At 40.1% G+C, this 72,089-nt stretch overlaps 1 protein-coding gene across 3 annotated transcripts; it reads left to right on the forward strand.

Moving 5' to 3' along the window:
- The first annotated feature begins 1,535 nt into the window (after positions 1–1,535).
- Positions 1,536–51,784, forward strand: ZSWIM6 (zinc finger SWIM-type containing 6). Of its 3 annotated transcripts, XM_062612284.1 has the most exons (14): positions 1,864–1,986; positions 9,959–10,066; positions 10,428–10,576; positions 11,374–11,524; positions 25,798–25,977; positions 27,543–27,719; positions 28,014–28,160; positions 31,078–31,224; positions 33,326–33,586; positions 36,684–36,819; positions 41,732–41,889; positions 42,419–42,582; positions 46,806–46,887; positions 49,180–51,784. In XM_062612284.1, exons 4-14 carry the CDS (start codon positions 11,383–11,385, stop codon positions 50,040–50,042), a joined length of 2,457 nt encoding a protein of 818 aa, XP_062468268.1. In that variant the 5' UTR covers positions 1,864–1,986; positions 9,959–10,066; positions 10,428–10,576; positions 11,374–11,382; the 3' UTR covers positions 50,043–51,784. The 3 variants fall into 3 exon arrangements, with proteins under 3 accessions (XP_062468267.1, XP_062468266.1, XP_062468268.1); XM_062612282.1 differs by lacking the exon at positions 9,959–10,066 and having other exon boundaries at positions 1,539–1,986; XM_062612283.1 differs by lacking the exons at positions 9,959–10,066; positions 25,798–25,977 and having other exon boundaries at positions 1,536–1,986.
- The last annotated feature ends 20,305 nt before the right edge of the window (positions 51,785–72,089 follow it).

Consider the following 72,089-nt stretch of genomic DNA (forward strand, 5'->3'; position numbering starts at 1 on the left):
GGGGCAATTCTACTCTCCCCTGTGAAAGTGTTAAGTGGAAGCAAGAGCAAGAATAGTGTATGCTCAGGCTTCTTCCTCCACCCCCTGTCCTCCCTGTGCACTTTGCAGCCTACTCCCTCTTCAGCCTTGACTGTTACCTCCTTTGTTTGGTAAACATGGTCTTGCAAAGTTGAGGTTAGTGTGTGCATATGACCTTCTTCAAGGTAGGGTATCAGAGTACTGCAGCTGAATGTAATCCAAACACTGATGCTGACTGGACAATGTGCTCTGAAATGTAGTGTGAACAGATGGGAAAAAATGAGATTTTCATCTTTTTTTTCCTGCAACTTGAAAAGCTTTTTTAAAATGACTGGAGACAAGATTTTGGACTAGACTTAGAGTTTGGAGGTGAGGTTCTTTTGGAGGGGTGCGTTGGGTCTCCCCCTCCCCCTTAATTTTTGTGTGATACTGCTTCCTACTGTACACTTTTCTGGTATTTCAGGAATACTAAATCAGTTTTCTACTTTGAGGAGCTGTGGTTTTGTATTATTTCCATTATAAATAGTTAATGTAACACCTTACTTGTAGTGTCAATCTCTGATTTTATATGCAGTGTTTGCTTAACACTGATATTGCATATGAAATTTATTTGTATTGCCTTGTGTATATGCCTCTGACTTAATGCTTGAGCCAAAATCAATGTTATGCTTACATAAAATTCAAAAGAACCCCTCAAATTCTGCCATTCAGTGATGAAGAGCTGAGAACCAAACCTGGGCCTTCGTGTTGTGCAAATGAGTATGAGTTTAGGTCTGATCTTCAGGGTCTGAGACCCTGGTTTGGTAGGATGCTGTGTCAGCTAGTGGCATCTTGCTGAAACAAACATTTTTCTTATGATATACCATACCTTCTTACAATGCAAGAAAACCTAGAGCTTCTGCCTTGTGCTTTATTATGCTGAATGGAAAACAGGACTGGAATACAGACTTCTGAAACAGTGTGTGCGTGTATCATTCAGTATTATAAATCTGATACCCTGTGTGTTGGCAACTGGCAGCTGCAACACAAAGATAGCTGTCCTACTGGATTGCTTGGGTGAAGGTGAGCTTTAACATGAACTCGGTGAAAGAGGTGAAAGCAAAGAGGTTACTCTTGACTTGTGTCTTGAGTCATGGCTGAGTTGAGACTAAGCCCCTGGGTTCATGCCACTAGAGTGCACTGCCTCCCTCTTACTGAGAGAATGGTTAAAACTGCTGGTAGGTGTTGCAGGTTGCCTGGTGGGGGCTTTGGAAATCCGCTGCCAACTTGCTGAGGTACTGGGAGTTTTACATTGGTCTTGAATCACACGAAGCATTTGCAGCTATAATTTACCGAATAAATATTTTTCTATCGAACTTTTATCAATGTTGGGATGGAATGGCAAAGAGGGCTTGTTAACTAGCTTTTGATTCTCCTTTTGGTTTTATTTAAGATAAAAGAGGTGCATACAAAAGAAAAGGTTAATAACGTTTATAATTAAAGCAAGTTCTTTAAGATATATAATTTCTCAGAAATACATGATGGCCTTTACTTTATAAGTGAAAGGTTCTTGATAATGAGATCTAGTATTTCACTTACGTAATTACATTTTCTGTTGTTTTCCTCACATAGGTTTCCACTTGAGTGGCACAGTGACAGAGCCTGCAATGCAATCGGAGCCAGAAACTGTTTGCAATGTAGCTATCAGCTTTGATCGTTGCAAGATTACCTCAGTGACCTGTAGCTGTGGAAACAAGGACATATTTTACTGTGCTCATGTTGTGGCACTCTCTTTATACCGGATCCGCAAGCCAGATCAGGTCAAACTGCATCTTCCCATTTCAGAGACACTCTTTCAAATGAACAGAGACCAACTACAAAAATTTGTACAGTATTTGATCACAGTGCACCACACAGAAGTTTTGCCAACTGCTCAAAAACTAGCAGATGAAATTCTTTCTCAGAATTCAGAAATCAATCAAGTCCATGGTGAGTTTGATACTACTTATTTCTTTTGCGTCATTTTCTCTTTGGTTTTGAGCTTTTTTGTGGCATTCAGGAGTGTGACCTGCTGTGGTCCTTTCCAAACTGAATTATTCTGTGATTCTGTGGTGTGTATTAAGGAGGATTCTGTTATTGACCCTTTGCTTTAAAATGTTTTGAAAGCAGTACTTTTTGGAAAAGAGAGAAAAATTCCTAAGCAATGAGTTTGATGTCTCCAGCAGTGTTAATATGTGTCCTGATCTGCTTCACGCTTGTATTTTCCAGCCATGAAAAACTGAGTAGTGCTATTCTTTGTATAGCCACATTGCTTAAAGGAACTATCCTACCAACTTAATCAATGGTATCTCTCTGTTATTTTGTTCTTCTTGAACTAATCTTTTGACATTTTGGTTGTGTAATTCTATTTTAATTGTAAAGCATAAAAGCAAGTAGGTGTTGCTGGTTTCTTCATCCATCAAATATACTTTTATTATCCTTTGGGATTTGGTTTCTATATGAGATCAGGAGAAACATAAAACCTTTATTTCAGTGCCATTGTCCTCTTAGCACTGCTCAGCCTACAGCATCAGGAAAGGTCTTGATCTTTCCTGCTCTTTCTGCTGCACATGGTTTTAATGGCTCTCAGTTTCTTGTACTGAACATCTTACATTTCTTAAAGGGTGCTGGGTGTGACTTGAAGCTTTTGAGGTGGCTTTTCTATGGATCCTGCTGAATTGAAAGCAGGTAATTGAGTTTGAGGTGACCCAGCTAGCTTATTAGAGTCCTGTGTTCCTATAAGGTCACCTGGTAGAAATACCCGTTCAGGTGAGCAGAGCTGTTAGCGTAAAGGCAGCTGAGACGCGTGAAAAACAAACCTAAAAATACCTTTTTGGTTTGTTCACTGATAGGGACAGTTCTTGTGTGTTAGATATTGAAGAGGGATGACCACTCTTCCAAAGAATTTGCCATGCAAACACAACTAAGCTGCTTAATACTGGAGAAAGAAAACCGCATGTGAGTTAGATACAGTGTAGGCAGAGCAAAAGAAGGGAATCCTTCCAGTAACAGGTCTCACATATAGCCTAGCTCCTCTCTTCAGGGTCCAGTGACTCTGGCAGGTCCAGGCAGGTGGTGCTGCAATAAGGTCAATCTTGGGAGCAGTTTCCTCTTGGCTTTGGGGGCTATGGGGACATGGCCAGAGGCAAGGCGACTGATCTGGTTGTTACAGAACATAATGAGAAGGTGATTGGCAGAGGTGCCTGGTGGTGGTGGAAGGAGAGGGAAACTAAAGCAGATGCAGGATATTAAGCAAGATATTCAGATGTTGTAAGCTGAAGGTGTGTATCCCATGAGTTGGTAATAGCCAAGGAACCTAAGGGGAAGGAATAATTATGTTGAGTATGAGTGGCACAGAAGACTCAAACAGTCAAGGGTGATTAGAAAAAAAGAAGGCAGGGTGGGAAAGGAAGGACAGATGATAGCTATAGATGGCTGTATTAGCTATACTATGGCTAATGTAAGAGAAATGACAAGCTGTTGCAGAGGGCTTAAATTTGATCAGCGTTAAGTCTGTAATTATTCCAATCATAGGCATGTTAGTCTTTGTCAGCTATTTTCTTATTGTCAAAATATCTCATTACTCATTAGTATTTAAAGTATTTTTTTAGAGAGGTATTTGATGTTTATATCACAGTCTAAATAGCAAAAGGAATAGGAAACAAAAAACTTAAGTTGATGATCAGTTATGAAATTTCACAGTGAACATAAGCGGGGTAGGTTAAAATTGTCCACAAAACTAAAATGTTTTTCGCACATGTTGTTGTTTTCCTAGTTAATGAGACTACAGTATGTCGTCATTGACTGTTGGTATTTCTTAGTAAATACCCTAAAATTAAGCACAAGATTCAGGCAGCATAAGGAAATAAACTGCTATTATGAAAGAAAGCTGGATTATAAAAGAGGATCTGTAGTCTCCTGCTTTACCTATCAGACTCCCATAAAACCATGGCCTGATTTTTTTTTTTTTCTTAGTAGGTTTACAGTGTTAAAAAATTACAAGAGCCTTTTAAGGAAGAAGTAAGTTCCTTTGATTATGTAGCAAGTAAGCAATTGTCTGGGATTCATACTGTATTTGACCTTCAATCAAATTCCGTAAATTAGAAATAATAAAATTAACCAAAAGAAATCTCAAAAAAAAAATAAAAGAAATATATTTCTGGTTCTAATAGCATAAGCTGGTGAACGTAAGGTCACTATTCACTCTGTCACGTCTGCTGTGCTGCAGATGCTCAGCTTGTAGTACAAAAGTATCTTGTAGACCTGTCTTGCTTTGAACAGCTTAACCTTACTGAACAGTGTTTGTAGAGGAATTGTTTCAAGCACTGCTTGAAGGTACAGGTAAGAGGAAGAACTTACACAACCTTGCTTATAAAAGCAAGAGGAAACCTGGCGCATAAACACCAGAAACAGCTTTGATTAAAGGCAAGTGCTGAATCTGGAGTTGGAAATTCTTTTCCCTGTTACATAAAGGTGTTCTGATTTCAGGTGTTTATATACAGCTTTTTACCTTACTTTTCTTTACTCTCACGGTAGCTGTACTAGGTCTATTTATCATATATTTTCAGCAATAGGCAAAAGAAATCAAGTCTTGAATGCTATTTATTTGTACATAACATTGATCTGGGACTTGGAAGAGTTCTGAGCACAGCAGTTTTCTTGACTTGTTTATGAGCTGGCTAGGGAGATGGAACAACTCTGCAGCACTTTCCTTTCAGAAAAGGTGCATTGCATGATTGTTCATTTGCTCAGAATTCTGCCTTATGCAGCAGTCGATGATTGGCTTTGGTAAGTAGTGAAGTGACTTACACCGATGACATCAGTTTTGAAATGACAAATTCCTTTGAGTTTCTCTGTGAATGCAAATGATGCTGTACCATTTCTTGCTCCATGACCGAGCCTTACTGCAGGAAAAAATAAGGGAATGCTGTTAGAAGCACAGGAATGTGTTGTCTATTCAATAACTTCAGGAGAGATGAGTGATTTATTTGGGATCCTGTATTTGCCATGCTAATTTTCTGTTGGTGGTGATTACGAGAGGGCTTCAAATATCGTTAAAGCATGAAAGCACCTCTTGCATTTCAGAAGGTTTGTTGTGTTCTGATTATCTCACGTTACGCTGTGGCAGCAACATCTTGCTGTTGATTTCAAAACTGGAGATCTGTGGGATCTAACCTTCTATACTGATGACAGCTGTAGATGTTCATACTTACACCCTGATGTCTGCACTGTGTAACTTTTGGCTTCGCATTGGTTTTCATTTTGGGGATGCTGATTCAGGAAGCTGGAGGAGGACTAAGACCCCACTTTGCTGAGGTGTTTTTTTCCCCTCTTAGTTTTAATGCAGTTGTAGCAGAAGGAGCTGTGAGGTGGGTTAAGCTAGGAAGAGAGCAGTCAGAATGATGGACTAACAGCCAGGTTTGTCATCTTGGATTTCTCTTTTCTTAGATATGATACTTTTACTTAAGTAAATGGTTGGAAGATCAAGAGCATGTTCCAGAGAATTTGAGTGGAAATAGGAAAGAAACTGCAAGATGTGAATTGGGAGAAGGTCTGTTTGCATATTAATCTCATGTTAACATTGATTTGTTATTATGTGCGTAGGGTAAAATGGTATGCCTTTTATTGGTGCAAGGACAGCCTAGCAAACCAATTTCATTTTTATGTTTTAAGCTGTACTGTTCCTTTCCTGCATGTTTAGTGCTGCTGTTGCAATCTCTGCTCTTACAAGAACTATGTGGATTTCTCCAGACTTTCTTCTATTCTTCGATTCTCTGACTCGGCATACGAGTCACTGGTATGAAACCACATGAAGATAAATTTAAGAGGGAAGACCTGGGAGAAAGCAGTTAAAGTACATTCGTCTTCTTGGAAGCAGAGGTACCTGGGTAGTTGCTTCTGTATGTGTCCAGGCAGATCTAGGTACATTCTCTGGAAACACTGATCTGTAATGTATATTAGGAATGTGATAGTAAAGGCATTCAGGAAGGAAATATCTATCAAAAAATTGCTTTAAAATAATATTTCAGAATATCTAGCATGGTTGCTCTATGTTTTAAGTTCCAAAGGGCAATTTTGAGGTACAAGTGAATATTTGTTAAAATGAACTTAGTGTTTTTAACTGAAATTATGGGGATCTTGGTGGAAAGTTGTAGGGTGGAATGGGGCTGAACAACAGAGTACAGCATGTTGTGGATCTACTAGAGAAGACTTTGAAACTTTCTGCTTTGTGTTTGTGAAACCTGGATTTTAGGAGTAGGAGTTAGATACTGTCATCAGAGCAAATAAATTGATGTATTTTTCTGTATGTGCAGGTGGAAGGGAAAGAGTTTTTTTTTAAATTAAAGATTTGCTGTGGTTTTATTAACTTTCCTCAGCAATTTAGCATTACTTGTCCTGTCTCTCTATTTTCCATTGATAGCATTGGCTGCTTCTCAGCTTCTCAGTTGCTGTTTGCTGTGTGCTGCTGAACAGGAGTTATATTCCACCAAAGAGTTCTCAAATTAAGTATAAGATGAAGTGATTTATGTCTAAACTTTGAATCATTTGGGGAATCAAAGGCGTAATAATGTTTTTGAGTCATTAATTTTATGATCTTTTGCTTGTATAATTATTGTTCAGAATAATTTTGAGCACACTGAGTTTATAAAATCAGTTACTATTCTGTTGTGAATCAGCATACAGCAGTATTGGTTTCTGGCTGAGACCATTCAATCTTTGCATAGTACTAAGTCATGCTTTTTACTTGTAATAATTTTTTTCCATATCTTCTTCCTAGTGCTGCCATGAGATGATATTTAATAGGATCGAACTGCTCTACAGTTCACCTGTATAATGAAACTAATAAAATTTTTGTAAAATTAAGTTCAAAGAGGTTTCAGTATGGCTATGAGTGAGCAATTTGGTATGGTTTCATTTGAAGACAACTCTTGTGATACTTGCAAAGTAGGGATCAGGGAAGCAGTTTGTCTTAAAAACTACTTTCTGTTGTTTTAACCACATTTCACTGTTGATCTGCTCTTAAATTTATTGTTTGCCATATAGGCAACTCGTAGCTTATTTCAGTCAGTGCTCCTTGCTTTGCTTCTACTTACTTTCCAAGGTTAAGTTCTCAATATACAACACCAGTTCTTGAATATGGCTGCTCATTTTGAAAGCAGTTGCTCTTAAAATTGCCATACAAATAATCAAAGTGTTCATTTTTTTTAAATGTTACTGCTTCTCACAAGCTGGGAGTTGATCATATGTATTTTACATGTAACCTGCTATGACCAGAAATATAAAGGGTTGTTACCCTGTTTTCAAATTTTATTTAGGTGTTGCAGAATTGTGCACAATATTTCTGCTTTGATTGCCAAGATTGCAATTTAGTAATTTTAGTAAGAGCATGCATAACTATGTATAGCTGTATCTATATACTGTATTTATTGTATTTAGCTGTAAGTACATGACATACAACCTATTTTGAAGACCAGTCATGACAGAAGTTAAAGCCAGGGGTTGGAAGGAGGAGATTAGTGTGTTAATATCTATAAACTGACACAGTTTAATTACAGGTTTTAATATTTAGTATAATTATTCAGTGCTTTTCACTTTCATAGTTCAAATGAGAACTAATTTACCCTCACGACATCCCTCTGAAACACATGATACTTTTTCCCAGTTTACAAGTGGGGAACAGGATTTGGTCTTGGTACCAAACTGTGATGCAGAGATTTAATTCAGGGCTGCCCGTGTTCCTTTTGCAGCCAAACTGTCTGTCTGCTGATGCCTTGTGGTGCCCTTTTGGGGCTGCCCCCCCAAGCAAAAGCCACTGCCCTTGGGCTGAACCTTCAGCTCGGCCTGGTATTGATCCTGAACCTTCCTGATGGCTGGTTTTAGGGCATCATCTCGCAGCTCCAAAGGCAGCTTCCTCCTTTTGCTTGTTCAGAAAGCTTCTTGTCTACTCACCTGGTCCCTTGTCTTCAGAATGAAAGTGGCAGTGTATAAATCCTGTCCATTGCTCCAGAGGGATCTGTGTTGCAGTGGGAGAGGAAACAGGCTAGATCAATCAATGTTTAACTGTCTGTAAGTGAACGTAGTGATCTTGAAAAGACGTATCTGTAGTACTGTGCTGAACAGCATCAGAGAGCTCAGACCCTTGGCTTCATGCCTTTAGTCTTTTAGCCTACTAGCGTGAAAATAATGCTGGTGTAAGTATAGTGATGCAGGGTCCCTGGGGAAGGTATATTTGGGATCGTGGTGCGGTAAGAGGCTTTGGTGGGGGCAGCACTGGTGGTCAAGGGTAGCAGATGCTCTTGTTCCTGTAAAGGAACACTGTTGTTAAAGAATCTGTGGTAGCTGTCTTGAAATTTAACCTTCTAGCACAAATTGACTGATGAGCTTTTGATAAAAATACAAACAGTTACAGAAGGAATTTATTTTCCCCTCAATAGGGAAGCTTAGCTGAGGAGTCTGGGGCTATTTTTAATTCAATTTAAAACTGGCCATACTAAGATTGTTTAAAAATAGATCTCCATTGAAGTGAGTGGTACATGTAAGTGTATTTTGTATACTGGTGCTTTTATATTTCCTTTTCACAGATCATTCCTCTGTGTTTAGAAGCAATGAAATATTTAAACTGTTTGGAAGGTGATACTGCAAACCTGTGTCTGTGGAACAGCTGTGCTGCTTATTCTTGTGTGGCTTGATTTCCCTTTTCATCTTGTTGTTTGCAATTGAAAAATAAGCAGTATGCATTTCATATAGTTGACAGAAAGCACCTTAAAGCTAAAACACTGAAGACAGAAGGAGGATGCTTTTCATTTCATGGTTGTTGTACTATCTTGGGCTTGATTCCTGTCTTCTGAGACACTGTTATTATTCCTGTGGAAGGCAGGAGAGTTCATTCACATCTTCAAAGACACAATTCCTTATTCATTTCAATAATCTAAATATGTGTGCGTGTAGATATGTGCACTATATTGCTATGCAGCATTTCCAGCTTTAGGCTCTGAAGTTGGAGGAAGTTGCTGCTGCAACTAGCAGACAAGACATCCCTCTGACCCTTTGCATCTTCTGGTTCTATTTTCATTGAACAAAGATTCCAGGATTCCCTGTGGCCGCTTAAAAGCTTCACCTGCATGGCAGAGCTGCAGTTGTGAAATGAAGGCTTGAATCAATGTTTAATCCCTGAACATCCGAATAGTTGCAGCTATCTTTGCTTTCCAGGCTCTCAGGGCTCCTTTGAAAAAGGAAGTTTTTACAAATCTGACTGTGTAAATTTCCTTCTCTGATAGTATTTGTTTTTTTTTCTTATTTCTTTTTTTTTCCTGAAGAAATAACATGGACTTGGATTTAAAAGTGATAGATTGTGTAACATGATTCAGTTTTTAACCTCTTGTCAAAACCTAGATAGAGATAGAGATTACACAGTTGTGACAAGCCCAAAATAAAAAAGTCAAGTTAGCTTGCATCTTGGGCATGCTTAAAATACCTGATGTGGTGATGCGCTACCCTGAGTTGTTTCCCTGACAGTCTAGATAAGTGCTTTTCAACCTTTTCAATTTGAATACCTTTAAAAAAATTAGCCAGTAAAAGTACAGGGTTCTTCAGAAAAATACAGATTATTAGGTGGTGCAGGAACTTGGTTTGGTTTTGTCAGCCTTTAGTAGATGCCACCAGGGGGAAATCACTGATCTCGACTGCAAAATTTGAGTTAAAGCATCCTGTGGCCAAAGCACTGCCTGATGTAAACCTAGTCACTTCAGTTCACACTCGGCTAGTACTGAATTGACTCTGTGCTGATGACATTGCCTATGGAAAAATGCTCCTTTGAAAGCACCACAGTCTTAAGCAGCTGTAACTCTTATTTATGATGGAAATGCATTTAGTACTTTAAGACTTTGGATTTGTTTGGGGATTTTTTTTACTCTTTGTTTAGCTTTGCAGAGCCATCACAGCTCAGAGGCACGGAGGTGATGATTTTCCTCATGTTCATCAATAGCAGCGCTCACTAGCAGTCACTTAAACCTGAGCAAGATTGCTGAAGGTACAGGAATTACACAGGTTTTTTGGGGAAAGTGGTTTTAACATCACGCTTGTAGAAATACTATATAAAGTCTGATTTTCTTGTAAAAGCATTCTAGTGTAGCTGCTGAGTCTGGGAGGAAGAAAACTCACCTTAATTGTAATGTTTTGTTATAATTTTTTTAAGTATCTTTTTGTACGCTGTATTTTCCAAGTGCTTAAGACTATTGAGAAGAAATTAAGTCTATTTTAAAGAATATTTAGATTAAAGCCAAGACATAAAAAAAAAAGTCGTAAAACCTCTGCAGTAGTCGTCTCCCCTGGACCCATTAACCTCTCTTCTTTATATAGAATATAATGATTTCTTTTCATTCTGTTTGCAGGTGCTCCTGACCCAACAGCGGGCGCTAGCATAGATGATGAAAACTGCTGGCATTTGGATGAGGAACAAGTCCAAGAACAGGTTAAACTCTTCCTCTCCCAGGGCGGATACCATGGATCAGGGAAGCAGCTCAATTTGCTTTTTGCAAAGGTGTGTTGAGTACTCTAAACCTTCCCTTTTTTTCTTCCCCGGTTCCCCAAGCCAGTCAGCACTTGTTTGAGTCTTTCTCAAAGTCCTGTTGTAAAAAAAGACAAAGCCTTGGGAACATGATCACAACTTAATAATGTGTTGTACAGTAATGGACTGCAATCTGATGTGTCTTGAGCAGTGTAAGGACATGAAGTAACATTTCAACCATCTGCAGCTCTGCTGTTCTGTTCCTTCCGCCTCCCAAAATGTTGGAGAAGCCTGCAGGAATTAATCTTGCAGCAGTTTGCATAATACACCTGTGGATTACTTGTTGAAGAAGTGTTTTTGATTATCACAATAGGCTACTGAAACCAAAAATTGTTATATTTGGGAAGGCAGACTATATTTTCTTCTTAAACACTTCACATCGCATATAGAATCATAGAATCATAGAATCGTTAGGGTTGGAAAGGACCTTAAGATCATCTAGTTCCAACCCCCCTGCCGTGGGCAGGGACACCTTATGCTAAATCATATCACCCAAGGCCTCGTCCAGCCTGGCCTTGAACACTGCCAGGGATGGAGCATTCACAATCTCCCTGGGCAACTATTCCAGTGCCTCACCACCCTAACAGGAAAGAATTTCCTTCTTATATCCAACCTAAACTTCCCCTGTTTAAGTTTTAACCCGTTACCCCTTGTCCTGTATAAATTACATTTCCTATTTAACAAAGATGGAATATTTTACTCTGCAGTATATTGTGTGTACTGTGATTTTTTTGCCTTTTCAAGTTTGTATTAAAAGACTTGTTTCCTAGGTGCGAGAGATGCTAAAGATGAGAGATTCAAATGGAGCCCGCATGTTGACGTTGATAACAGAACAGTTCATGGCTGACCCTCGTCTGTCACTTTGGAGACAACAAGGAACTACAATGACTGACAAGTATAGGCAGCTCTGGGATGAACTGGGTAAATGCACAGACTTCAAAATCATTTAGTTGTTTGTATGTATAATGAAGAAACAATTACATACTTGGGGTGGAGAGAAACTTTACTGTGGTACCAGGTAAAGCAGGTTAGAGTTTTCTGCAGTTCTCCTTGTTCAGTTAAGGTTGGGTGAAATTGAATTTCTGATCTACAGTGTGAGACAATTGAAATTGAAGGAGAGGAAGCATGATATGAAACAAGTACAATTGCGACGGGTTTTAAGTACCTTAGGATCTAAAAAGAATAAAGCAAAAGGTGGAAATGTAGCTACCCAACTGAGGGTAAGTGTATGAGCCACTGGTGCTGAACTGGGAAGTTTAAAGAAGAAATCAATTCACAACTACAGAGAAATAGAAAGCAAAAAGAGAAGATTCATTAAGACTATGAGAAGGTAGCAACAAAGGAAAGTAGAAGGCCATTACTGAGTAGGAAAGGAGATCAATTAAGAGGGCTGGAACAATTAACTCTGCTTTGCAGGAAAGGTCAGTTGTGACCAGCTACATGACCTGTCTGTACAATGGAGAGAGGAACAGGCTGAAATGGGAAAGGAATATTTAAACTGGTACAGTGTGAGGACATTTGCTCTACAGTGTTCCAGAAACTCACAGTTTTTAACTACTGTTTCAGAAGTTCTCAAAGCCTATAGAAATTTGTGGTAAAGAGGGGAAATTAAAAACAACTAGAATGTAAATGTCAATGAGATTTTAAAGGTGGGTAGGTGAGTGGAAAGAATTTTAAGTAACCACAGGCATTGTGTTTCTAGGAATAAGGTACTGGAACAAACTACTAGCTAGTTGGAGTGTGTGTAGGAGATAGAAGTGATAAAAGGCAATCTGAGTTATTTAAAATGCAGTGGTAAATAATTTGTTTCTCTAAAAGGCGTCATACACTGAGTGTATGAGTGAAGGGATTAATGTGTATATCTTGGCTGCAGTAAGCTTTTGGATGCTGCCTTGGAGGCTTTCTCAAAACATGCTGAAGACACACAGCCGAAATCGGCTTGTGGTTCACGGAACTTGGAGTGTTACTTGTGGTCTCTCACTCATTCTGGAAAGTCATTTCAAGTCTAGACTTAAAGGATTTTGTCTTGAGATGTGTTCTGGTCAATATTGCTATGCCTGGCTTATGTGGCGTGGAACATTAAATGACAAACAAAACTTTACAGATGGTCCTCTGTGGGGAATTATCTAAATGCTGCAGAGAAGAGAGCCAAAGACCATAATGCTCTTGATATATTCTAAAGGTCCAAAATCAACTAAATTAAATTCAGTCCAACTAAGAATAACATTACTTATTTAGAAAGGAAGTGTCAAAAGCAAAGCCTAAATTTTCCGCTGTTGAAGGTAAAAGTTGACTATGATTGTTTGCGTACTGACTAGTGGGACTAAGACTGGGTATAACCTATTAACATAAATGATGTTCACTCTAAACGATGCATTAGATAGCTAGTGCGTTATTAGGCTAGTTAAGATTATAGACTTCTGTAGTGAAAAGTCTTTATCTCAGAACAGGTAAAGCTCTGTCAGAGTCAGTGTAGATACAACTACTTGGGTTCAAGTGTAACAACTCTTTTAGTATGTCATTTCTATGATGCCTTGACTTGTTGGGGAATAACAGTTTTGCTAAGCAAGGGCATGTACTTAGCTGGGCATGTACGCAGCAAAACTTGTCGTACCTGTATACTATATCTTGAAAACTGGAGGGTCTCATGCTTCATTGCTTATGTGGGTTGAACCGGTAGGTGGTGGGAGAGCCAGAAGTGTGTTGTCCATCTGTTACCTGTAGCAGTCTTACCACAAATCTGCCAATAAACATAAAAGGTTTTGTTAAATTTTCTTGGTAGCTCCTCTTCATGTTTCATCAATTCCATATTAACATCACTTTCTTGACAGCACCTGTCCGAAGGTAGAGGAGATGGAATCTCTCTGCCTGCAGCATCAAATAGATTTTAAGTAATTGAATGGATTAGTTTACTTTAGTTTAATTGGAATTACAGGTGCCACTCCCAAAGAGTATCAGTGCAACCTCCAGCCTCACCGCTGCTTACAGCTACTGTATTTGCAGTCTGAGGCAAATCTGCTGCCTCTGACAGTCAAAATATGTTGATTGTGTATCATGGTTTAAATTGCAAATCCATTCCAATCTCTTCAGAGAGGCAGTAGGCTAAGAGTAGATCTTGTTTTTTCCACCACCAGCTACTGTTTGTGTTGCTAAACTGGCTGCTTCTTCAGGCAGACCAGTAGGATTCTCTCCACTGGTACTTAGCAAGTTCCCTAAGAATTGCTGCTAACTGGATGAATCTCTCCAGCGTGACTCCTACCTTGTGTGAAAGTCACAAGCTGCTGTCATTTTTTTTTTTTTTAGGAATTCACCCTGAGTATCACTCACCTCCTTTTTTCCAGGTGAAATGTGCATCTCTTATAGGGGAAAAAAATAAAGTAAATGTACAAAAGTTGAAGGAGATTTTAAGGGAGACCAGAGTTAAATAGCAAGCTCCAGAAGGAAAGGCAGGCTGGCCCTGGCAACATATAATCTGTGCTTGTAGTGACAGAGATAACTCAGACATTAGGTTTAAGGGGATGATGTTGTTATGTTCTAAAATAATGTTGGCTTCCTGTCTTGCCATCTTCTGTCATGTCAGAGAACTAAAATATCAATAAGGAGAGTGAGACAGGCCTGTGCATACTTAGCTTTTGCTATTATGTGCTCAGAGTAATCTGGGTGTGGCATATATGTATGTCTTTAAAAAAAATGTTTTATCTATGATTTATTTCACAGGTAGGCAACAATTTAAAATTGTAGTTATGGATGATTTTAGAGTATTAAAACCATGTAACTATAGACTGCTTAATAAAGGCTGGCTTGCTTGCTCTGATATGCTGTCTGCCAACTGCTAGGCATATAGCCACTTTGTCAATTCTATCTTGGCATAGGTTTTTAAGCGTACTTCAATAACTTCAGCTTTGCTCCTTGACTGGGTCATTTGAGCCTTTCGTTAGAACTTAACTGGTGCTTCCTGCCTTGCATTGGCAAAAGGTACTGGAAGGACACACTGGGCTCTGCTCAGAGTTCCTGCTGAAGTTTATGGTGAATGGTTGACTTCAGCACAAGTCAGATTTCATGTTTGAAGGTGCTGATTTAAAATACAAAATTCCCCCAGACCCCAACCACAACAAAAACATACAAAAAACAACCAAGCAAAAAAATCCGCACCCACCCAAACCCCATAAATTTAGCACATCTGAGTATGAACCTGGCAGTTTTCTAATACAAAGTCCTAATTCTGTAAGCAATTTATGATTCAAAAGCCTCAGGTTAACAAAGAAGCCTTACATACAACTAGCTAGTTATTCTTAAAGATGGTAAGGAAGAATATAATAATTATGTTCAGTAGATTGCCCTGTTGTACATCAAAGAATTGGTTGAGCTAAATGCTACTTGCAGAACTCCAGAGGTGTATTACTGGAAAGACCAAGTTTAGAGGTCAAAGCTGTAAGGCTTGGTCATAGACTTTTAATACTAGAAGAATTTCACCACCAGTGATCTGCTGGTGAAAGCTTCCAGCTTGCCAAAATAATACATGAACACTATTTCCAGAGTTCAGAGCAGAGCTGGAATTCTTCATGTAGTTGCTGTTTAAATGGTGTCTCTAGGTGCATTTCATATGCTGGTCTTCAGGTGTTTAACTGTTGGTGACCATGGTTGGAGACTTGAGTATATCAGAATGATTAATTATCTAAAGTCCCTTGGTTTGCCTTTTTAATTAAGTTGCATTGGTGAAATGGGGGAACATGGAAATGCATAGTAAATATCTGCAGATGCCTGTTGAGCCAATATCTCTGATTTGAAGAAAAGGTCAGTTAATGTTCTTTGTAGTCTAGAGGGAAAAAATGAACCATGCAATCTTACTACTCTAGCAGTCACTTGTTAATATTCATCTATGAAAAAATTAAGTATAAGTTTCTTGTTCTTTATAAAAGTGAGAATATTTCCTTAAGAAAAGGGGAATTTTGACTTTGTCCCCCAGTCCAGGGATCATGATGGCTGCAAGGCTCTGCTTTGGTGTTAAATGTTGAGCACTGCCAGATGCCAGATACTAGGAAGAGGCTGAGTTTTGTTGGCAAATGGGATCTGAAAGTTAATTGGTGTTTTCTGCAGGCTTCTGGCTGTGAGATGAAATTGGAAGCCCTTTAGCCACATGGATAATACAGGACCTGAATGCAAATGTCGCATGTCACCATCAGGGCCTACTGTGAAACAATAGTGTTCCCACTCAAACACTGCACCATTTCACATCATTTAAATATGGGGATTACATTTAAACTAAAAGCCCCATTTGCCTTTTACTGCAATTTAAATGTCCTCTTAGCAAAAGCTAAGTGACAAATTAAATGAAAAAAGTGCCCACATTTTTAAAGTAATGCAAAACAACCTTTTATTGCTTCTCATGTGCCACGAATGAATCATTATACTTGTCAACCCTAAACCAAGCCATAATTGGAGCAGCTACTGTTACCAAAGTGGGGCTGCTCTTGTGACAGCTTAATAAAGCTGAAACTGTTAAATTAAATCCCAGATGCTTAATCTGATGAAAGCAGTCAAGAAGAAGAATCCAAGACAAGAATCTACTGCTTGGTGGAGTGATGGTCCCCAACAGCTTGTCAGCACGTAGATTACAGGATCAGATTATTTTTTTTTTGGCGAACTGCCATTTTCAGTATCTTGATATCCTTCTGCTTGCCTTTCTGGTGAAGAAACTTCACATAATTTGCATGCTTCAAAACAAACATTTCTAGTAGATTTTCTCCATTTTGATATTTAAGAAGTGTTTAAGGGGGAAAGCTAGATTTTGTTAAAGACTAGTTTCTTTTGGAATAAAAATGCAATGGGGAGGAGGGCATGTCCAAATAACTCTTGCAAGGCAGTGGATAAAACTAGTCAGTATGTTCTCAATTTGCATCATGCTGATTCTGGTCTCTCTTAGTCATTTTATGATTTTGAGGAGAACTTAAAAGATATTCTGTACTTAGGGCTGAGTGGTCTCCACATTTTAATGCGTAAGCTTCTCTAGTCTACCTCAGCCACTTGTTGGTATCTGAAGTTTTCGAGTGTAGGAACCTCTCATGATGTTGCCAGAGCCTCATTCATGGGATAAAGCTTTCTTGAGTGACGTCCTTAGAATCCTTTCTGTTATGCATGCTAAATGGGTTGTTGTTATAAAGGTATTTTCCTGAGCAGAATAATATGTCTTTACCTTCATACTTCTAGTGGCTTAGACTTGGTAGTTTTTCACCAGCATTTTACCCTGTTGTGAGCTGCTTTTAAATGTTGAAACAGCCTGAAGGTCTACTTTGAGTTCATATTTGATTATTTTTTCCACTTTCTAGATTAGTGATGCATTTCTGAGTTAAAATCTAAAGCTAAAATATTACATTAAAAGGTCATGTCATGCAGAGAAATACTACAATATATTTCCTGAATATCATGTCTACATTTTTATTAGTAACACGTTGCTCCTCATCTTAATTCTAAATGTTGAGTTTAGGCAAGGAATAATTATAGATTAATTAAGAGAGATTTAATTACCATTTTGCTGTGAGCAAACTTATGATTGAGTGTTAAATAATGCTATTTTTTATTTGGAAACCACTCTGAATTTTTGTGAGAAAACAATTTGTATTCATCTCTAGAAAATGGTAGATTCTTTTAACCTTAACTGAATGAAGCTATTCTCCACCTATATTTCTGTGTCAGGCATTCCTTCCCTTTACAGTCAGAGAGACAAACTTGTATGAATGGGACATGCCAGCTGTTTTAAGCAGATTATCTCTGCATAGTACTTAAGGGGGGGGGGGGGGGGGAAGGACTAAATCAGCTAGGTCTTTTGCCAATATGCCCCTAGAGGAATTCCTTCCGGGTGCCTTCAGGGCTGCCATGAAGATGAAGCGCTAAAGTTAAGCATTCATTACAGTTTTTGTGCTCTAATACCATTTTTCTGGAGCTGTGTACTTTGTGCAATTCATTTTTAGGATCAACTATGCAGTAGAAACATTCACTTTGCCTTACGTTCTATGGTACTTCAAGAGCGGTACAGCAAGGCTCAAATTTTCGAATTTGAGTGCCAAGCTGCTGTCCATATTTTCATTACTTCTTTGAGTATCCCAGTAACTCCATGTTCTGTCTTAAAGCTGAGGAGAGTACCAGTGCATGGCACTTACAGAAAATTAGCTTCAAATTTCTAAGTTTAGATTAGTCAATTGCATGTAATATATTTCTATTTGAAGTAAAGGCTGTAAGAGGACCTATGTTTCATAGGAGGTGGGATGCACCATGGTTTGCACCATTTCCCTTGGTCTTGCATTGTGGAATTTTTAGATAGAGTGATAACTTACACATACTTGAACTATATCATATCCAGTAGTTTGTCTTTGCTGAACTGATAATCCTGTTTTTTTTTTGTTTAGCCTTAGCTGCTGTGGTGCTGTTGCCATACAGTTACAAAACACGTGCGTGCACCTTCAACTCATGCACTTAAGGTTACATCTGCTCTTTCACAGAATAAACTGTCAATATGTCAGTGTATTTGAATGATTTGTGCTATTGGAGACACTAAATTAACAGTACTTCTGAGTTTCTGAGCATGACAAGACGGGCTCTAAGGCCTGAGTTGTGGATGACAAAGAAATTTCTGTCATGGCCCCAGAGTCTCAGTTTTTGCTGTCACCTTCATTTCTCTGGTGAATGAAACCAAACTCCAGTTCTGCAGAGATGGGTTCTGTCTGTCTTCTCTGAAGTTTATTTCCTTCCTCCATCATTACTGGCCTGTGCCATAATGGTTTTTGAAATGAGGTTATATGAGACCCCAGAGTATGGCAGTAAGTGGAAGCTACTTCCAGAGAGGGTATTCTTTCCTGTTGCATTTATCAGATTTGAGGAATAATGGTGAAAGTAATTAACTTTAGTCTATACGCATAGCTTGAATGGTTTATTTTTAATGCCATGCAGAAATGTTGGGTTTTTACTTAGGTCAGTTGGATGGAAAGTACTTTCACAGTGGGAGCCAGATTTCTTCAAGTTACCCATAGTAAAACAGTTTTTGAAGTTTTTATTCCTAAGCTGTTGAACTGAATTACTTATAAATGTCCTAAAAATTGCTCTGTATTAGAACTGGTAAAAAATTCATTGTGTCCCTAACTGTGGAATTGTGACTGCTAAGATTTAAGGGCAGTTTTATTAAGAGACCAAGCTGGTACCTAGCAGTATTTTCTTTCCTTCCTCTGTTTAATTCTTCAGTAACATAAGGCTTCCATTTAATTTTCCAAAACCACTTCTAGTGAATACCGTAGCTAGAGAGAGGTAATATGTTTATGGAGAACAATTACTAAATCTTTAGTGATTTCTCTGAGTTTTCCTGTGGTCCAGCAGTCCAGCCTTGTGATATTTTTCTGGTTTTTTGTCTTGAATAGATAGTGGGAAAATAATTGAAAAATTTGGAAAGCAATTTAAAGTGAGAGGTGCAAGAATCTCAGTCTTCACAGGTCTGTCAAAGCAAGACAAAGGAAATCCTTTGTAATCTTAAGATACCTGCATAGACTAAAAAATGGATAGGGAAGACACTTCTGCCAAACAGAAAGTATCTGACAGTTGTAATCGTAGCTGGGCAAATTTAACTAGAATACTAGAAATAAGGTTAGAATTTTGAGTTGTGGTGGGCATACAGAAGATCAACTAACCAGTAGCTGTGCTAGATTCTTGTATTAGGAATCTCAGTTGAAGTATGATGATTTTTGTAAAACTCAACAATCACTTTTGGACTGAAACATGAAGGTAATTCAGGAAATCTTAAGGGGAGCAGGAATTCAGGCTAGATTGGGTTCTGGCCAGTTAACGTGCCTAAGTTACATTCTGAGAACATAGTTGTGGCAATTATGCTTTTTTCTGAACTTCCCCCTATGCAAGGGAGTGTTTGCACTTTGTCCACTTTTCTGGAAGAAAATAAAATAAAAAACTATTTTTATCTCTTTATGTATATCTTGTTTTGTTTGAACTTCTCAAACTTTACAGTTTTGCATCATGATGGAAAGACATGAGAGGAATCCATCACAATGATAAATTTAAATAGAGGTAGGTTAGTGTATTTATAGTTTCTAGTCACATTAACTTCTTGAAATTGTTAACAGTCTCTGAAAATAGACTGTGACTACTCAGTGTGTTACCAGTTAAAATATCCAATCTCTATTTTGGGCATGAACACACTTTGTTCGCCACCTAGCTAAATATTGCCAACTGCTTAAAACTCTGAATAATCATGTTAAGAAGCTCTTAAAGGAGGATTGTTTTATACTATTTGTGGTATTATTAAAAATGCTTTTACCTTCAGTTGATGGTTTGTGAACAAGTGAATGATTCTGTGGATGTTGGGGAAGTTAATCAGGGAGATTCATTTGCAGGTGCTTTATACTTCCTTCTAGCTTTGTAAACCAATAGCCCATGCCTTGCTACAGTGGTTAGGTGCATAACGTGCTATGGTGCATAGAAGGGCATTTACTGAACATGTTACAGATCCTGAATAACTCTTGAGAGTCTTAGGCTATAATACTGTAATAGCCTGTGATACTGTGAACTGTACCTTTCAAGCAGATTTCTGTTTTTGCATGAAACTCTTCTGTTAGATGGCAGAGTGTCTGCAAAGATGCAAGTTTTTAAAACAAACTTAAAGCATAACTGGAACAACAGGCTTATGCAAAATGATAGAAGCACTTGGTTAGTTCCTTTTTCCATTGTGCTGAAAGTTGAAAACATAGGAGGATGAGAGCAGGAGGGTTTTTGTTAGTTGACACACGGAGATCAGAACTAGTAGCTAATGATAGGTTAGAGTAGAATCTCAGTATGTAAACACGCATTTCCTTTCAGCCAAATACATGGGTGCCTTTAATCCTTGGATCAGCAGTATGCAGCAAGAGAGAAAGGGGAAATTAAAAAGTTGGTCACTTTTTTTTTTCCCCTGGGTTACACCTCTACTCTAGTGCACATCTGGAGTTTGGTGTGCAGAAGGGCAATGATTCCCTCTTGCCATCAGTACTGCAGGTAATCTATTGCATTAATCAGCCAGTTAGTGTGAAATGCATGGGGAGTGATTATACTATCATACACAATGCAATCAGTATGAAGCACTTGTCAAGACCAATACATCAAAGTTTAATTCAGTAATAGAATGAATTAGAGCAAAATGAAACATTCTGTTCTCCAAGAAACACAGCACCCATAGAAAGCCTTTTTTCTTTTTTTTTTTTTTTTAAGGCTGCACAGAGAAACCAGAATTCGTTAAGGAATTGTTTTTATTAATAAAATTGCAACTTGGATCCAACTGAATGCTGAGAGCACTTTTCCTTGGGGTTCTTACCGCCGAGAGAACAGCACTGAAGTGTCTTGCCTATCTTTACTTTTTCCTTTTTACTTTTATCCATAAAAGCAACTGTTTAATTGGAGTGTTCTCCAGTGGGACTCCTGATGATGCTTTGTTCTGGCGGAGCTCTCTCCCTGCTTGCAGGAAGGAGGTGGCATTGCCAGTCATTCTGAAGGCACTTGTCCTTCTCATTGAGAAGCAACAGATACCACACACTGCCTTCTTTGAGGTTTCCAAATGGCTGTCCCAGTGTTTAAAAAACAGATGCGAACCACTTAAATTCTTTTCTGACACATCTAGTTAAAGGGGTCATAGGTTCTGCCTCCTAATACTTTTTTCTATTCTGGCACTACCAGTGCTGGAAAATGATGCTTTCGTAATAGAATTGATTTGGCTCAAATGGGTTGCAGTGGCAAATGTGTAGCAGTTGCCAAAGCTGATTTGTCTGTTGCACAAAAGGAATGATCTTGATTACCTGGCTCCATTTTCTTTAAAATAATCAAATGCTACTAACCAGGTAGCTTAATGGGTTTTATTTTTTGAGAGAGATGTGCATTGATGGAAGGGGCAAAGAAATATCACTGTACGTATGGATCTGGTTTTTGCATATTTTAATTTTGCAAATTAATAGATTGATCTTAAGTATATTAAATACACAATTCTAAAGAAAAGGGCAAGTCTCAGTTATTACTCAGGTATTACACATGAGGAAATGCTGACCCAAGCTTAACTACGCAGCAGCCATGACAGGGTAGCATTGTATTTCTAGGAAAAGCAGATTTCTTGGGAAGACTGTAATCAAACAAACAAAATTGTACACTGGATTTTCAGTCATGATCAGTGTCCTAGCACCCCACTTAAACTGTTTCCATCACCACCTTCCCATTTACTGTGGCAAAAGCAAAATATAATGGGGCTTATGAAAACTAAGCAGTGCTTACTCTCTGGGGAGAGTCTGTATACATTCCTTGCACTTCCTTTGGCTTCATGAATGCATGCATAGACAGGATGTGTAATTACGACAACATCTACTTTTAAAGTGACTGAATGCTTTTTAATGTTTTTCGATTTGTATATTTAAATCCTAATCAATGTAAACGCACACCATCCCTTTCTTCGCTGTGAATTCAAAGGTAGGGGTGTCTACTTAGAAACACTGATGTTCTCTTGTAGGTACCAGGAAGGCATGCATTGTGTAAAACAGTAATGTAACCTGTTTTTTCATAGTGTGAGACACACTAAAGATGAGAGACAACTGTGCATTTTCAAGAGGAGGGCTGTCTGAATCAGATCTGTTTTGGCAAAGCTGGCTTTTTCCAGGTTAAGAGGATTAGTGTTGAATCAAAATAGGCAATTTCTCACTGTGGTATGACAATTCTAATATTCATTCCTTTGTGAAATTAATATCGAATTGCATTCACAGCATGTCTTATTTTCCAGTTACCTTCTGTGAGAAGAATTTTTGTGCATCGGGTTATGATGACTTTGTCACTGTGCTGTGAGGAGTTTTGTATTGTAAAGATGTTAGGTCACAGTCAAAGGGATCGAAACTGGAAGTTTACTTTTGGTAGCAGCATGTAGCTAGGGAGGGAAGATGTGTCAGCCTGCTGAGAACCAGTATGAAAAGATACCTGATGCCAGAGGAAAAGAGCAGGAAGACTTCTCTCCTTGCTTGGTTAGAGCTACAGAGTATGTAAACACAAACACGTTCTCTGGTTGGTTGGTTGGGGCTTGGGTTTTATTAGTCTTTGGAAGTTTTTTGTTGGTTTGGGTTGGGGTTTTTTTTTCCACTTAATGAGGCATTTGTTCATATTGCAGGTGGCATTGGTGGTATCATTAAATCTAGTCAGACAGGTAAACTTGGGAATGCCAGCAGTCTATTTAGGGAAGCTACTTTTGAGCATAGACTGTTGCTAACAGCAGTTAGCAGTTTAGCATTTCCAGGCTGAAGTCGCTGCAAATGGATTTTAGATACCTTCCCCACAAATTACAAGTAGCTGCCCTTCATTATTCCTTAAGCCTACCTGTAGTAACGGATAAGCGTGGTCAGCAGTTTCCCCGTATGTGAGCCATTAGGCAGAAAATGAGAATCTCTTGTTTGAGGCCAGCGTAAGCTTTCAGGTTGGTAGTGACAGTTAAAGGGCCAGTTCAGGGGGACTTCCACTGGGCAGCATAGAATAGGAAGAGTATTCTCCAGGCTCCTTCCTATTGTCATGTGGTAAAAATCTGAGCAGAAGTGAACATTTTCCTCAAGAGTTTTTCAGTGCTAGAAGCAGGACAGGAACCAGTGAATAGAAAGAGACAGAAAGGAGCAGATGTCAGGGGAGGGGGCAGGCACTGAGGGAGCAGGAGGGGGAAGAAATATGAATACAGACAAATGCACACACTCTAGGGGAGAGGAAAAAAGAAAAGGAAAAAAATCACCACCACCCCCAAAGAAAAAAAAAAAAAGCAACAAAGCACACAACCCCCACACCCCCTGAAAAAAAAACAAACAACCAAAAAAACCCACCAGTAAACACACAAACCAAAAACCCCATACTGAAGAGTATGGGGTCATTGGCATTATGCATCCTTCTCCCAGATGGTAGCCTTTGTAGCACTACAGGAGCTGAGCCTGAGGCTCTTTCCCTTCACTTCTTGTGGGGGAGTTTTGTCTCACACTGCTCTTCCTGCAGGGAATTGGACAGCCATGAAAGCTGTGTGAGATCTCGTATGTGCAAGCCACTCGTCCTGAAGTTACTGGGACCATGGTGTAGTCGGGCCCTATTGAAATTTCAAGTGTTTTTTGTGAGGTTTGTTAGAAATACACTTGTCCTTGAGCTTCATTTGCATAAAAATTAGCCTGGTTTTCTGAAACAATGGCTGCTAACAATGTAGTTATGTGTGAGGTGGTCTCCCTGTTTAAACCAAAGAATTTATTAAAGAATTTTGGTACTTTGGCATATTTCTTCCCCTCTCATGCTTCTTAGATGTACCACATGCATAGTGGAGCTTCTGAAGAAAAGTGAATTCTTTTGCCTCTAGTGGTGTTTCTGAGATGTGGAACAAGAAAAGGCCATTCTGTAGGGACATGGTGTAACTAGTACTTTGTGTTCTGCCTTGCTGGATGATTGAAATACTTACCAAATGCAGTTAAATTATTCTACATTGCATTTGCTTCAGTCTGAAAACACTGGGAATCTGGTTACAAAGTATTAAATGGGATGTTTTTTTGTTGGATGCTGAGAGATGCAGTGTCTCCATAGTGTTCTCACGTGATACTTGAATTTGAGAATAAATAATTAGGCCCAAGTTAACTGTTCTCTGGGGCTTTCCAGTATGCCCCATCTTCTGTTTTGTTTTGAATATTGCAAGGAATACAGTTGCCCTGTCTTCAGCAGTGCTGCTGAATGCATTGATGCTTAATAACAAGAGCCAGTTGTGATTTGATTGGAGAATGAGGTATGTTGGCAAGTGTGTCTAAAGAAAGTTGTATGATTTGGTTTTAAAAGAAGTTTTTAAGAATAGCATTGGCCTTATTCACTCCTGTGGCAAGTTTCAGACACTTCAAAACCCATTTGCTGTACTAAACTTGCTGTATTTAACTACTGTACAGTAATAATCTGCAGTGTAGTGTCCCTCTGATGTTTTGTACTGTACCATATCATATTTTGTTGTGGTTAGATCTCTTTGATATTACTTCCCCATTCCATGTTGGTCTAAATAGCAGGGGACTTACAACCTTAAAGATCAAGCTGTGTTTCCACTGCCTCCTGTGCTGTGGCATACTGACATGGTGAATTACTGCAGGAATGAATGTAATGTGATGGCCTGTGCTCTGCATATCCATTTTACATTCTTAGCTAACAAAAGAATACTTGAATGTGAGAATTATTATCCTGGAAGAACCAGCTGCATTTTTATTCATTTTTTTTTCAGCCTGCCATGAAGATTGCATAGTTTAAGCATATTCTCTAAATCTCTTGTAGTGTATTAGGAACGTTCTTAATGAACAAATGAACTGTTGCTAAAAAGCACTTTCAGATGTCTTCATACTTATGTTAGAAGTTCATTCTGATGAAGGGACAGCTGATTTAGAGAAAAATCTTTCCATTTGAAAATTGTCACTAGAGACCTTGATGTATTTGTGCCTGCCCTGCTATATAGTTTCAGGGAGCAGGTTAGCTTTCTCTTTTAGCTCCATAAACAGAAAATGTAAAACAATTTTTCTAGTGTAACCAAATTACTGAAGTAGTTGCAGTAAAAATATCTTATTCCTATTAGACTTCACAAAACCAGTGTTCAGTGGATCTCTGAGACCCAGATGTGTTTGGGAATGAGTTATACTATCAGCAGTACTTACTTCTGCTAGGTTCCGAGTGTGGAAGTGTATGTTTACAAAATACATGTCTTACTAAGGCACTTCTTTGGTTCCTGTGTTGCGAAGCTGGAAGATACGTAGTCCTTGTTCATAGAAAACTACACTATGCCTCTAGTACAAAAATTAAAAGAAGAACATGGATAATTTCCTGCTGTAACTTTATGTGAATTCTTGTTTGGTTTTGACTGATGTTCCTGTCTGATGAGCCATACATTGCAAAGTCTGATTTTCTCATACAAAAGACCTCTTCATGCCCTTTAATTGAGAAAGTTGGCTTGGTACCATCTTTCAACTGCTTCAGATGGGCCATGCCAGCTCCAAGATCCTGTGTCAGGAGTTCACTCTGCCAGATGTTAGGTGTAGCTGGGAAGCAAGCAGAGTAGCCTTTGAGGGGAGAAAAAGTGTTACAGTATAGAAGTTTGCAATTAGTCATCGGCTGTTGCATTTTTAATAGAAAACATAATTTAGCAATTTTTTTAAAATCAGGTGCTCTGTGGATGTGTATAGTCTTAAATCCCCACTGCAAGTTGGAGCAGAAGTCCAGTTGGCTAAAACAGCTGAAAAAATGGAACAGTGTGGATGTTTGTCCCTGGGAAGATGGAAACCATGGAAACGAACTGCCCAATTTAACCAATGCTTTGCCTCAGGGTGCAAATGCTAACCAAGGTGAGCCTAAACATATGCACTGACTGCAACGTATAATATAACCTCTATCTTATACACTCTAGCCTTGCAGAATTCAGCACTCTTTCCTGGAACAAGTAACTTTCTTGTTGAGGATTGACCAGCCAAAATTATTTTCACTAATACTGTCCTTGCAGAAGTGATAAATAGGTGGGGGTTTTTGTGCTGGGGCTGCAGTGTTTTCACAGCAAGTATTTGCGTTTAGTTAGTTCTTCTAACTTTTCACCTAGTGCTTCTAAATACGTGTTGCATGAAGATTGGATGTCCTTGAAGTATGTCATGTAAAAGCCTGTTGTTTCTTTGCTTGACTATAATCTTGCATTCTTTCTGGTGTTGGGCCTTTCATTTTGTTTGCAGTTACAAGGCCTTTGATACCTATTTAAAGAGGGATCTGTTGCAACTGCATTAAAGTTGAATGTGTGAGAAACTAAAGCAGCGATCTATGGGATGTGCTTTGTACGTGCAGTGCGCATTGTCAGGTGTGGGGGAGTTCTAGAGGCAATACTGCCCTGAGAGGAGGTGCCTTTTCTTACTCGTTATCAGGCTTTCTAATCTAAAATGCAATTATCAAATCTGACAGTAGCCTTGTGCAGTCCTCCTCAAGCAAAGATCGCTACTTTGCTAATAACTGGGGAAGGTTCAGGATACTTACCTGGGAAAAAAACCCTTGTAGTCCTCAAAAACCTCAGTGCTTTGATACGTATTTCATATAATCACTATAAAGCTGACAATCTGTGCTCGGGAGGTGGCAGGTTTGGGTTTAGATGGGTTTTTCCTTGTTTCTTTTTCTTGAAAGATGATCTCTGAAGGAAAAAGACATGGTTCATTTTTAAATCTCTCAGCTAGCCAGGGACAGAAGTTAATTCCGCATATGACTCCCTGTAGAGGTGTTTTGCTATCTGTATCTTGTGATGTTCAGCCCAACTTGGGCAGTCTAGTGGTAACTCCGACACAGCATCTCAATGGTCATAGACATAGTGCCATGTCAACAGAGTGATTTTGCTGTAGAAAGATGTCAGGTAAGGATTATGTCAGTCCCAAGGCCTCAGTACCTCACTTGCTTTACAGTGTTTGTATATTTATTACAAGAATTATAAAAGTGCTCAAAGTTAATGTCACTTCTGAAAAATCTTTCATGTATTGTTTATCCATTCCTCGTCCTGGCAGTTCTGGGTCTGAGGAGGAAAGAAGCTGGGGATGCTTGAGTAGCTGTGTACCATATACTTTCTAGTGTGTTTTTATGGGAGTTTGTATATGCTGTTGAGTGTCCTTAATCTCTAATGTTTCCTCTGCAAAGTCATGTGTAGCATCAGCTGTGCTGGTTTGTAGAACTCTCTGAATGCAAAGTGAATGGCGCACACTTTGAGCTGTGGGGTAGCGGTAGGATGTGAAATGTCATCTGCAGGCTGCTCGGTGCAGAGAGGGGCAAGGGAGGCTGCTGTCGGTTGGGGGTGGTGAATAGGCAGAAGACAAGAATACTGTGAATGACTGATTCACATATGAATGAGTAAAGCTGATGTAGCTTTCTAAACTTGTGCAAATGACAGATTCATCAAACAGGCCACATCGGACGGTGTTCACTCGAGCCATTGAGGCATGCGATCTGCACTGGCAGGACAGCCACTTACAGCACATTATCAGCAGTGACCTATATGCCAACTACTGTTACCATGACGACACTGAAAACTTACTCTTTGACTCTCAGGGGTGGCCCCTCTGGCATGGTAAGTGGCTAAACCGGAAAGACATTTCCATTACTTGGTTTTTTGTTCATTTTCTATGGCATTATTTTGGGGGGTGGGGGGGAGCTGGTGGGGAGATGAATGAAGAGCCTGGCAAAAAGAACAGAGGGTCCCTTGAAATACTGGCTCAGAAGTAGTCCTTTAAGTCTCTCTTGCATAGCTTTTAAAGCAACAACAAAAAAAACCAAACAAAAAAGCCCTTTTGAGTAACCTAGCAAAACAGGCCATTGCAGACATGGAAGCACTGCTATTCTTCAATTATTTTCTCCATTTTAGAACATGTTCCTACTGCCTGTGCGAGGGTAGATGCATTACGATCTCATGGATACCCACGAGAAGCACTGAGACTAGCAATAGCTATTGTTAATACACTAAGAAGGCAGCAGCAGAAACAGATGGAAATGTTCCGGGCTCAGAAAAAAGGTAAATGTGGGGAAGAGAGAAGGGCAAAGGACATGTGGGGTGGCAATAACATCAGACTGGAACTTTGCATGAGAAAACCAGTTTTGAAACTAAAGCAAAAGAAGTGACTTGAACTCTTGATGATGACAGTGGTAATGTCACATTCTGGATGTCAGAGGTTTTGTGTAAGATGGGTTGTGAGCTGTGCAGGACAAAGGCTCTATTCTGCTCTCTCCAGTGTCTGGTATGATGGGGCTTTTATCCCAGTCATGGTTTTTGGTTACACAGTGAAAATATTCACTGGCTTCTAAACAGAGCATTGCATTTGGCCTGTCAGGTGTTTAATATTCTTTTTATATGTAATGACATATAATAATGACATATAATTTAGCTGAACTATATGTTTCTGAGTTGACATTAAGGGTAACAAGAAAGCAAAGTCTGCACTTTGCCAAATTTGGCAGTTTGTTCAGGAACAGTCTCTTAACAATGCATAAAATTTTAGTGTTTTTCATCAGAGGTGGATTTTTCTTTTTGAAACACCTTTTTTTATAAAACATTCTGTGGTGTTCCTTTGATGAGCACTACCCTTGGGTTTGTTGTCTTTTTTTTTTGAAAGAACATCCTCCTTCGCATGCAATTTCTATGCCATTTGATCCTTCCTACCCAAAATAAACCTGCACTGAACTTTGTTGTTAGTTTGAAGAGTGGAAGAAAGGGTGGCTTTATCATTAAAGAATGCACATGTAAAGACTAGAATTACTTTCTCTGCTGCTACAAGAATGCCTTTTTTCAAATTTTTTAGATGTTCATTGCTGCTCTTAGCTACATGTGTCCTCATGCATTGTACCCAAGGTGGTTTGTTTTTTTTTTGAGCACTATTCTGGATCCTAGATTTGAACAAAACCTAAAAGCACTTCTGTTACTACTTAGGAGAATTTGCAAAGTGGCTTTGTCATATAATGTAATTTTCCTTAACAAGTGTTCCCTTAAAAGCTTTGCGGCTTTTCTGCCTTCTCAGATTAAGGGGGTAAGAAGGTAGAGGGCAATGTCAGTGTGTGTGAACGCATGCTTTCACACACACTGGGAGGTGTGAAGGGTCTCCTGCAAGTGTGCTGGTCATAGTACTGCTCCATTTCATTCCCAGTCGCTAATGCAGCATCTAGATATTGGGTAATTCTGTTAACTTAAATTCCTTTGCCTAGGAGCAGTTTCTGTAGCAGTCAACTACATGCTGTTTTAAGTAAAAAACAAAGTGTATGGAATGTAATCCATCCTATCCTGAAACAAAGAAGTTTGTTGTTTGTATGTTGTCACTGCTTTTTTATTTTATTTCTTTTATGTGTGGAATTTTTCAAAGATGCTCTTGTAATACCACAGAATGTGCTGGTCTTCTCTTTCAAGAAGACCTCGCTGGACGAGGCCTTGGGCGATATGATTTAGCATAAGGTGTCCCTGCCCACGGCAGGGGGATTGGAACTAGATGATCTTAAGGTCCTTTCCAACCCTACTTATTCTATGATTCTATGAGCAGATGAATTCTGCAGCTCCAGCCCTGCTTTAGGTTAGTTTAGCAAACAGCACATGCTTCTACTTCTTAACTTTCATTCACGTGGCTGATCTGATGTCCTTGGAACCACTTGCATCATTTTAAAGTCTATATGACCGAAGGACTGAAGTTTGGCATGACACAAGATCATAAGTAGGCACAGTAGAATAAATAGAGCATAAGTGAGTCAGTAAGAAGTCATTGTCATTAATCATTCTGGTAATATTGCTCTTTCTGTCATCTTTAGCACATGCTATTTGCTAGCAAGACAGTGATTTGCTTGTTTGCTTTTCATATTACGTATCAGTGAATTCTTTAAAAAAAACCCACCCTCTAGACAGTGTAGCTGTGTTTCATTTAGTAGCCCCACACATTTAAATAGGCAAGAAGCAGATTTTAAAAGCTCTTTGGTAATGGTTACTTGGAAAGATGGCACTTCATGAACAAGAGAGAGTGAAGGCAGGTATAAGTTAGCGTGTAACAGGTAGAGAATCAAAGCATCCCTAACATCTTTTATATAGGTTTTAAATGATCACCTGTAATGTGTTGTCTGTCTCACAGCTCAGTCCTGTGTGTAGGAGGAAAAAAGCTGGGAGCTGTGGTCAAAGGGGAGCTGTTGCCTTAAGACTCTTAATAAAAAAAGGGATTTGAGGGATCTTTAACATCTGTTACCACAGCCACACTGCCTTCAGTTCACTGTGCTAAACAATTTTTTCATATTGTAACTGAATGATCAGTGGGGGCTGCAAGACAAAGTATCTGTGAAGGGGGCTGCCGACTGGAATTTTAGAATGACAAACAATGCACTTGATCCACTTAAATAATGATTCCTTTCTTTTGCATCTAATTTAAACGTTTTATTCTTTTTTTTTCTCTCTTTGTTTTTAAAGGAGCTATCATCATGAGTTTATTACTTCAATAAATGTTTAGATGCAGGATAAGCTTATATTTTATTTATGGAATTGGGACATGTTTTAGAATATTTTCATTTATTTCAGTGTCACCAGATTAATTTAAAATGTAAGAACTGTACTGTCTCTTTTGAGTGAGGAAATTGTGAATGCTTTAAAAAAGGTTTTGTTGTAGTGTTTCAGCAGACATTTTCAGAAGAGCTACTGGTATCAAGTAAGAGATTTCAATAGACATTGTGTTTGAAAATTTTGACCCATAATGCGCTTTGCTAGCGTTTAAAATGTCTGGCCTTTGTTCTTTTTTAACATATTCATAAAGGGTTATGAATTCACTCTCAAATACACTGTTTTCTCCTTCTAAGCAGAACCTACTGGAAATACTTTGAATTCTGTACCAAGAGCATTTTAATCAGTTCTACTTTTATAATTGAGGGTCTGACATGACTTTCTTTCTCTCCCTCCATCTTTTCTGTCACAGAACTTCTCCACAGAGGAGTAACCTCAATAACAAATCTCGAAGGTTGGGTGGGACACCCTTTGGACCCCATTGGCACTCTCTTCAGTAGCCTGATGGAAGCATGCAGGGTGGATGATGAGAGCTTCCATGGATTCTCAGACTTCACGGGTAAGGCCAAGCTTATATTCTGTGCACCTTCATTTACTAGAGGCAATTTTCTGTCCTGCCTTTCTGACTCAGCATCAAAGTCAGTGTTACTATAGTATAAGAACTCACATTTGCATTCCTTAAGAAAACACAAAGGAGAGAAAATGTTTAAAATGTGAAAGCACTGAAAATATTACCAGTTACTGCTTCTTAAAGACAATGCCGTATTTCACCCTTGAAATAAAATGGGTGAGACATTACTGCAGCAGCTCTCTCCACATACATTGCTCTGTCCTCTTTGTCTGAGAAACTGCAGGGAATCTTAGAATCACAGAATTGCTGAGGTTGGAAGGCACCTCTGGAGATCATCTAGTTCACCTGCTCTGCTCAGAGCAGCATTACCTAGAGCAGATTGCCCAGGAGTGTGTGTAGTAGGGTTTTGAATAACTCCAAGAATGAACCCTGTCCGAATTCTATGGGCAGCCTCTTCCAGTGTTCAACCACCCTGACAGTGATAAAGGTATTTTCTTATGCTTGGATGGAGTTTCCTGTATTTCAGTTTGTGCCCATTGCCTCTTGCCCTGTCACAGGATACCACTGAGAAGAGTTTGGCACTGTCTTATTTTACATTCTCCAATCAGATATTTATACATTTTGGCAAGATCCTCTTGGGCCTTTTCTTTTCCAGGTTAAATAATGCCACTTATCTCACTCTTATTCCATGAGAGATGCTGCAGTCCTTTAATCATTTTCGTGGCCCCTTGCTGGATCTGCTCCAGTATGTCCATGCTCTGGGGAGCCTGCAGCTGGACACAGCACTCCAGGTGTGGGCTCACTAGTGCTGAGGACAGGTGAAGGGTCACCTCCCTCAATCTGCTAGAAACACTTCTGCTAATGCAGCCCAGGATGTTACTGGACTTCTTAGCTACAAGTATACACAATGCTTCAAATTGATGACAAAAAGTTTTAATTGATTACATGCATGAACTGTAAATGATATGAATTGGATAGCAGTTTTGCAGTATTGATACATGATTTAGGAAAGGATGTGTACACCCATTTTAATTTCAGTATTTTCTTCGCAGGAGCTTAACTGATTAATTCCTTGTTCTCAGTCTTTTCACTTCTGTCGTAGCTTCTTATCACCAGTTCTGTGGACAGAAACTGGATTCATCCCTCTACCTGCAGCTTTTTTATGCGCATACCTGCGGTCTTCTTGGGGCTTTGCCTCAAAACCATTTGCATTCAATTAGATTTTCTTCAATAAATTTCTAATCCTATATCCATCAGTTCTGGAAGAACTTTTAATTAAAAAATAAATTAGAAATCAGGTTCCTTGCAATTATAAAAAAAACCACAACTACCCCATGAAATGAGTGTGTGTTGAAAAGTAACTTCCACCTACACATGCATATAGAGTTCACCAAAGGCATTCAGCCTTCCCGTTTGCTGCAGTTGTCAATCTTCTCATAACTGTCCATTGTAACTTTTTGTTCCCAAATCAGACTGTGAACTGCTACAGGTTGGAATAGCATTTTGTTATATGATGTGTCTGTGAAGTGCCAGATGAATCAGTAGTACTCTCTGCATAAAATCTTTGCTAAAAGTAGGACTTCTAGTGTTAATAAATACAACTGTAACAAGTAATAAGGTGCTTGAAAAGAGCTCTAGCAAACAGAGGATGTTTTAAACTTGTGGAGTTCCCTGATCTATTGTATTTGCGCAATAGTAATGGCTTCAACTGAAACCAGTGCAGGTATATAAGCAACCTTCCTCTTACACATCAAGGCTTTAAGGAGATAAAGAAATGGGTGGATTGTCCCATTTTTGGCCTCATTAATGCAAAGCTGGAGAAACTGCCTTTCTGTAAATCATGCCATTTAAAATGTATAGTTTTACTTGAGTGGGTTATTTAAAATCTAATTGTTCTGTGTATTTCTGTCATGTAGAATTGGGTGGGATGTTTTAAATTGGATCACTGGATTTTGAGATTGCACTAGTAATTTAAATAATTTAAATAATAATACTAACAGAAGAAGCATTTGTATATGTAGCATTATAGGCAGATTATGGGTTGGAATGATTTGCTGATGTGTTTTTCTTTTTGTGTCACCCTTTACAGAACACATGGGGCAATGCAAATCTCTGGAGTACCACCACCTGCCTGCACACAAGTTATTTGAAGAAGGGGAAACTTATTTGACGCTGGCTGTGGAAGTAGCATTGATAGGGCTGGGACAGCAACGAATAATGCCAGATGGCTTGTATGCACAAGAGAAGGTTTGTCGAAATGAGGAGCAGCTCATTTCTAAGCTGCAGGAAATTGAATTGGATGATACTCTGGTGAAGATTTTTCGAAAGCAAGCAGTCTTCCTTTTAGAAGGTAGCTCAATATAGATGCTAACTGCTTCTCTAAACTGTCTTCACTTACACAAGCACACAGCTAGTATTCCCGTGGAAACTGCCTTATATACTTAGGTGTTTTTTTGACACACAGCTCCAGCAAAATTTTGTTTCCAATCTCTTATAAAAATCAAACATTCTTTAGATATCACATAACTGTAAGAATTAGGCATCTATTGACCTATAAGCCTTTTGTTGGATCTCATAATCTCAGTATTGTGATTATACAACCCAGGCTCACACTCAAATACAGACATCAGTTATCGGTGGTTCTCAGGTAGCAAAATTCTAAGTGTTCCTTGTGTCATAAAAAAAGGGACTGGCAGCATTCTAAATGTGTGAAGATCTGTACTTCTATTCTGAAGTCAAAGGCTCAGAAAATTCTGAAGGTTGCTGGGACAGAAATGGACCATTTTATTTGTGGCAGTTAGGAAAATTACTTGCTTTTGAAGTTTGTATCATACAGTTGATATGTAGTCAAATATTGAGGCTTAATGCCTGGTCTGGTGACTGAGTTTTGACCAAGACAATTTGTGTTTGGGAAGTAGCCCATGTGTTCTCATAAAATTTGTGCAAAAAAGTCCATACTTTTGGCTTAGCTTTTTTAAAAAGGCATGTAGCACTTAGGCCTCATGTTCAGAGAGTAATCTCATGAGTTCTGAGGTTGTCTTTCTGGTTTGGACGTTTTTAAATGGAAGAAAAACTTCAGAGGAACCAGTTACCCAAAGGCAGGGTCCAGGTTTTGAGAGCTTGCTCAAGGTATGCTGGGGAGTATGTTATTGCTCTAAGTAAGTTGTCAAGACTACTACACAGGCAAGTTTTGTATCATTTTTGTGAGACATTTGTCTTTTAAAACTTCCTCTTATTGGAAGGTGATTTGGACATTTGACACTGCCTAGAAGCCGCACTATGGGGAGTTTCTTTGTGGTGTGGCTGCACTGCTGCTTTATGGCCTTTGGACAAGAACAGCTGCTTGCTGGATTCCGCTAGTAGCCACCATATAGTGATCCTATGAGTTATAAAATCAGTTTGCTGCATCTGTTTGCTGGTAAGGATGCTTCATGAGAAAAAGGCAGGATTTCTCTAAAGTGTTCTCTGATAGTTCTAGTTTACTGTTTTGATCACTGAAATTCTTTTTATGTTTTCTTAGAGTAGTAAATAAGTGAGCATAGGAGGATCTCTGCTAATATAACTGTCTACAGAATTGCTATGGTGAGCAGTATGCAATGATGGTCTTGTACTACAGTGTGCTGAGAAATTTGGCTTTCATGCAATAATTTCCATTTACTCCAGGTTAGCCAGAAACTGCCAGCTCACATGGAAGAAAAACTCTGCAGTGATTGAATATGCTAATCATATCAATTGCATTTTTATAGTTAGTCCTGTAGATATAATAAAGAAAGCTTAATCCAATATTAAGCTTATTTCTGTGCTGTTAAAGCAGATTAATACATGCTGTATGTAGCTGCCATTTGAATGTGTGGGAAAGCAGAACGTAAGACTGTTTTCCAAGAATGTTCTAAATTTTTGCTTGACTGCTAAGTTAATGATAGAATGTATTTTCATATAAAAGCTTTGTCATGTATGCTTCATGTCCTAATTGAGTTTCTGATTGGACCACCAACTGGCAAGCATGCATGAAACAGCTTCTTTCACTGAAGCAATGCCAGCCAGCTTTGAATGGCTTTCAAATTCATTTTAAATGATTGAGATACACTTTCACCTGCTAATTCTTCATTGACATTTCTTTTTAATCAGCCTTAGTCTTCAGAAGTGCCCAGCTATGGAGCTCAGAATTTTTTCATGCCTAGTGATTTTTATCTTTTGTATGTTGTGCTAGGGCACTAGTCAGAAAAATGTTGATGAAACAGCTTGGCTGTTTCTCCTCATCTGCTTCAGTGTAGTCTTGGCCATGTTAGTTTGAATTGCTTTGGGAGCAGTTTAAATGACACATGACTGTGCAGCAAAGAAGTGTGCTCATAAGGTCATCCATCCATCCATCCATCTATCCATCCATCCAAGTGTGTTGGGTGAGAGTCTGTGGAAGTAGTAGTAACTTCTAGAATTACTGGCTGCTATCTGTGCAATAATAGTCCAATAATACTTAATATAAGATTCTTATTCTGTATCTTGCAGCATCTACTGCCTGGACCTCTAGTTGCTGAAGTCAAAAGCTCACATTGTTTTCCTATTAATAGGAATAAAAATCTTAAGATTGCAGGAAAAATGTAGAAATGGGATTCATATGCACCATGAACATTCAGAACTTGGCAAGGAAAGAGCTGCATTTAATGTTTTTGTTGTTGTCAGTCTTGATGCTGCTGCTGTGAAGTTGAAATACTGCACTGGCTGCACTGAGTGTGAGCAAAATCCATTGCTCCAACAGTGGATATAGCTTTCATACAACAAATACAATTTTTAAGATCATGTGGCTATAATGGACTCACAAAACCAGCTTTGGTACAAGATCTGACCTGATCTTCTCTGGAGACCAAGTCCAGGCTAAAAGGTTATTTAACTGCCTAATGTCAGGTGAGACATCAATAGGGATTAGGTGCTGCTGTGGTGATTGGTCACGTAACTTCAATTAAAGGTACACATTTATTCACTGTAACCACTCTTTAGGTTTGGTTGTTGTTTTTTTTTCTGGTGGATTTTTGATAAAGCAGTCATGTACCAACAGGATGCATAGGAATTCATGTGCACAATGTAGCTATGTGAAGGCAAGGCTAGGGTTATCACTTTCTACTTTTGTATACTATAGGCTTGCTGAATGAGCCCCATGGAGCACTGGAATCAGTCTGTCATTTGTATGCACACTGGTATGCTTAGTACTATACATTTTGCAGTCTGTCTTCTTGTCTCAAAGAATACGGTATTTAATAAACTTGTAATACACTGTATGTGATATATTTGTAATATGTTTCACAGAAATAGCAATATAACTTTACTTTTTTGTACAGCAAACTCTGCGCTGAATACCAATTGTAACTGAAGGTATAGTGAATATTTTAACAGTCTGCATGTTGGTTTTTAGCAGTGTGTAACGACGGACATTCTCTTTCTCTCTCCTGCAGCTGGACCATATAGTGGTTTAGGTGAAGTCACCCATCGAGAGAGCGTTCCAATGCACACATTTGCCAAGTATCTTTTCACCTCTCTCCTACCTCATGATGCTGAATTGGCATACAAAACTGCACTGAGAGCCATGCGGTACGTATTTGCAAGTCATCTAGAAGGAGCACAAGTAGTGTTAGCGGTTAAGAAAGGGGAAAAAGCTTCTTAATCCAGATCTAGTCTTTTTTCTAAAAGAAGCATGCTTCCCTTTAAGGAGAAACTACTTTGGTTGTCATCTGTAAAAGCAGTTGGTATCTCTAGTAACTACAGTATAATCATTATAAATGTACAATCAGTGCTTATCTACAACCACAAAAAAGCATTCTTTGTTAGAAATCTTTCCAGAATCCTACTCTTGGGGCACATGGGTTTGTGTTAAACAAGGGCAGCTTTAGCATGTGTGTTCTCTCACCCATGCAGTTGTGTATGTCTGTGTGATGGTATTGTCTAGGAAATGAGAAAGAGGCACTGCAGCAGCAGTCTCAGAATCATCTGCTGCTTAGCCTGTTCAGTAGGGCTATTTGTTCCACTGGCTTTCTTTACTAATGTCCTGGGTTCAGCAGGGGGGGAGTGAGTGAACGAGTTGCCTGACTGGGTTTAAACCACGACAACAAATTAACCCTCAATGATAGACTTGAAACCATAGGGTGGGGTCTGAGCCAGCTTTCTTTTCTTGTGTTTCATAATGAAGCAGTTTTGTCCACATCTGGGTGAATGTTGGGGTTTATATAGAGTATGTCATCTGACAACAAAATGTCTGACTTGCATCCTTGCAGTAATCAGGAAAAAGATAATTCTCAGGGAGTGCTCAGTGTGTGCTAGCATTATCTTGAGGCAGGCCAGAATGGTAATGGTGGCTAAGAAAATTCTTTTGAAAGAAGTTTCAAGAGCCTCAATGATCGGCAATAAAATTGTTGCCCATCTACAATGCAGGGAAGAAACTGTTCCTCTCTGAATTGTGTGGTCACTGTCAAGAACCTTGTAGTTGATGGTTGACAAAGACTATCCACAATTGAATACTCAGAGCAATCAATTTCCAGATAAAAAATAAAAAGAAGTGTTGGGTTTTCCTGGTCATTATTTTCAAGAACCGTTGCACGGTGATTGAAGGACACACTATCCACATAAATAGTATTTAGCTTCATCAGAAAGGTTGTGTCCTCATGGTTTGAAGGTGTGTGTTCTGGAGCTCATTTCTCAAAAAAAAAAAAAATTTCTATGATCAAAGGAATAAACAGGAGGGAATGCTTAAGAACAAAACATAACTACTGTCAGGTGAGGCTAAAAGTCTGTTTAGCCTGTCTTTTTATGCCTCCAAGAGTGTCTAGTAACAGATGTTAATGAAGAAATCTGAGAAATATGAAGACTGACTTTCATACTTGCTGTTTATGATAAGCATTTTAGGAAATACAAGAAGACAAAATGTATTACTGATAAACTATTGAAAACATTCAAATGTGTGCTCAGTAAGCTGTCTGGTCCATCAGAGTACACCCTTCTTGATTTTATCACAAGTTGAGTGCATTAATAACCCTGGTCATATCAGATAGTAAAATAGTGCAAAATGTTGTGAGAAGGGTTTTTGGTTGGTTGTTTCTTGGGGGCTTGGTTTCTGTTGGTTATTTGTTGGTTGGTTTATGGGGTTTATTTTTGAATGAAAAGGTTAATTTTATGAAGTAGACTGTGCCCTTGTATTTATTTTCAGTTACTACCTTTAAGTGTTCCTCAGAGATTGTGTAGAGTTTTCCTCCTTAAACTAGTAAAACCATGATGCTGAAAGTAGGTTTCATGCTGGAGTAGGCATCCATCAGCAGCTTTGCACAGTGCACTGAATGCTTCAGTGAATGTGACAGCAGCATGCCATTCCTTTTGAACAAGGATTAGGGCTTTCCCCAGAAACCAGTCATAACTGAAAACTTCTTTTCTGGAAGTTTCCTTTCTCAACCGGAAAAACAAGCAAGACACTGAAAGATCCAAATGTTGAAATCTCCAGTTAGGCACGGGCAGTTTCAGCTATCTTTTGGTATGAAGCTGTCATCTCAGCCAATGAAGTTACTTTTCAAAACAGACCACTATAAGAATGTCTGTTTATAAGATGTCTGTTTCCATCTGGTAAAGTTACAGGAGACATCATAGTTGGTGCTGTTCTCCAAGCCCTTTTGTCATCACTTCATAAGCCTGATGAGAGTTCAGCACTAGACAATAATCAGTCCTTCTGTATTTCGATATTTGGCGCTCTTCAGAAATGTGGACTGCTGTCTTGAATGGTGGTGATGGCAGGTTTAGAAAACTTCTATTTGTCTGCATTCTTTAGCACTTTTCAAATTCTCTTGGAGAAGATTGGTTTCTATTTGTACCAAAGCAATAGTTCAGTATATAAAGGAGTCCAAATACAAACCAAATGAAAAAGTAACTTAATACTACCTTGATGGGGAAAGAAGAAAGCAGACATGAAGATTGAATGTCTGTCTCATAGTTGTGAGGTTGGATAAGTCAGAAGAGGAAAACTCAAGCATCTTTCTTCTATGGCAGGGAGGAAATGGCAAAAGGAAAAGGACAAAAATCTCATGTGGGAATTAGTAAAGGTGCTGCATAGAAATCTGTACAGTTACTCATGCTTTTACAAGTGGAGCTTATTTCTTTCGTCACTTCAACAGTTATTAAATAAGTTGACTTCCCAAGACCCTTGCTAGTTGCTTTCCAGACCTCTTTAGTGTTAGTCCACACAAGTCACTGACCTGTGGTGGCAGCACATAGTACTTTACTTCTCTGTATTCAAAATGCATCTGTTGCTGTTCTGGTTTCTGAACCCTGTTTTAGTGTGTGTAACACTCAGTATGAAATAAATGAAAGCTGAGACCATAAAACCCTTCATGCATATACCTCAGGTCTGCAAGGATAGTGTTGTGCTGTCCTTGATGGTCACTTCTGTCTGCAGTTCTCTGCTTGCAATGCTGAAATATACGGAACAGAGTCTCAGAGAATGTGGATCTGCAGTGACCTAGTTGACTGCTCACTTGGAATCTGAACATGAATGTTTGGCTTAGTTTGGCTGATATCTTGTTAAGCCTGAATTTTACCCAGGCTTTGGGAGCCAGACTTTAATGGTGATGTTTAATCACAAGGTAGCTTTGCTAAAACCTAACTAAATTGTTGGTATTTGAAAGGGGAGGAGGGAGAAAGTGAGGAATGCTAAATCTGCTTGTACTTGTTCTGATGTTCCCTAATCTTGCCAGAATTGCATGAAAGCCTCCAATTCACAACAGCATTTCTTTTCACAGCAAAATGATATAAAAGCTGGCAATGAAATTCAAAGTGACAAAAGATTTCCCCAAAACAGCATCTTTCTTTCATGCTGTTAGTCTATTTACTGTTACTCATAACCTAATAATCCCTTTTTGCATTAGGTAGTGAGATTTTTGCTGTTTATTGAAGCCATCTAATAGTACATCTCTCTCCTCCCACTGTCTCTCTGTGCTTAGAAAAAAATCAGCTGAAGAGTTTATATGTATTTTATTTTTATGTATATAAAGCTATATAAATAAGTGTCTCAATACGCTCAATATAAAGAGATTTGACTCAGTACAAATTGCAAGTGGAGTCTCTTTTTTCATATTAGCATGAATTACGTGTGTCTGGAAATGTTTATATAACCTGCTGATAGTTACTTATATGGCATGTTTTATTTATATGTGTCTGCTAGATACCCTCCCATATATTTAACTTTACTTTTCCCAGGGAGTTCTTAAAGATACTCCCATATGCTTCAGGAACCTACAGAAAACTGATGGAACTGAGAAAAAAAGACTTGCATTTCCAGTTACTTAAAGAACTTAGATATATTCATCTGAGTGCGAGCGATTGTAACTTACATTTGAATGAGCTTATTCCGTAAGAAATATTCTATCATGGAAAGTCACAATGCATTGGATTTTCAATATTCAGTAGTTACAATTTTACTGACAGAGGAGATCCAATTTCCTTTTTCTGCTAGAAAATCACTTGCACATGAAAGCTGGTAGAAACAGAACTCAGATGGTAACTCTCATCAAGAACCTAAGCACTGGAAAGGCTTTTCTTCTGGCTGTTGTCTTATTTCATTTGATGTCTCATTTACGATTTATATTTTGAAATTATGCTGAATTCTACTGAGTAAAAATGCCTGGTTTTGTACACTCTTTTTTGCACTGGCATTTATGCAGTATCTGGTATACTGGCTATATCTAGTGTATTGTAACATTGAGTCTCTGTTGTGGGCTGTCATTTGTGTTGCAGTAGTCAACAGCAAACACATTAATTTTAATTTTCTAAGTATGGGTTCTCTTTGGTGGGTAAGACTGTTGTAGATTCACACATACTCAAAGAAATTTTTGTTTCAGGATTAGGAAATGGAGTCTGAAAAGTAACTTCAAAGGAAATGATGTCATTGATGGTTGGGGCTCTAACATCAAATTATGGTGCATTATAAAATGTTGTTAGCCTGAAATTTAAGGGTTTCAAAGAGTAGTCATAGTTGAACTGTAAAATGCCCTTTTTGGACATAAATTCACATCTGAATTTATTGCAAACTGAAAATCCAAATGATTTGTTGAATATTCCTCTCCCTTACTTTGAAGAAAAAAATGTTCCAAATACTGAAAAATATTCACGTGTTCTCAGTACAGCGGAGAGCTACTCTACTTTCCTTTGTGAGGGCTGCGATTCAGTGACAAAAAAGGCAGGGAGAAAAGCTTCAGCTCTATGCAGGGTGCAGAAAGTCTCTGCTGCCCTGGTTAATAGGTGGGTTAATTGTCCCATGAATTGCTGCAGATGCCCACTGATGTAGGCAGGTTTGGCAAATGGACTTTTTTAAGATCCCCCAAGAAGAGGTTTGCCTTTTTTTTTTTCTTTAATAACCAAAAAGGCCCATTTTGTAAACAAGGTTAAGTGTTGTTGCAGCTTTAGTTTTGCTCATGAGTAACCTAATGTTATAATGATTTAATGAAAGAGGATTTCTTCCTTATTTCAGGTTGTTAGTATTGGAATCTACTGCTCCTTCGGGAGACATGTCCCGCCCGCACCATATTGCATCAGTTGTTCCAAACCGGTATCCCCGCTGGTTCACCCTAAGTCACATTGAATCCCAGCAGTGTGAACTGGCATCAACCATGCTAACAGCAGCCAAAGGTACATTGCTGTCAGTTACATAGTCAACTAACTGTGTGCTTTTAATATTGCATGGAGTAAACAAATCATAAAACTTGTGTTTAGGAATCCAGATTGCAGTCTGACAGGAACTTGAAATGGGTGCAACAGACTGAAATGGCTTAAACCTGCCACTTAATTTTCTAGCAAAGTAGTTTTAAGCTGGCTATATGGCAGCCAGGTGACCTTGATTTCAGGCTGATGAGACAGCTTTTTGTTCTTCTGACATGACATAGATAGCGAGACCCAAGAGTGGACAAATCACTTCTAAAATTCACAAATCAGGATGACTTTTTGCCATGTACTGCACTAACATCATCAGGCACTAGAGCAGTGTGTGCTGTCTTGTATCTTTTGTTCACATGTGATTTAATTGTGGAAGGTTTAAAAAAAAATGTGTGTAAAACTTAAACATCGTACTATTGCATAGCAACAGCAGGCTCAATTATAATGCATCTCTGGATGTTTTGGGAGCTTGTTCCATTTTGGTGACAGTGTTTATGCCTTGCAGGTGATGTTCGGAGACTGGAAACAGTGTTAGAATCCATCCAGAAAAACATCCACTCATCATCACACATCTTCAAACTTGCCCAGGATGCATTTAAAATAGCAACACTCATGGACAGCTTGCCAGACATCACTCTTCTGAAAGTTTCTCTGGAGTTGGGCCTTCAGGTATTTCCCTCATTTATTATTATTACAGTAGAAGAAAGGAATTTGACAGTGTTGGTGGGTGTAGCGTTTAAGCACGGAGGACCATATCCTCTTTGGAATCTGTCTAGAGTTTTTAGATTCTGTTTTCTGTTAGAAAGCTCAACGATTTAGTAAACACAGATGTTTACTACGTCTGCATGCAGATGTGTGCGTCCCCTTTGTGTGCAGCCCCTTTGTGCTGTTCAGATGGGGGAGCTGGGAGCAGCTGGCTGCAGGGCAATCTCCTGTTCAGGGGTGAGAGGGGACCAGTTCAATGGGCTCAAGGATGTATGACTGGGTAGAAAGCAAAATTATTCTGTTTGCCAGAAATGCTATATATTTTCTGCATGGCCTTGAGGAGTTTCTTACCATGCATTCCCTTCCTTTCCCCTAAATGAGATTTGGTAAGTGCTTGTTGAATTAATAGAAAATGCCAAGGTCAGCCATAATTACCTATTTCTAAGGCAAATTTTGCTAAGAGAGAGGAAGATCCTGTCACGGTTTAAGCCCATCCAGTAACTCAGAACCACACAGCTGCTCACTCATTCCCCCCAACCCTTTCTGCCCCCGCTCCCAGACGGATGGAGAGGAGAACCAAAAGAATGTAACTCCCATGGGCTGAGATAAGAGCAGTCCAGTAACTAAGGTATAACAGAAACCACTACTGCTACCACAAATAATAATAATGATAAGGGAAATAACAAGGGAAGAGAATACAGCCGCTCACCACCCGCCAACCAATACCCAGCCCAGCCCGAGCCGTGACCTAGCCCTTCTGGGTAATTTCTCCCAGTTTATATACTGGGCATGACGTGCTGTGGTATGGAATACCCCTTTGATTAGTTTGGGTCAGGTGTCCTGTCTCTGCTTCCTCCCGGCTTCCCTTCCTCCCAGGCAGAGCATGAGACTCAGAAAGTCCTTGTTCAGAGTAATCATTACTGAGCAAGAACTAAAAACATCGGTGTTATCAGTGCTGTTCCCAGGCTGAAAGTCAAAACCACAGCACTGCACCAGCTACTAAGAAAAAGAAAAATGACAGCTACTGCTGAACCCAGGACAGATCCTTATGATTGACCTGTGTGTCAGCTCAAGCATTCACCAAGAAATTTTTCAGTGGCACCAGCACACTTTGGATATCTTTGTATTCATGGGTACTCCTCTGTGGTTGATGATATCACCAGAATGTCTTCAATGAGATCTAGTTAAAGAAATACTGTAAGCCTGTACTTTCTCCTCAGTCTCAGTGTCTGGAACAAACTCATGTAGAACTTGTCCACTCTTGTGTCCCAAGCTTATGAAGGTGCTTTAATAATCTTAAAGGTAGTTTGCTTTCAAGAAGGAAGATGCATAGCAGTTTTCTGGTAGTAACTCACAGCTGTGTAGATTTCTGCAGTGACACTTCTGCAAAGCATTAGTATCAGCACTGTCTTGTAGCCTACAGATGCTTCCCCCTTCCTGGCCCTCTCCCTGACTTCATGGCAATTAGATTGTCTGTACTCACTATCTAGTATCTTGCTATTTACTCATTCATGTTCCCTAGAAAACTCTCCCCTCATGTGGTAACCTAAACAGCAGTGTCCTTGCAGGTGTATTGTTCTGCCACAGCCAGAGCAATGACAAGCTGGCCTGGTTGGGTTGAGAGGATGACACCAACGATTTCACAACTCTGTCACTGTGATCTCTGTGACAGAAAAACCTCTTATATTGTTCCAGATTTGGGAGTACTCCTAGGTTCTTTCTCTGTATTTCCAGTGGCAGCATGTGTTCTGTGATTCAGCAGGAGGAAGTCTTTTGAACTGGTTATGTAAAGAGGTCATCAGCAAGGCCAAAGGGGCACAAAGCATCTTGGTTATATTCTGTTCTTCAGAACCTTGCTAGCACAGATGCTGTAACATCGGCAGGTACCTGAGAGGTTCTTTTCCTCTGTTTGCTTGTTGTATTCTATGTCAGTGCAAGTAGGTATTACTGCACATGTGCAGACAGGTACTGCTTGTGGGACTGGTGTATTTGGCAAGTGGTGTCCTTTGCACCCCAAAACCTGTGAGTGCATAGGTAAACCTTCTTCCAAGGTGCATAATGAAGAGGTTTTGCATTGGAGTGGAAGCTAGTGGGTGATTGTCCATTTCTTCTCTCCCTTATGGGGGGGGTGAGGTCTTCTGTTCCTTTGTAAAAAATTCTTATAAAGATCCATCAAGACAGAGGCAAAGTTACTCTGTGTGGAAGAGGGCTTAGTTTTCAGATAAGCGGTGCAATTCACAGGAGCCTCTTGTCATTACAGACTTCCTGACTTGTTGAAAAGTTCTCTTCAACTGATAGCATAGATCTGTCTTGATAGAAGTGCAACTCCCTTTTAGGAAGAAGTAGCTCTAGAATATATTCAGCAAAAGTGAAATAGTTCTTCGGCAACTTGTGCTACAGTATAAATTAACTTCAGATCCTCCTCCATGGTCAGGACATCAATACATGCTTTATTTGAAATCTTTGGGGGTTTTATCAGTAAAGGGTCCCTGTCTTGCTGTTCTCAGCTTGTCAGGTTAATCAAATGAAAGGAACTTAATTCCGGGATAGTTTGTCAAGAAACTTTCCCGTGTCGAGAAATTAGATATGGTATTGGGTTTTGCTTCCAAGTTAGGACTGTCTACACTGGAGTGACTGTTACGGCAACACCGCATGTACTGAAAGTTCTTACAACTGCGCATCCTTCTACAGAGCATCACAGTGAGGAAAGTCATCAGAGAAGACTTTCAGAGAAGTCATAATTCGCACCGTTGTTTGTTTTTGGTTTTTACCTTCTTTCCTCCCTCACCAGTAGCAGAATTCAGACCATAACCCTGTATTTTCTCTTGGATTCACTCTACTTGTAGGAAGCTGAAAATTCATCATGGATATTAGAGAAGTGCTAACCTTCAATATGTGTGTGCGTTCATATAGGAAGTCACCCAAACTCCTTACCTTTGATGGATGTAATGGGACAAATAGTTACACTCCAAAGCATTTTAACTTGGGGTTGCCTGTTTTTCTTCCAGAATGACTTCAAGCAAAGGCTGGTTCCATTATTTACGTTAGCCATATTTTCACAGTTTAAAATGTGTTGGGTTGCTCCTTGCAGCTCAGTTTTCTTTCTTTCAAAATGCTGTACTCTAATCTAGCATTTAGATTAGTGTTTAGTTAAAATGATACCCCAATGTCTGGGGCCAGAAAAGCTGGCCTTGTTGTGTAACTTTAGGTGATGTCTACAACCAGTCAACAGGGTCTCAGTCTGGGAATTTTTGGAGACCAGCCTGGAACCACTCATGGTTGCTTATAACCAGACTTCTTAAAGATCATCTGTGCATTTGTGCTCCTCAACAATTTTGCCGTCTTCTTAATTATCCTGTCTACAGCGTAGGATGAAAGGAGTTGGCAAGAGTGACATACGTGAGAGGGCTACATGCCACTTTGAAGTAACCTTAGGATTGAGAGGGGATATGTGTTGAGAACCCTCTTACAAATGCTGCTGACTCCAAGCTGTTTTGTGAGTGCATTTGTTGAGTTTAATGTGTAAAGATCATGGCTGAGAGCTCTAGGATTGACCTATTATGCTGTTTATTTAAATCTGCAAACAGTAATACCATAGTATGATCACTGATATTTTAAGGGGAAAACTACTTGCTTTCTGCATCTAGGTGTCTGTGGGATCTGTCCAGGTAGCTATACATGCAATTTCCATGCAGGATATGGTATCCCTGGCAGTGTTCAAGACCAGGTTGGACGAGGCCTTGGGTGATATGATTTAGCGTAAGGTGTCCCTGCCCACGGCAGGGGGGTTGGAACTAGATGATCTTAAGGTCCTTTCCAACCCTAACGATTCTATGATTCGATGATTCTATGAATTTGAGTAATCAGTAATTTATTGGGACTTTTAATGTTGGATTGAGTCTCTTTTATGGGGTGGGTTTTTTTTCTTGACCATGTAAGTGGTATCTTCCATAGCCTTAAAGGATCTGCAGTTGGAATTACTCTCTGCATGCTGTTTTAAGTTAGCTGAGCAGTATTTTTCAAATTTTTTGACATACCTGCTAAAAAAGAGGTAACAGAGTAGGGAGCACAAGGGGCTGACGTTTTGAACCTTAGTGTATTCAAGTAGTTTAAAATCCCTAATTGTTGGTATATTGCCTTGGTTTGCAATAGGATTAATTTGTATTTTGTTTGTGTTGCTTTGATAGGTGATGCGGATGACACTGTCCACACTTAATTGGCGACGGCGGGAAATGGTGAGGTGGTTGGTAACATGTGCAACAGAAGTAGGTATGTTCTGAGATGTTTCTCTTGTCAGCTAATCTTAGAGGGCTTGATTTGCTTGACATCACCCAAGTTCTGCGTATGTCTTCCACTTTCTGTTCATCTATAAAATTCCTTTGGTGGAAGACACTATGGCAGTGATGAGTGGTTTTTTTTTTTTAGGCCCAGACCAATTGAGACAGTAGTTGAGTAGTGTAGAGTAGCTTCTTTAATCCTGCAAGATGGGGGTATGCATAACCTTTGGGAAATACCCCAGATTTTCTCTTGTTCTCTCCATGATTGCATTTGAAAAGCAAGTTGAGAGAGCTATCAGGTCAGCTGTGGGAAGAGAAACCAGAACACAGATGAATGAAATGCTGAGGATGCCTCCTACCATGTGGATCTCATGAAGAGGTTCTCATTCTTAGGGGCTGGGTTTTTTTAAGCCCCTGAGTAAATCCAAGATTTTAAATGTAATGCATCTTTGTTATGTGGCTATCATACCGTGCAGAGCTCGTCTGCCCTGTAAAGCTAACCAAATACCAATGTTATACCCATTTTTAACCACATAAGGTGAAAGTAAGTTGGGGGGGAAAGCAGTCTTACAGGATAGCAGTGGGAGAGCAGTGCACTCAGAAGGACGTTCTTTTCATTTTTGGGCTTTGCTGTAGATCTCCTGTGTCTTGATGAGGAATCCCTTAGCTTCTGTATTTACCATCTGCAAGATGAGGATATAGGATCTGAAGATGAGTGCATTAAAAACTGTAGCTGTAAAAAATAAAATAAATGAACGAGCAGTTGTGGAAGTGGGGACAATATAAGTACTTACAATAAGGAAGCAGTTTTAATTGTCACTGATGGTATTTCTGTAAAGCAGGTTTCCCTGCTGTATTTATTCCTTTTTCATACATCTTATTGATTGGGTTTTATCACATAGTACTTCTTGAGTTTCAGAACTTCAGAGGATTGCTGCTGCTTATTCCCGGGATTATTTATTGGTTTTGTTATGCTTGACTGGGAAATTAGTGTTGTCAATAGCATGGGAAAATACAGCTTGCCTTTGTATGCCCTCAGCCAGAAAGTGGTTTGTGTCTGCAAAATTTCATGCAATGCTCTTGTTTTATTGCTTTTATATCTTTGCTAAGATAATGATTGCTGAGGCTGCCTTACAGATACTAGTGCCTGGGTATTATTTTGTGTAGCTGCCTATTATCAAATAAAATACTGGTTATAATACTGCTTTAAATTAGTTTACATATTCTAATAGGAGTATCCCATAAAGAACCTTATAATGTTATGCAAAATACTCTTGAGAATCAAGTTGGTAAAGCAAGGAGTCTCTTTATTTACATGAAGATCTGCTGTTCTCTGGCTATGCTGACTTGTTGCACATGAGTGAAGGTGTGCATGGGAAGCACCAGAGTCCTACAGAGAAAATGAGGACCTCTGGGTGTGGTTCAGGTGTGCTCACAGTTGTGTATAAACTGCCTCTAGCAATAACAAGGCACTCTAGTTGGCTATAAGGTTCAATTTATGAAACCTGTTATCACGGTTTCCCTCTTCCAGCCCCTGCCAAACAGACATACAAACGTACACTGGGAGTAAAGTGATGCTAAGGAAAACAGTTATTTCAGATAATACTCAGTAGTTCATATTGCTCAAAGTATTTATCTAATAAGGATCTTGATGTTCAGGGGCATTTGAATGTGACAGAAGATGTACCTCAAAAGCCCGTTAGGAGGAGGTGGGGGTTAGGATGTTGGGTATTTTAAGGTGTACTTAGGGTGTTCCTTTAAGGTGTACTTAGGGTGTTCCATTAAGGTGTGCTATGGTGTTCTGTTAAGAAAGCCATTTAGCGTACCTGGAGATTCTTTTCTTTACGTGCTGTGCCTTGAGGCGCACAGTAGGAAAATAAGTTAAAATCAGCTTTCAAAAGTATTCAGTGTTGAGGGCTCCTTTCGAGTGATGTGATGAGACCAAATGAGGCAGAATTTGTTACCCAGATTGTCTTAAATAGCAAGTAAAACAGCTCAGTTGTTGCACCAGGAGATTAAAGCTTATAATGCAGGCTTTTTTATTTGTTTATTTATTTATGCTTTTATTCTCTGTATTTTAGTGGTTCCTGCAGAGTTTGCACTGTAGCCTTTGTTTTAATGTCCTTTTTCAGCCGTGCTGTGTGGTTTAGCAGTTTTTGCTGAAGTGCATCCTCTTAGATGTAGTGGCAACCTCTTAGACTTTGCTGCAGATGCCGTCTCTTGCTAAACATCGATACCTGCCAGATTTTATCAGTTTTGGCTAATCCTTCCTTTCTTCCCTCAGGTGTTTATGCACTGGATAGTATCATGCAAAACTGGTTTACACTTTTCACTCCAACAGAAGCCACTAGTATTGTTGCTACAACAGTGATGTCCAACAGCACCATTGTCCGTCTGCATCTGGACTGCCATCAGCAGGAGAAGCTGGCCAGCAGTGCTAGGACGCTTGCTCTACAGTGTGCCATGAAGGATCCTCAGAATTGTGCTCTCTCTGCACTGACCTTATGTGAAAAAGATCACATAGCTTTTGAGACCGCGTACCAAATTGTTTTAGATGCTGCTACAACAGGCATGAGCTACTCGCAGCTTTTTACTATAGCACGATACATGGAGCACCGGGGTTACCCCATGCGGGCCTACAAGCTGGCCACTTTGGCCATGACACATCTCAACCTGAGTTACAATCAGGACACACACCCTGCCATTAATGACGTTCTGTGGGCATGTGCACTCAGCCACTCCCTTGGGAAAAACGAGCTAGCAGCTATAATACCTCTGGTGGTCAAAAGTGTCAAATGTGCAACAGTACTGTCAGACATTCTGCGTAGATGTACTTTGACCACTCCTGGCATGGTGGGACTTCATGGAAGGAGGAACTCTGGAAAGCTCATGTCACTGGACAAAGCCCCTTTACGGCAACTCTTGGATGCCACGATCGGAGCCTACATTAATACAACTCATTCACGTCTCACTCACATCAGCCCACGACACTATAGTGAGTTTATAGAGTTCCTTAGCAAGGCCCGAGAGACCTTTTTAATGGCTCATGATGGTCACATCCAGTTTACACAGTTTATTGACAACCTAAAACAAATCTACAAAGGCAAAAAGAAACTGATGATGCTAGTTCGTGAGCGGTTTGGTTGACGAAAATATGTGAATGGGGATCAGGGGATGGGAGGGGTGGTTTGTTTTTACTTGAGCCTGCCTTTGTATCCTTTTTAACTTAAAGAAACAGAGCCACACCGGTATTATATGTGTATAGTTATATTGAGTTTGCAAACTAAACTGTCATGTTGTGAAAGTTTGTGTGCTTTTTTTTTTTTTATTCCTTTTTCCTGTTTTGTATGAGAGAGAGGTTAAAAAAGGTTTGGTTTACACTGAGTATATGTTGTCAAGTGGCAAAAGCCCACATCGCTCTCCTGTTCTTTCTGTATACGTTCACAGCCTCAAAACAAACATATATTGTAATGGCTTTAAAAACCAAACAAAACACCTCCATCCTGTGATAAGTACCTCGAATGGATTCAGCTTTACTCCTTTGTAACTCATCCTTAACATTTCAGCATATTTAAACAAACCAACAAATGAAATACTAATAGTTAAAAGGCTGACCACGTGGCTTTGCAGTGCTGTTCATCCAGAAGCATGGCACACAATGCTTGTGCATGTGGAAACTTAGCGACTGTCAACATACATTCTCAGGGATTTATCAAAAAAATTAAAAAAAGAATGAGAGCATTTATTGTACTGTATATATATTATAGTATATGTCTGAATATTGAAAAATATAACATTAACTAATTTATAAAAAAAATCTATGTAATGCAAAATACTTGAAGCTGCAGTAGCTTGGTTTTAAACAAAAAAGAAAGCCTATCAGAAGGACTAAAGTGCGCCTTGCTTCAGGGTTGGCTCAGGTGGTGAACTATATGCTGGGCATCTATGCAGAGCCACCTTTTGGATTGCATGGTTGGACTGATACCTAATGGGGAAATTTTATATATATATATTTATACAACTTGTGTATACATATATATGTATACACACATACACACATGCTTGTAACAGGCACTATAGTAAAGAGGGACAACAAAACATACACAGCCAGAGCAGCAAGCCTTAGCATTAAGAATACAGTATGCCAGAATTGGGGTTTGTGCCTCCTAGCCTAGAAGACTTAAAGAAATATCCTTTTTGACACAAAACACAAAATGTTTTCCAAAATGATTGACCTGATACATTACGCCTTTGCAGTGAGCTAATAATAAGCTAACCTTTGTGCACAAATAACATATATATATATTATATATATATATTCTGCATAGGTATTTTGACTTTGTGCAGGACAGAAAGTTGTGTAGGTATGACTGTTCTACTTTTCAGTTTGTTTTTTTAATATATTTTATTTTCTCTAGAATTACTCAAACAAAAGCAGCCTTCTATCTTGCCTTGTCTTAATGCTTTAAAATAACCAAACTGGAGATCTAACTACCAAACTGTTCATTATATTATTAAATACCAACTTTGGTTACAGTATAGTGTCTTTACTTTAGCTGATGGTTCTGTATCCTTGTGCTTTTTAAAGCAGTTTTTATGTTTTGGTGCAAAAGTTGTCCAGTGTCTCTTGTTCCCTTCATTAGAGAACATGCTAGAGGTATGTTTGTAGGTATTTTTGTTTAGAAAAACTATTTCATGCTCTCCATTTTATTTATTATAATAGGTAAAAAGGTTGTACTTCATCACCCATGTAAACATGCTCATGAAGTTGAAAGTAAGATTTGATACACTGATATCAATTTATTTATGTAACTAAATCACTGTTTTATAAACTTGTTAATGATCAACAATTTTTTTGTTTTGATTAAAATTAGTTTTTTGAAAGTTGATTCTATGTCCTTTATGGTGTCTGTTTCTCGAGTTGGATTGTGTAGCTTTCAACTTTGGTATGTTATGGTGGTAAGCAGTATGACCACCAAGCCCAGGGAAGAAATGTTCTGTTCCTCAAACATCTGCTTGTAAATGGCAATGTTCTCAGCTGCATGTGGAAGAAAATTGGTGCATCAGAGGAGAGAACAAATGCTGTCTGTGACTGAAGATGTGTGGTGTGTACAGTGAACAGTAAGACTTGACATACTGCCCTGGTAGGATGGTAGAGTGCAGGGGTGTATTCCCACTCAGTGGATTTTTTGGTGCCCATGAGAATTGAGGTGTGCTTCAAATATATGCAAGGACAGTTCTTGTTATTCTTGGATTGGCTTTTCAAGTATTTTCACTCCACCCAGCATGGAGATGTTGCTCACCAGCTGACAGCCACCATCTCTGCTTTTTGGGGGCACTTGCTCTGTAGAAGTTATGTGAGTTTTTTAGCCCTCAGTGAAGAATGGGACACAGCATGGTTGAATATCAAAGCTTTCTGGTTTACCAGCATCTTTATCATCTTAGGAATGCTACACGATGTCATATTTGACATCATGATCTGAACACTTACTTTTTTTTTTGGTATCCAGCTTAAAACACAATTACCATGCGGCAAGCAGCTATCAGAGATGGCAGTGTTACCATGAGTTTTGATAGCAAGACTTGTGTCCCTGAAAGATTACAGAGGAAAAGATACGAGTCTCATACAACTTGTAATGTACATAATGAGTCCATCATGCCTTGCTAACAGCTGAGTTGTCCTGACCTAATAGTTCTAACTGTAGCTTCTGTGAGTTCTATCCCTTTCAAGTACTAAATCCACATTACATTTTTGCTTTATTGTTTTATCCTAGATGAATTTTTTGCATCAGACAGTAAGGAACAAACCGTATTTACAGAACTTCAGTCTGTATTATGGTTTAGATCGCTGTGTTTTGGTTTTTTTTGTTTGGTTTGGGTTTTATCCCTCTTACAAATAATTTGGTGGTAAGGAATGATACAGACTGCAGAATTAAAACCTATTTGAAGACCAGGCTTTAGAATTAAATGCAGTCCTGGTGGTTGCCACCTGGTTTTGAAGAGCACAATGGTTTATTCTTTCAGAACTCATGGAAGTTCATTTGGCTTGTTTTCATGACTGTAAAATCTCTTGCATTCAGTGGGGCTGGGCAGTGCAGTTCACGCATACCGTGTTGAAAGTCCTCAAGGACCAAGAGAGGCTTAGCCAATCTCTCTAGAAACATACGTAGATATGTACTGCTCTTGTTTTGTGGAGGTAGGAAGAACCCAGGAATGGGATTCCACAAAAAAACAGAAACAAAACCCACAACAACCAAAAAAACACACCAAAAAAAAACAAACAAAACCACCAACAACCCAAAAATAAACAAACAAAACCCATGCCTGAGGGTTCTTGTGGTGAAACAAGTGTTTTTGTAATTCCTAAAGCTGAAGCATAGAAAAGCCTGGTCAAAATAGTGTGTTTCAAATTCCTTCTCTTCAGACATAGGTATGTGAGACATATATACTGAAACCACTGCTGTGTTGTCTTTAAGTGTTTGAATGCATTTTAACACTCCTTACATGAGAACTTTTTTTTAAGCCAGGATTATTACACAGTAAAGAAGGGAATTGAGCAGGATGGCATGGTTCAATGCTACCACTGAATCTTCAGTCTTGATGAGTTGAGAAAGCCTGAAAGATGTGGTATTATTTCTGTATTAAGAGACTCTTGCAGCCCAATAAACCAGGTTTTGCCCATTAAGTTTGTTCATAGATTTCCTTTATTGCTTCTGCCAAAACAGAGGCCAGATAGATTTTCCTGACCCAAATTACATTCATTGAGCTTTATATTGTTTCAACACTTACTTCATTTCCACATCCAGCTTTCCTACTCGAGAAAACTGCACACCTTTTCAGCATGATAAAGGAAGGCACATATGGGAGGCTCACTTTAGGGTGCAACTGAAATCCAAAACTGCTTCCCTTGGAGTACTTCACGCCTTATTCTCAAAATCGGTTGGTTTTAAAACTGGCAGTGGAACTAAACCTGGATTGCATGTACACGACAAGTAATTCAAGACTGTTTGAGAGAAATTGCTGCTAATGTTCTGAGGCTGAGCTGCAACAAGAAGACTGGGACTGTATTTCACTGTGGTTGTCTAGCAGAAGAGATGAAACTCTTTCAAGATGGTGTGTCTAATAGAGCCATAGTGTGAACTAGGTTGGAAAAGAACAAATCTAAACCTCCCCTGGTACAGCTTGAGACCATAACCTCTTGTCCTGTCACTTGTTACTTGGAATACAGGTGTAATCAGCCCTTGGATGACCAGTCAAGTGTTCTTGCAGTACAAGTGTAATTCTGGGGATATTTTTTGTTTTACTATCAAAAAGTGAAATTGGCTTCCTAGTATTTTTAGGGATAGAAAATACTGTGAGTGCTTTGCATTAGTAAATCTCATTTCTGTAAAAACGTAGTCTATAATTTTCTTTCTACATCCATCCAAAGTTTCATGCTGTGAGCTTTCAAAAGTCTTATGTGAAAGTCACTTTTCAGTAATGATTTAGTGTTCTGTCAAATTAGTTTGGGCTACACATTTCTTTCCCATTTGTTTAGTAGCAATTAAGTTTTTCATATAAGTGGGTATAAGTAACGTAAGTGCATCAAAATGTGTGCTGCTTCCCTGGAGGGGAAATTTTGCTTTCTGAGTTGTGACAATTTAGATTTGTAGTTCTATAGAGTGGATTTGTGCTAGAAGTAAATTAATTTCACTGAGATGCCTTCAATTTGATTGAAATACAGATTTTTTTTTTTTACTGAAAAATCATCCAGTCTCCACTTCCACTTTAAAAACAAAAGTCCTGGTTATTCATTTACTTTTAATGTAGGATATAATTTGGAAAAAAGGCAATGATACCTTTGCAGAATTGGAAAGTATGATATCCTTAGGTATTCTCTTGCTTTGCAGTTCAGGCTAGAGCTAAAATGTTCATTTACAAACATTTTCCATCCTTTTAAGTGTTTGTTCCCTTGAAAGTATACTTTTTTTCCAAGGCAAGTGGGGAAGCAAGGAACAGAAACCACAAAGTGTTATGTTCAACCCTTGCCTCGTGACAATGCAATGGAGAATAGAGATTGAGGGGTTTTCAGCCTGTTACAAACTACACTGAGTATGAGATGAAAAGCTTTGTAAGATTCCTAACGAGATGAAAGAGTGTCAGGGATAGTTTTCCTTGAGTGAAAAGGTTGCTAGGATCTGCCTCTTGTATGGAAGTGAACACTCCATACTGCACAGGCAAGGACAGGAGTCTTCTTACCTTTGTTAACCCCCTAGGCTGTCAACACTAAGTAGCACCTAGCTGTCAGCTGAGATGTTTGTTTGCAATCCATCCTTACAGGTAGGATCCGTATCCCTTAAGTAGTAGAAGTATCCCTTAAATTAGTAGTAGAGCATTGTATGCCTTGAGAAATGAACCTGGCTAAAAAAGAGAATTACATCAGCTGCTATATTTGTAGACATCCACAAGGTCATAGGATCAAAGATTTATATTAACATGTATTGGCCACAGAGCACAAGTTATTTCTAAAACAAACATGTTGCATTTCTGTAGCTCTTGTTTAGAGAGTGATTATGACTAGATAGTACCATACTCATGAACTGCCCCAGGAGCCAGGCAGTGAATGCCTTTTACTGAGTTTTGTACCAACTGCGTTTCATTGGTATCTTTCCTTTTCTTCCTCTTTAGCCTTTGTTTCTTTGTATATGTAATTTCAAGAGTGTTGTATTTGGAAAAATGATTACCTGGAAGATGATATGCCTGTGGTCTGATGATATAAAATCAGCAGTAGAGCCACTGCTTGGTAACTAACATCCATGGTGATGGAAGTATCTGGAACAGTGAATGAGAAAGTTGTGCTGTTCAGTCATGCTTGCTGCAGGGCCAGTGAGCTGAGACCTCAGGCAGCAGCCACAGCTGGCATTCAGAACCAGCACTGTCTGCCTCTCCACCATCTGACCTTGGAATTGCTTGTCTGACCTAACCACACAAAAGTCCCGGTTTGGCATCCCAAAAATCACAGACAAATCACTGCTCATAGAAGGATTCTGGAAAGCTGGAAAAAGGATGGGGGTGATTAAGGACAGAGCTAAATATTCCTCTGGTGAAGTTGCTGGAATTATATCAAGGCTAATCTTGGCAGGCACTTTTGGGAAGCCTGTTAGTTACAAGAACAACAGTGGTGAGAGAAGTAGTGCCAAATTCTGCCTGGTCAGTGGGCAGGAAAAATCATTTGGACTCAGATTCCAGATGACCTGAATCTTGTTAAACAGCACAATGATTATTTGTAATGCTTTCTTTATCACCCAGCTTTTCCAGTGTGCAGGGAAATGAGTCAGGCTGGCTAAAACTTGTCACTGTTCAGATGCATTACATACAGTATCACTGAAGCCCCTCTGACCCCTGTGAAAATGAGGCATCTGGGGCAAAAGTTAGCCGTCCTAGGGCCTTCTTGCCTACATGTTAAGGAACCCCCAGCAGCACAACCAAACAATTCAAGAATCTAAGGCTGCAACAGGGAAAATTGCATGAAAAGCTTTCCCAGCAAGATCCTATTTGTATAATGTTTAGCAGCAGTTGTTCACTTACATGACAGGAAATCATGATTTCTGAACAAAACATGACTTCTTTTGTGCCTCTAATTGACACTTTAAATCCATTTAGTAGCTCAGTATGTTAACTAAAAGTACCCCAGAATAACCACCAAAGTGGAAGACATGATTGTCCCGCTAACTTGTTGCTGAAAGGGACAAATGTACTTGAAGAAGGATTATTTCAGAGTCATGCTCTGCCTGCATCACCATGAAGATGGAGCTGTGACAACCATACCCCTGGCTGGCTGGTTTTGGTAGGAGAGGATAAGGAGGTATGTTTGGAAGGTGTTTTGTTTCCTGAGTTTAAAAGCCTTTTTTCTCTAGCCACCTGGTGGCTGATTTCTGGGTATGGTGTGGATGCAGCAGTAACCATGGGAAGACTGCCCGGTGCCAGTACAACACATTCTCAGGAGTCCAGGGTCTAAATTAAAACACTACAAGACTTTGGATATTCTGCTGTAAGAGGTATTCCTTGGTTGCTACTTGTCATCTAGGAGATTTTTATTTATATGCTATGTCTAAATTGTGTAATGGGCAACTGAGAAGTCTAATAAGCATGTTGGGAAATTTTAGTGTAGGAGGATACCTAAATACTGAAAAAGAAACTTCAGCATTGCCTTATGTAGACAGAGACTGTACTCAGAGTTTTCAAGTTGCTCTGGACCTCTTAGCCTTTTACAAGAAGGTTATTCCATATTAGGAAGACTAATTGCTGCACCACCACAGTGGCTTTGGTTTTGCAGGCTGCATTTTCCCAGCTGTCACTGTGTTCTCCATCTGGAAAGATTCAGGACTTTTTCCATGCCTCAGCCACTCACAAGGCATATACAGCGTTATACTGTGTTCCTCATGCTGGGCTGCATTACCTTACCCTGTAGTAAACAGGGTTTGGTTTGGTTTTTATGGAAACCTTGAGCCTTACACCAGTCAGTTCCTGCCTCTTAGGGACTACATGTGCTGTTCTTAGTTGAGGAAAAAGTGGCCAACCCTCACAAGAAAACAGTATGACACTATTTGGAGTTTGATGTCATTTACCTTGTGAGCATATTGATTTCCCAATATGAAATGTAGGCCATTAAAGCCAGAAGATAAGAAGAAGATTTTTTTTTTTTTTTTTCTTAAAAAGCGAAGTTTTTCCAACATCTGGTTGCTCACCAGAAAGAATTGAATCAAGAAAACAGTAATTAAGGACTAGAGTTTGGAGCACATCACTGAGCATATACACTGCCAATGCACAAGTTCTCTGCTCCTAGGAAAGTCCAGACAAGCCAGACAGGATGATTTGGTCTTTTAGTTGTAGGTTGTTTAGTAGCCAGATGGTCTGTTTAGTTTGGGGTTGTGAGTGGGAGATCTAATTGGATGCACTCAAATGGCACTGACTCTATTTAGCCCAGTGTGGAAATGCTACTTTATGCACCTGCTTGTCCTGCTGAACAGAGAATAGCATGTATTTCTGGCACGTTTGCCACATTGGCAGTCTTCCTGTGCTATCTTGTTGCTCGTCCTGCGTTACTTACCATACATCTAGGTTATCTGCTACCAGCAGCAATCCCGAGGCTCTGTTTTCTACTGATGGGAAATGAAATGAAAGACATTTCTAGCTTTTGGACTGGTGCTTGAGAAGCGCAGCTGCAGCTGATAGCTCTGAGCCGAAGCCTTAGCTTCAGCAACTGCTGAGTTCAGGGTCTCAAGCTGACAGTAGTTTTACAGGGTTTTGTCTTTGCTGCTATCCAAGCATGTACAAGCGTGTTCAGCAGGGGCAAACATAGACTGACCCCATGGTGTAGGGAGAAGAGTGGTGTACAATCCCTAACATGGCTATTAACTACAGGCCTAAGCTTTTATTCAGGTGTTGCAGTTGGGTGAAGCATTTGTGGACCGATGCACGGAACAGGCTGGCTCACTAGCTGATGTGCCCATAGCTTGTGTCTTAGCAGCACATACATCCTGCAAGTACATGCTATGGCAGGGCCAGAGGACAGCAAAGGGGACAAAACAACCAGGCAACATGTTTATTTCTGTCCACAACTGATGTTTCTTGATAAACTGTGGGCATAGGCACCATTCCTTGAGCCTGAGTGACTGCTGCCCCTGTGCCTTTGTTTAAAGTGAACATTCTTTTGCAGCACTTGGCTTTCTGTAGATGTTTCAACTTGCCAGCAGTTCTGGTGGTTTTCTATATGTAAGAACTGTGAGGAATTAAGCTGCCTATTGAACTGCTGTGCTGCAGATTTGTGATTAAATTCAGAAATGATGGAGTTTTGGAATTCTCCTATGAAGAATATTCTTTGGCTTGCCCAGCCAAAGATGTCTGGCTTTCCAAACAGTGATGGTTTCCATCTTGCTGCGTTTATTTCATGATTGACAGCATGACTGCAGAGCCTTCTTGAGGCTACAGAAAGCACATACAATGTACAGGCCACTGGAAGCTGTAATTCCAAAGGACTAATGTGTCTGGCTCTTGTTTTTTTCCACAAATTCCTATGCTATGTACTGGGCAAGTACCAGTGCCCTCAAGGCAGACCTCAGGAATCACTAACATGAAGACCAGATCTAAGTCTGGAACAGTCTTAATGATTTAGGTCTCTGGATAAGCAAGACACAGGAGCAGACAGCTGAGTTTGTGCGCACGAACAGTCCCTGTGAGGTCCGTGGCACTCCTCACTTCCTTAAAGTACCTCACTAGAAAGAGGACATGGAAAGCACACTGGAGTGCACAGGCTGCTCCTTCAGCAGCTAACGGAAGCCAGGCTGTCAGCGCAAAATGCATCATCCTTGGGGGCATCTGCCCAGAGCTGCTCGAGGTGATTCCCACTTCCACCCCTCACTGCCAAGTTCCAGTGACAGGTCCCAGCAGGAGCCTGACTTGCTTGGCCTAGAGACATCCATGTGAGATCCCTCAGGAACACAGAAATGCACACAAGGGAGCATGTGATGGAGGCAGGGAGGGAGCAGCCAGGCTTCCTTACATGGAGAAGATTTAACTTTGTTTTCTTCTTCACAGCTTAAAATAACAAGTGGAACAGGAGGAAAAAATAAAACTTAAATGAATTGGTTGGTCCATGAGAAGCTCAACACAAGCCAGCAGTGTGAGCTCACACCCATAGAACCAGCTGTATCTGAGGCTGCATCAAAAGGACCATGACCAGCAGGTTGAGGGAGGTGACCCTGCCTTTCTACTTTGCTCTTGTGAGACCTCACTTGCAGTCCTATGTGCAGCTCTGGGGCCCCCAGCATAAGAGGGACGTGGAGCTGTTGGAGCAAGTCGATAGGAGGCCACAAAGATGCTCAGAAGGCTGGAGCACCTCTGCTATGGAGACAGGCTATGAGAGCTGGGATTGTTCAGTTTTGAAAAGAGAAGGCTCTGGGGAGACCTTACAGCAGCTTCCAGTGCCTAAAGGGGCAAAAAGAAATTTAGAGAAGGGCTTTCTACAAGGGCAAGAAGGGACAGGACAAGGGGGAATGGGTTTAAATTGAGAGAGGTGAGATTTATGTAAGATTTTAGGCAGAAGTTCTTCCCTGTGAGGGTGGTGAGGCACTGGTACAGGTTGCCCAGAGAAGCTGTGGCTGCCCCATCCCTGGCAGTGTTCAGGGTCATGTTGGACAGGGCTTGGAGCAACTTAGTCTAGTGAAAGGTGTCCTTGCCCATGGCAGGGGGGTGGAATGAGATGACGCTTCCAACCCAAACTATTCCTTGATTCTATGGAGTGGCTCTTTGGCAGCTCTGTTTCCCTGTTTTTCAAATGTATCAGAGCTCTTTACAGCCTTGTGTTAAAAAAAAAAATCTCCTACTTAAAAGTAGCCTCGGTAAGCAGCTGCTAAAGGAAGTTTTCAGACTGCTGCTTGTTTACCAAGTATCTCATTACAGGCCTGCTGCAGAAATGTGCGTGGGGAGGATGAGGGAAGCTCCATGCTTAGGTGAAACTCCCACAATAGTAGCATTACAGCCCTCAGGAGAAGTGGGTATGGTGTAACAGCAGTTGCTTTTAAGGATTGTAAAACAAATTATAAGTGGTTACAACAGGAGACCGGTGAAAATAAAGAGCTGTGTCAGGGGCTGAAGACAAATTATTCTTTTGATTTAGATCATTTTGTGCCAAGGAACTGTGCTGAAGACTAAGATCCCACAATTGCTTTTATACATGTGTGTGTGTACATGCACACTCCTTAAAGTCCTGGTGTAGAAACAGATAAGTTGTGTCTGTCTCTGCCAAGTGCCATATGTTTACAGCTGAGTTATAAAACACTTTAAGGTTTTATAATGGAAACACTGAAACACTGACACATCCTTAAATATGTTGATGCTAATAAGCACCACCATAATAAATCCCATAGAGGCTTTAAAGGATACATCTGTTATTCTGGAAGAGGATATACTGGCTTCTGCCTAAACTGAAGCCTGTCATTTCTGTTCTTCAAACCATTTGAGTCTTCAGTAGCATCTAAGGAGCCCTGGATTACATATAACACTTCAGATGGTGCCAGTATGTAGCAAAATAATGTGTTTGATATCTGAAAGTTTTTCCAGTTGCAGTATAAGAACCGCATTGCTTTGCAGAACACCTGATTTTACCTGTGTATGTGATACAGTGCATAAAGGCATTCCAGTTTGTTCCCTGATTTTTATTTCCTGAAGGAAATCCTAATATAGAGCAACTGTTACGAGTTTCTTTCATACTGGGTGCAATCACCAAACTCCTGCTTTTGTTAGAACTCCTCCCAGGAGAAACCTGCCTTTTCACTAGCTTTAGTCTTAATGATTTTACAGATTTTATAGGCTTCTGCGTTCCCTGAGGACAGCAATAGGCAGAAACACAGTGCAGCATTCAGCATTAACTGTAGCTAAACCCTTTGGCCCAGGCTTTTGTGACCACTCTTGCAGGACATCTTTCCCTGTTTCTAGCGAGAGGCAGGCAGCCTGGGGCTGGAGGAGGGCAGTTGTGGAGCACAGCTGTGCATCATCCTGCAGTGCTCAGGGGCACAGAGCCTGCAGCTTTGGAGACTGCAAAGCAGAGCTCTGCCCTCAGTACAGTGGCATGGTTCGGACTTGAGCTGTGATCCCAGGATGGCATCCTCCCTCTGGGAAGCAGTGCAAGCAGGGAACAGGGGTGTTAAACGCAGGAGTACTGCTGCTCCATCAGACATCGGTGGAGCCTGTCCTGGGGCTCACTGCCACAGACAGTCCTTTCACCTCGCATGAGGTCTGGTGACTGCACATTTTTTCTGTGGTTGTTTTGGGGTTTTTTGTTGTGCTTCCTTGTTTTTCCCCACAGAACAAAATGTCCCCTGGCACAGGGTCTCCTGGTGTGTGGCAGGAGCCCGCTGCAGCCTCCTGCCCCAAGTGAACCATGTGGGATGAAACTATGCTGGCCGTAGGGTGAAAAATTGCTCAGTATGTCTGAGGAGGCTCGAAGACAAAGCAGGGAGTGTTGCATGATCACACTCTGGAGCCATGCTTTCAAAGGGGGCCAGGTTGCTTTGGCTGAAATGCTGAACTGGGCGCTGATAGGAAGATGCTGAAAAATCCTTGTGACAGAGAAAATGAGGTGCCTCGCACTGTGTGACTTCTTGAGCTGCAGTGTGACCAGTGGTTATTACAGCTGGGGCTGTAAGAAACAGTCTGATAGAAGCAGATGACTGATGGCTTTCCCCAGTGCTGGAGGTGTAGTATTCACACAATTCCTTCTGCATCTTGAGCAAATTCCTCCTGCAAACACTCCAGAAGCTCCTAATTTACAGTGTGCACCAGAAAGCTCAGGGGAGGCAGGTGCCGTGTCAGTTGACAGGCAGAGTGAGGAGCAAAGCAAACTTTAAAACCTCATGCCAGTCACATGAGCTGTGGGCTGGTACAGTACAGGGCACGATGGGATGAACAAGGTGCCCTCAGCTCATGACAGTGGCAGCTCTGTCCTAACAACAAGCCAGGAAGGGGCTCACCTACAGTATGTCCCGTCATGCTTTTGCATCTATGTGCATGAAGAACCTTGTTGCAAATGCTAGATAAGAGCAAGTGGTCTGTGAAGTAACCTGCACAGACACCCAAGGCACCAGCTCCCTGAAAAACTGTGGTTCCTGCATGTGGATCTCATATTGCTTCTTCTGCCAAGGAGCAGCAGAACATTTAATTCACTATCCTGCAGCTCCTTAAGTTTATTTATCAGGTTTCTTCCAAAGACTCAGTTTTCCCTTTAACCTGCCATCCTTCTGCATCTGTCCCAGCGAGAGATGACTTTCTCAGGTTAGAGTCCTCAGGCTTTAAACAAGGCTGTACTTTTGTGAACAGAGGGAGTTTACTACAGAACTGCAAATAGTGACAAGAAACATACTGTTTGCATTAGACTAATCATAACTATAGCAGTAGCTATGAATAAATCACTCACTGTGAGCTGCTTTGCAGCTTCCTGTGATAGTTAATATTTCCTGAATTGAAGTTGTCAGACAAAGTTATATGGTTGTATTATGCTGCTACCTAAAGACCCCAGCCTGGACCCATATCTCCTTGCATCACCTAAGCCTCCAGAGTAAGGATGGGAATCAGCACAGAAGGAATCTTTCTATTCAAAACTGTATGGCACTTCCCTGGTGCTCCTTTCCTTCCCAAGCCTGGTATCTTTCCAAGAACAGAGAATGGTTGCTGCCACACAGTATATTTTGGTTAATCAATCCATGCCTCCATTGTGCAGATCGTATCAGTGTGGTAACGTATGAACCTCAAATACAAATTGCAATAACATAATTTATGTAGTGGTTGGAAGAAAAATTAAGTTACAAGTTGGTAATGCCCATGGGATTGTTTACTCTCTTCCACAGATTGGAAGATCTTCCCAAGATTGGAGGGATCAGGAACAGCTCTTTAGCTTTCTGACATAGATGGATAAAAAAAGCTTTATCTGAATAGCATTGCCGTTAGCACTAAGTTTCTCATCCATGTCTTTTTGTTCCCAATAGTGGGACAATGGATGAGTTGGATCCTACTATTAATTTTTCTCAAAATACCACACAAAATTAATAAGCACAGAGAAAGAGTGGTTTCAGATCTTAAGAGAATTAAAGAATGTCAGAGACAAAGTGAACTTAAATATGTGATGGGAAGAAAGCTGCATTCAGGGATTTCTGTAATAGAGATAATGGAATATTTAAATGCAAGAGGGCCAATGAGCTTTTGTTTTGATCTTATCTGCTCTGTAGAAACTGCCCTACTGATGGATATAGTTACAAAACATTGGTATCCCATCATGTTTACAGCATGACTTGGATAATATTGAGAGCAACAACCTGCACTGTAACCACATTTCCAGACTGCACCCCTTTGAGGTCTACAGTTAAAAATGCAGATTGGGATTTCAGTTTATATGCAGTCTAGGACTAGCAAAACTAAGAGATGCTTATGACCAAGTTGCACTTAGTGACTAGTTGGTCTTCTAAACCATTTGTTATGGGATCATATTAAAATCAGTTGGGTCATGTAGGGCTTACTTAGTTGAGGTGATTTCTTCAGGTGATCTTCACCAGTCTTTCTTCTTCTATGTACCTTTCCAGAAAGACCAAACTTAATCTCTTCTTCCTAAACCATAGTGAGTTGCATGTTCCTCTTGGCTTATGCCAAACCATACACTGATGGTGAGAAGTAACTGCTATTGAGCAGCCTTTGCCGAAAACGATGGTAATCAAACACATTGCTTTGCTTGGTAGGGACATTCTAATTAGCAAAAAAAGGAAGGTGTTTTGTTTTGTTTTTAGAGTAGCCCTCTGTAATCTACAGGACATAGCAGCCAGTCTAGGCAATGGCCTGTTCAGGTTTAAGCTTTGGGAATCTCCCAGGCTTTGGGAATTTCACAGGTGCATTACAGATAGCAGGAAATTTGTGACATATGAGAAAAGCACCTCTCTATGGCTCCTGAAGAAACTGGCTGGAAAGGAAACTCTTTTTCGTCATAGACTCTCTTGGCAGATTTCTTACAAGTAAAGCTGGTTATATTCAGTACTAAATATGACATTCTAAACAAAGCACCTAAGGGGACCTGAGACTTTTGCCCTGAACATGTATTATTATTCCTAATTCAAAGGTTTTCTGGTTAAATTTATGAGCAGAAGACACTGTTCCCAACAGTTATCCTCAAGGGTACCTCTACTCTTCTCCTAAGAGCACTGCAAGTGGAGTGTTACAAGTCTCTTCTCAGCGTGCAGACGTTGGCTGCAGACCTACTGAACCAAGTAATGACAGAGCGGAGGATGTCTGTGGGTTACTTCATGCTTTTTTTGCTGCAGTGTGTTCAGTTCTTAGATGATATTTTAGGAGAGCCCGTTTTAAAATAGAGAACCATCAACATGACATTCAGCTTATAAAAGTTTCCAGGATGGGACAGAGGAGTGTCTCTGTCACTCACAGGGGTTATGCCTACTCCATACATGACACAACAGACAAGGGTCTTGCAGGGAAAGGAGACTGATTTTACCTAAGGGATTTTTCCCACAGTAGGAAGTTGACAAAGCCATCTCCCAAGACACCCAAGGATGTGTGGCTGGAAGAACATGTGAGTGCACTTTGTTACACTAGTTCACGAATGATGTAAACTGTGCCCAGGACAACCAAAGCCAACACAGGCTGCTGAAACTTGTATTAGTGCTGTGATAGTCCAACTGGCTTCACAACTCCTTTTTTTTGCATCATGGCCGGTGTTGAGTGCAACAGAATGAACAACTTCTCTCCTTGACTTTCTTGACATGTCTCCTGTATTCCACTCAGTCTTCTCCAAAATCCAAGCGCCTCCTCCACTAATGTTCTTCAAGGAAAAATATTTCATTTATAGCTCCCAGAAACATAGGCTGTAATTTTTTTGAGGGTGCAATTACGGCTTTTAAGGGTGAATTTGCACTAGCTTTATTTAACTTTTAAAGGTGAATTCACACTAGCTTTATTTAACTTATCTAGCAAGAGTGAAGTGATGCTCTTTAGCACAGACTACGCAACATGGGCTTGCTTATTCACATGATTATTTTGGTGCCTGTTGTGGTTTAAGCCCAGGCCATAAGTCAGCCATGGAGCCCTTTCGCTCGCTCCCTCCCTTTCTTCCCCCCCTGCCCCGCTCCCGGAGGGACGGGGAGGAGAGTCAAAAGAATGTAACTTCCATGGGTTGAGATAAGAACAGTCCAGTAACTACAGTATAACACAAACCACTGCTGCTACCACCAATAATAATAATGATAAGGGAAATAACAAGGGAAGAGAAAACAACTGCTTACCACCCGTCGATACCCAGCCGAACCAAGCAGTGAACCAGCCTTTCCGGGTAACTCTCAGTTACATCTCAGGCATGACGTGCTGTGATATGGAATACCTCTTTGGTTAGTTCGGGTCAGGTGTCCTGTCTCTGCTTCCTCCTGGCTTCCCCTCCTCCCTGGCTGAGAACGAGACTCAGAAAGTCCTTGGTCAGGCTAAATATTTGAGCAGTAACTAAAAACATCGGTGTTATCAGAGCCGATCCCAGGCTGAAAGTCAAAACCACAGCACTGCACCAGCTACTAAGAAGGAGAAAAATGACTGCTACTGCTGAACCCAGGACAGTGCCGAAATTTGGTAGTACAACGAAACAATAGTTTCCATATAATATTTCCTTTATTTCCACATATATTGAACATTTCTCTATGTTCAAGTGGGAAGGAAGAGCTGCTAAATTCATACTTACAGTGAATTAAGAGAATACAGTGCATACATATTTGTAACACTGGAAGAGAATGAACTTCATGAAATCTGAGAGATTTACAGCCATTGCTCAGGACACATTCACAAAACCAGAACACTTGCAACACTTGAAGTCACTGGAGAGCTGGATAGGGGGAGGGGGAAAGTCAGCAATGTGTATTATTTATCATTTGTCACTTGCAGTTGAGGAAATGGAATGCCCTCTGACACATCTGAAGAAGTTCATGATTTATTGGAAGTAGTGAAAGAAGTATAAAGCCAAATAGTAATATAAACCCCTGGAGATGTCTCACTACAGTCTTCTATGTAGCATTAGAGGCACTGTAAATAGTTGGACTAAGACAAAAATCCTGGCAAATATTTGGCATGATATGCTTGAGATATGAAACTATTCATTCTTTGGAGTTGAGAGATTTTAGTCTTGTCCAGCATCATAATACTAAAACTGCTACCTCTGTTTAAAAATCAGTCAAACTCTCTTTCATACTACACTCATCCTGTTTTTACTGGAGGTGCCCTGGATGATGAATAGTATCAGCTACAGCACCTCAGCTTGGTGGACCTCTTGGCACAGCAGGAGAGCCCTATTATTTCATAGTAACCACAGTGGGTATTGCACAAGGTTTGCTTTTGACCTGCGAGAATATTGCCATCATTCACTTTCAGTAGCCAGTACAAACAGAACCATTCCATAGAAAGTGGCCAGATGGAACAAAATACTTGATGGCTTAAAGAAACAGTTATTACATATATGCAGCAGCCATTATGGAAATGTAGAGAGTTAATCTGAGTAACTGTTTTCCAGATATTTCCTATAAACTTTATTTCTGCATGGAAGTCTAAATGAGCAGCAGTGTAACTTACTAAGCTGGAAATCTGTAAATACTCCTGAGAGGCAGCAACACTTTAACAGATGAAATCTATACAGCCATTTGTGCCTGGACTGGATCCTATACAACCCAACATTTGTGGCATGAACACTGACTGTTTTCTTCCTCCTGATGCATTGCAGGTTACTTGCTTTGTTTCGTATTCCAGGGATTCCAGGAATTAGAGCATGGATAGAAACAGGTGGAAGAGGGTATAGGGAAAACTAAACCAAGAATTCACCTGTCATGGGTCTAAGCACCAGAAAGTGCATGCTTTCAAAGTATGCTTGCTATGGCCTTTTAAATAGCACTCAAATAACTCCAAACAGTTGGGCTGAGACAAAAATATGTGATGCTGGAGAGGTAGTTTGTGGCTGTATGTTATGTAACAACTCAAAAATTAAACTAGAGTTCTTGTGTTGTGTCCTTGGACAGTGCTTTAACTCTAAATTATTACAGATGTGAAGTGTCTTGAAAATAATCAGGAACACACACACACAAAAGGCACAGATCAGCCTCTCTGCATGATAAGCAGGGGGAAACTAAAGCTAACTAAAGTTAGCAGTGCAAGCACAAGTCAGTTCAGTGGTATGAACATCAAGAAAGTGCACATAGCAAATAATACTGTAAGCGCAAGACAAATTGTGCTGTGACAGCCTAAGTCTGGACAAGAACCACATGTCAGTGTCAGGTAGATGTGTGCAGCTATAAAGTGATTGTGTTAAACAGACCAGGGGTAGACTCAGCTTTTGTGAGTTGAAGTAGCATCCTCTTGCAGTTTTAGCACAAAGTTCCTATATTTTTTAAATGTCTCATGTTCATATGTGCAAGAACATACAATTAATTATATTAGACCTTACCATCACACCCCTGTCGTTATTGTTTTTTAACTATACCAGATGATTTTTAGCAGAATGTTGGGGAGCACTTCATCCTGCTTTAAACAAAACAGTCGCAAATCCCTACATAAGACAAAGCACTGAGTTCATGCTCTGGCAGTTTGGCCTTAGAAATCATCAGCCTTTTAAGCAGAGTTCAAACACAGCTTGGCAGTGCTGCTTGTAGCCTGAAGTAGGCACAGCTGAAGATCAGGAATGCCTACTGAGTTTTTCATAAGTGTGCTGCAGGGCAGACACATCTGTGTTTTGCAATGTGTGCAGCTGACTAGCCCAAACAGTTGATACAATTTTCCTCTTGTGACCATTGCCATTGAAGTCTCTGGCACCCTTCACAAGTACCTCAGCACCTACTGACACCTCTTTCCTGCCAGAAGAGTATAATGATTTGGTCTGTCTTGTCTGTTCTCATTTGCATCTTTGATCATTTTTCTCCCCAAAATGATAGGTACTTGTTGTGCAGTGTGATGACTTCCCAGCTGCATGTCTCCTTTACACAGACTGTTACATGATCCATGCAAAGCTAAATTGTCCATTATGTTCTTAGTTTCCCAACAGTGAAGGTACCTTTCATTATGAATTGCTGTCAGTAGGCTGGCCCAAAGCCTTCCTGCTAATGGAGTTAATGCTCCTGAATCAGTCTAAGCTTCCTCTTTCTTGCCCAGCTGCTTTTTCTGCTTATGAGCTGGAGTTAGCAACTGTGATGCAATTGCCTGCAGATTCCACTACCCCAGTGCCTTACAGGGCTATATGCCGCATACATAGCCTTTCAGTGCACGTATGCTAAAGATTTCCTAGGATAGAAAAGAACTAGAAGGGTTCTGCAGAGACTGTGGGAATACATAGATGGAAGTGTAAAAGCAGGATTGAAAGCACTGGTTTAATCTCATTGAAATAAACATTTACAGCTTTTCTGACCTTTTCCTGTAGATTATGTCATCAGCCCTTCATCAGGTTCAGTGTGATTTAAAATTTAGAGCAATGCTTCCTTTAGGCTGTTATGTTAAAGTCCAGAAGCAAGCGAATGTTCAGGCTCAATCTGAAATTTTCCACCAACTTCCAAGCTCATAACCTGCAGGCAATTGCAACGAGGTTGACTGCACATGCTTATTCATTGATCCCAAACAGGAACTCTCTGTATGCAATGGCAGAGGGATGATGTAGCTTCCCCCTTAATGCTTCAAAATAAAGATAATTTACTAACATGGCAAGTTTTTGAGAGTCTGATTTTGGCACATTTTACTCTAATCTTTAGTTTGTAGGCTGTTATTTACTCTTCTGATACATTGTCAACACCTCAGATAAAAAAATGTTTCTTATTACATAAAATTTATACTTCTTCTGCAAAATCAAATATTTCACAGGTGTTCTTCACTTAAGGCCATAGATCTGTATCATGATGACACGCACAGAATCTCTTAACAAGAGTGATGCAAATAAGGCTTTGGGAAACCAGCTTTGACTTTGGTCAAAGGAGGTAGGACAGAATTCAGGAATGCGTTTTGGAGGAACAGCTCATACTGCTGCAGGCCCAGGGATGGGAATGGACAGGTTTCAGCCACCTACTCTGCTCCTGCTGGCAGGAACAGAGTCTCCTCTAGCCTGAACTGCAACTGCCCAGCCTGTCTAGCAGCACTTTTTCGCATTACTGCGTTCCTGTTCAAGCTCCGACTTCATCCTCTGGTTTTGCCCTGTAATTTCCTTGAGGTCCTACACAAGGGCAGACCCTTACCCCAGGCTCAGAAGGTACTTCTTGCCTAGTTAGCAAGAGGCTTTTTCCCACTGTATTGTGTTGCTAAAGCAGCTTTTGAGGACTGGAAGGTAGAAACACTCTTTCTCTAGATTGATGCAGTTATTCAACTTCCTGATGAAATTTTGTTCAAGAACTCACATTTCTAACACCCCAGTGATTTAATCCTTGTGCTTACATTTATGGCCTAGACAGACACGGTGCACATTCATCAGCCAGCCTCAGGCCTGTGTCAGGCATCTTGGTTGTTTTGGCTAAGCCTGTGAACCCCGCTGCTGCTCTTAGCTCATATCCAGGGGTGAGGCAAGCATCATGAACTCATTCCTTGCTTGTGTGTATGCCATTTTAAGTATTGCAGTAAAATAGTGTGTTCATTATTGTTAATCATTTGCTATAACAGGTTTAGATGTATTATTTTTTAGCTTATCTTTTTATTAGATATCAAAACACATGTGGTTGAGCACCTCCCTTTAAAAGGGGAGAAAAAGGGGTGCTTGAGAGAGCAAGGCAGGAAAAGGGTGCATGAATTCTTTGGCCATGCTGCTTAGGCATAACAACTCAACCCTAAATGTGTGATCTGAGTCCCACTGGAGTTTGAAGTTTGATTGTGGGTGTTGCCCCTTGGACTCTCTTGTAACCCCATGGTTACCAGAAAATCATAGTGACTCACTCTGCTGCTGCCTCTTGCACATCCTGTGTTTCTTCAGACTTCCCCATTCCCTCTCCTTCACTTTCCACCTCCTCACCCCCATCCAGCACTGCACTCACTATTATACTATTGCTAGATGACAAACCATGCTGTGTGAGGCCAACTTGCACCCTGGGATTTCTCTCCTTGCCCGTGGTCAGAAGTTTTTGCGGGAGCTGGGCTTTTTTACTGAGCATCATACCTGAGCTATAAAGCTATGTAGCAACATAGGAAACTTTCTGAATTCAGGCACATTTTTAAACCTTTTGAATTGCATATGAGAATGAATCATAGAAAGAATAATTTTCTTCTCATGTTGAAATAGGAACTGCATTAAAATCAGGAAGTAAAATCATTTGTAAGGCAACTTTGTTTGCTTCATGTTAAGACAGCCACCCGAAGCTTTCACAACTCACTCTCTGCCTTTATTTTTTCTAATTTTGAGAAAAATACAGAGTTCTCCTCCCCCCATCCAAAGAATAAAATGAAACATGATGTTTTGGGGGTCATTTTAATCCACTGTGAGTTCTCCCTTTCCAAAAAGCAGGTAACCTACTATAAGTTGACTCATAACAAAAAATGTGTTCTCAGAGTCACCGACAAACCAAATTCACCCATTATGCACAAAGCTTGTGGGAAAGGCCTGCTTTGAGTCCACGGCTGGAAAGTGAACCTGATGTTGCATTTGACCTTGACAGTCCTCAGAAAGTGAGGATGCTTTAGTCAGCTACAAGCTGGTGACGTCCTCAAACGCCAAGCCTCATCTGGTAGGGTCACAAAGTGCGAGGAGGCAACCTTAGTCATTGGCCTGGTATGGACCATACTGGAACACCCTGTTACACCACTGTCCTTAAGGTCCACCACAGCAATCTCTTTGTCTGCCTGAGTGCAGGGGAGCCATGCGTGTGATACTTTTCCCTGGAGGTGATGAACATTACCTTAGCAATGCTCCCAGCCCCAGTAATTCTGAGCAAATGACCAGCTTTAGCTCACTCCAACCAAGTCTGCCATTCAACAGTGTTGTGTTCAGTTATTAGGCGGGAGCCTGCTGCTTTGCTTTCCAGGTTTTGTTCATTTCAGTGCATATTTCTGTTGGCTGTGCTTCTCAATAGTTGATGGGGTTTGGGCTACAGATGAAAATAGGCACATACAAGTAGCTGTCTTCAAATGCAAGCCTTGAAGGGCCTGAACTAGAGAATATTAGCATGCACTTCTGGTGTGATATCAAGCACAGGAGGCAATTTAAAACCATCTGCACCTCTGTTTACAGGGGCTGTGCTCAAGAACTTTCCTAGGTGATGTGAAGCAAAGTAGACACGGCAGAAAACCGTGCTGCTGAAGCAGCTCCTCGGTACTGACGTCCCTGACTGAGCAGGAAAGAATCTAGGCCACCTAACTGCATTAATGGACACTTGCGTCCTCGTGCTGACACACAAGGCATTTCACTCTCAGCAAAGCAGGAGGAATGTGCTCAAGCTAATACAGTTGAGGAGAGTGAGAGGTTGCTGGGTGGGATTCCTCTACCTAAAGGGAATCTGGGCTGTGTGCTGTCAAAAAAGACCTTGAAATGCATTGTAACATCACTGTGGCTTGTAACATCACAGCAGAAGTTGTGATTGTCCTAGTGTTCCCAGCCCCTGGGGAAGGGATTTCTTCTTCTGTCCCCATGGCAGGATGAGGAGTGTTTGGGGATGCTTCTTTTGCCCTGGGCTCCCT

The sequence above is a fragment of the Pezoporus occidentalis genome, unplaced genomic scaffold (genome assembly GCF_034315485.1).
Source record: "Pezoporus occidentalis ecotype Australia unplaced genomic scaffold, CSIRO_AGI_Poc_V1 ctg16, whole genome shotgun sequence".
NCBI lineage: Eukaryota > Metazoa > Chordata > Aves > Psittaciformes > Psittacidae > Pezoporus > Pezoporus occidentalis.

Bases quoted from the DNA above. Each gene is read 5' to 3' on its own strand.
- ZSWIM6 (XM_062612282.1), top strand. From the start codon at position 1,665: ATGCAATCGGAGCCAGAAACTGTTTGCAATGTAGCTATCAGCTTTGAT. The intron at 11,525-25,797 runs GTAAATGCACAG...TTTTAAAATCAG, and splicing joins GCAGCTCTGGGATGAACTGG to GTGCTCTGTGGATGTGTATA. The intron at 25,978-27,542 runs GTGAGCCTAAAC...TGCAAATGACAG, and splicing joins GGGTGCAAATGCTAACCAAG to ATTCATCAAACAGGCCACAT.